This window comes from Tasmannia lanceolata, unplaced genomic scaffold (assembly GCF_043159265.1).
Source record: "Tasmannia lanceolata isolate RefF3 unplaced genomic scaffold, GAP_Taslan_0.1 ptg000015l, whole genome shotgun sequence".
Lineage (NCBI taxonomy): Eukaryota > Viridiplantae > Streptophyta > Magnoliopsida > Canellales > Winteraceae > Tasmannia > Tasmannia lanceolata.
In genome coordinates, this window is record NW_027518692.1 from 31185793 (window position 1) to 31240298 (window position 54506).

The following is a 54506-nucleotide window of genomic DNA, read 5'->3' on the forward strand; positions in this document are numbered from 1 at the left end:
AGGGATTTTGCAAGTCATTGGGGGGCCGTGGCCACCCCCACGCTATATGTGGCTCCGCCCCTGGGTTTCATGAGAGAGAGAGAGAGAGAGAGAGAGAGAGAGAGAGAGAGAGAGAAGAATTCCACCTTTTTTGTGGTTTTGGGCATGGATTTCTTAGGGAGGGGACAAGGGTGACACATCAGCCGACATGTAATGGTTAGTTGTCCATGGATTTCAATGCTATATTGGCAACTAAACAAGGGATTTTGCCGGTGTGGCACCCAAATGCTAGGCAAAATCCCTAATCCATCACAACTTTTGTTCATCCAAACACCGAAGCAGAGGATGTTCCAAAGTTTGTTATCCTGGAAATTGTAGCAATGGGACTATGAAAGAGGCCCCGGCGAAACAGATAATGAAGCAGCTGCGAGTGGTCTTAGCATTTGCACTTTTTGTTCGTCATAGAAAGACTATTTTCCCACTTGGGTTAAAATGGCCCTTAGCATAAATGGGCCGGACTGAATCACAAGTTTGAAAGATAATGAATAGTTCGAGTATAGAGCAGACCCTACCACCAAGAAAGCAATATAATAGTCACCCTGCCCACTTACCATATATCAAGAACGGGTCTTCATGACTTGGAAGATATAAAGATCCTGATAATTACTCTTACCTACAGTTTTTAGGGGAATGATGGCATGAGAAACAGATAATTAGAAAGTCTAACCGTTTGATTCTGTTCACAATTAAGTACAATGCATGTAAGGGTGTCAATAGACCCGGAAGGTCCATTGGATCGCATGATCCATTCGGATTAAATGGATCTTGGACACTACTTTTTATATAATGCATCCTTAATGTCCCATGAACTAATTAGGATTCAGCAAATCCTGTACTACTAAAAGGAAAAATCCCTGAAAAGTCGTCTGCGTCTTTCCTGCCTTAATTTCCATAAAACTCCCAAGTATGTCCTTTTTCACTACTTCTTTTTCGTCATTTCCGCTTCTCTTATGCCCTTCCACAAGAGTTAAAAAAAAAGACCCCAGCTGTCTCCTTTTTTGCCTTTTTAGAAAAACTTCCTACTGTATCCTATTAGCTGGCGGCATTTAAGTCATTTTGATGCTAGAAGTTTCTCGTAATGGGAAATGATTTGAGGGTACAATCGTCAATTGCATACGAAAAGTACCGACATATGGTACCTGTCTATGACAATTACAAAAAAAAACTACCAAAAAGAGGTATAGACATATGACAATGACGAAAAAACTACGTTATATGACGCATTCGGGACAAGTTACAAAATATTAACGGATGCCGAGCACCTGAAGAGGAACAACAATTATGAAAACCTCTATCGATTGGAGGGCTACGATCAGCCTATGGAAATGATTTTACGGGCACAACCGATTGATGTTGTGTTCCATCACATGGACGGTTTGGGTCAACCTATAACCATCTATAGATCAGAGGGTTAGGATCAACCTATGAAAATTATTTTTAGGGCACAACCTATTTAGGCAGTGGCCCATCTAATGGACGGTTTGGATCATCCTATGGTACGGGCCATAACGTACATTTTAACAAAGTGAGGAGTGCGATCATCAAAATACGGTGAGTAGTGCCATTATAAAATATGGCCGTGAGGACATTAGCACTATATATAATTTGAAACCATCGATGTTCTTGGATATTCCCACGCGGGTCGGGTTCAACCCGAATTTGGGTTGGGTCGGGTTAAGATTTTTCGCAAATCGGGTTGGGTTGGGTTGGGAAAAATCAACCCGAATTGGTAATCAGGTTGGGTCGGGTTCGGTTGTCGGGCAACCTGACCCGACCCGACCCGAAACCCGAATTTGGGTTCCATCTGAAGAAGTTATGTATATGTGTTTTTCTTTTTCAACATTGAAATAGTTTCCACAGTTCACAATGGACGGTTTGGATAATCCTATGGTGCAGGCCATACCGTACTTTAATCAAGTGAGGACTGTGATCATCAAAATATAGTACTGCGGATAACATTTCCCTTTGTTAATTGTTAGTCCCTGTTTGTTTTGGATTTTGAGAACCGATTGTGAGTTAAAAACTGATTATTGGTGACTCACTATTGGTTCCCAAAATCCAAAACAACCAGGCTTCAGTTGAGGTGGTCAACAATTGGTACCATATCAAATTGGGTCAACCCAACCCAACCCAGCCCGAATTGGAAATCGGGTTGGGTCGAGTTGAACCCAGCCGGGTTGGACACCGGGTTGGGTCGGGTTGGGTTGGAAAAATGGGTTCCTTGGGTTGGCCTCAACCCGACCCGAGTTACACCCCTAATGATGACGAAAAAACTACTTTTCCTTATTTACTATGTGAGGGTCAAATTACGGAAAGTTTGATATTACGAATGCAGGACACCTGTAAAAATATTGACGAATTCCGGGCACCTTAAGAGAAACAACAATTATGGAAACCTCTATAGATTGGAGGGCTAGGATCAGCCTATGGATATGATTTTACGGGCACAACCTATTTATGTTGTGTTCCATCACATGGACGGTTTGGATCAACCTATGACTTGGTCTGTACAATTCTTTGTCGATGCACGGGGCCCTTGCATCGCACGGGGCCCTTGCATCGCACGGGGCCCTTGCCTTCAATGCTGCAATGTCCCTGCCGTTTCACTAAGTCGGATTTGTCTAGGGTACTTTCGCCATTTCACTGCTGCAATGTCCCTGCCATTTGCCATGTTATTTGTGGGAATTCTTATTTCTGTATATTTTTTTATTTCTTAGTCGGAAATCCTGATCAGGTGCTTATGGTTTTCAAAAGAAAATATGTATAGACTGTATAATATCTATTCTAAATTGATTTACATTTTATTTTAATCAATCTTAGTAGGTAAAATTGTTACTAAGAGCCCAGTCTCTCCGATGGATCAAAAGCTTCGGGAAGAGTTGTGCGTGTTCTGCTGATGTTTTGAAATAGGGTTTGGAGATTATTATCATGCCTTTTGTTCTTTGGTTCTTAGAAACCGCTAGATAGCGAGATCTTGCTTGGTGGTGGAAGCTGGCAATTGGAGAATTGCATGTTGATAGGTTGCTGAAATGATAGAATTAGGTTCTGTTGGAACTATCATTATGATTTGATTTTTTATAGATTCGAAACTTGATGCAGATTTGCTTAGGTTTGTGATATGTATATGATACGTTTACAGTCTTATTTCTCTGCCTCTCAAACACACTCTCCTCCTTGCAAAAAAGTATCCTCTTTCTTTCAAGAAGAATGCTGAATTGAAGGGAGCCTCTGGAAAAACTTAGTTTCAGGCAAACATTCGATCCATGCCACCCCACAACATTTATTTCTTCCTCCAATAAATCAGAGAAGTTTATTTGTTCTTTCAAAGAAAATTTTTCCCTGTTTCTTCTACTAATTGATCATGTTGCCATTTTTTTGATTATTCTAATATAAAATTTATTCTGAAATTAACAATAATTACGTAGTAATATTGAACAATATTTTTAAAAAGTTATACTAATTCATTAATAAATATTGAAATAAACAAATTGTAAAATACCTTAGTGGCACGTGCATATTTTACTAGTTACAAAAAAGTGTAAATGACATACAAAGTGCGTTTTAATTCTGAAATGACATGTTGCATGTACCTTTTCACTTCTAACATTCAGATGGCGTCCTACTGATTTGTTAGGGGTGCAACTTGGGTCTGGTCAGGTTGAGCTTTTGCTAAAAAATGAACGACAATCAACCCGATCCCGGTCCGATTTTAAGGTAAAAGCTCAACTCGAATTCCCAAAAATGGACCCGAATTGCACCCTTATTATTTGTACTCATGTTATGCGAATAAGAAAGGGAGTCTTTGAGAATGATGCTTGTAAGAACCCTCCCAAAACATGTGACATCTTCGATATCTAAAAAATTGTTGAAAATTTTCCTCTCATGGACAAAAGAGTTGTTGAAAATAGTGTTAAAAAACCCATATAATTAAAGGCTGAGTTCCTCTGATTTTTTTGTCAACGTAGATAACGAAAGGGCAAAAAATATCTTAAAATCTCATAGCTGAATTCCTATGATTTTTTATTTATTTTTGGTCAACATAGATAACGAAAGGACAAAAAATATCTTCACATCTCGTCCTTACAGGATACTTCTATTTTCTTTCGGAAAACAACAAATTTTACAGGCGGCAGATGGGGGGACCACCAACTTTAGTAGGCTCGACAAGTACAAAAAATGGCTATGCCAGAACAGTATTGTGGGCCCACCCATTAGTCAAGGTGGCAAACGGGTCGTGCCGGCACGGAAAAATCAGGCCCGGAAGGGCCCACTGCCGGGCACGGCACGGAAGGGTTCACGGGCCGTGCGGTGCCGGGCCGATTTTCTCCAAGACGAGCACGGCCCGCAGCACACCGTGCAGGCCGGGCCGGCCCGTTCAATCACATTTTTCAACCAAAGGACTTAAATATCCAAAAAAAATAAAAAATTCTTGGATCCTAGCCCTACAATCTATAGTGGAACTGCATACTATGGAAACCTCCATAGATCTAAGGGTTCGGGTCATCAATTGAAAATAATTTTTGGGGTAAATATGCGGCCCATCAAATGGATGGCTCGGATCATCCTATGGGGTAAGCCTTATACTTTTTGAAAAATACTTTACTATACGGGCTTACACCATATTACATGTATATCGTGTAAACTTATGAGTTTTAGTTGGGAAAGTGATATATATATATATATATCCCTTTTTTAGTAATTATCTAATGGGAAAGTGTTTATCTAATAATTATTTTAATCTAAAGTGACAGGTTTACACTAACCCATCCATATCTTAACTAAGGTAGGTGTAGACACCAATGAACCAATATTATAATCACGATGGGTTCACATGGTAATTTCACATTACCATTCTCTTCAGTTCAATCTATTCATAGGCCCACAATTTCAAGGTGGCAAACGTGCCGTGGGGCAACCAACTCAGAATGAATACCTTAATTTTGAATAAATTTTTCTTTGAGACCTCCCATCTTTATATAAAAAATTCAATAGGGTTGCTATAGGAAAATACTAATCACTTTTGGATAAAACTATGCAATAAACTTGTGCCATGTGTCAAAGGGATGAGAAACATAAGTACTAAAATATCCTTGTAATAAAATTGTTGGAGGGGGTATTTTCAAGATTTTATGAAAGATATAAGTTTTGGACGAGAATACCCCCCAAACTAGCTGTTTGAAACACCTTTTGGGGGGTATTCTAGGGTTTTTTTTTATTTAAAAAAAAACATTTTTAAAGGGGGCATCCGGGCTCGCGGGCCATGCTGTGCCGGGCGTGTCGTAACTTGGCAAACGGGCCATGCCGTGCCGCCAAACAAAGCCCGGCACGGCCGCGTCATTGTAGCTATCCGTGCCGTGCCTCGCCGGGCCGCTGGCCGGCACGGCCCGTTTGCCACCTTGACCCATTAGGTCGATCTAAACCATTCATTTATTAGTCCGTGTTGCTGCAGATAGGCCACTCACTAAAAATATTCTCCCGCCAATATATTTGACAAAATAAAGAGATGTCTATTATTCTTGGATAATTTACAGTATGTTTAAGGAGTGTTTTTATAAAACACTCAAATGATATACATAGAAATATAATCATTGATTGAGGAAACATGCTAATCTAACCTAATTACCCAATTTAGCCTGTTGTTTAATCTTGCACCTTAATCAAATCCCATCAAATCTAATCTCCTTTTTTTTTTTTAAAATAATACCTTTTTGTTGTATACCTTTTTCATCGGGGTGCAAATCTAATCTCCTAAATCTAACAAATTCTAACATCCCCCCTCTAACGTATCAACATACATTTGATTACAATAAAATTCCCAAATGAAACTTTCCATTAGAATTCCCCATAAGAAAATATTATCCTACCGATCAAAAAAAAAAAAAAAGGAAAAAAAATATTATCCTTTGATTTGAAGCGCGTTGCCAAAATTTGATGATGAATATTCCTCGGTGTTGTTGTCGAGTCTCAGTTGATGATTGTGGATACTGATTGCCGAAAAAACGCCTCTTGTTGTGCCGCGAAGAGATTGATCATAATAGATCATAGCCTCAATGGGCAACATAAGACTAAGCCTTGATGGGTGAATAGGAAATGGTCACTATAGACCAATGTCGGAATGTGCAAGAAATGGGTAATGGGTCGACTATCGATCCTCATGGAATTTAAAACTACTCTCTTAAGCATGGGAACTGATGCACCTTAACTAAGCAGAGGAATTATTTCAGGCACACACTTAAGTAAGGTACCTCAACTGAAATAGGAAATGATTAAAAAAGAAAGGAACAAAAGAAAATTAAAGAAATGAGTGTTAGATTTAGTTTTCCTAATTTAGGTTGTCTTCTTTATTTAAGTTATTTCCATATTAGAGTATGATTTCCTTATTTCCTATTTTCTATTCTGCTGATTTCTGTTTCCATATTTAATTTCCCTAATTTTTTTACAATGTAGATGCCGTATGGCTTTTGAGGGAGGAATAATCACAATTAATGCAATTAGCATATTGGAGGCTGAGTTTCCTTGAATTAACTCATTGGGGGTCTGAGTTTCCTCGAACTAGCTCATTCTTTCCCTTTTCTCTATCATCTTCTTACCAATTTTCTTTCCTGATAGAACGGTGTTCTATCAAGTTGGTATCAGAGCAGTTTACTGGTGGATGCCTCTTACTCGCCGTCAAAAGAACGAGATTGGTATCAAGGATTTAAAGGCTTATTCCATGGCTACAGGAAACAAGAAAGGGTTGTCCCCAGAAGAACTTGCCTTTGAAACAAAGTTGGATGATGGGATGTCCGAATCGAAGCACAGATCGAAGCACGAATCCAAGCCGTTGAGGCAAAGATCGAATCGAGAATCCAATCCCTTGAAGAGAATATAATGAAGATGTTTAGAGAATGATCTCGCAGAATCCCAATCCTCCACCAACGATGGCCACCCGAGAGAGACCTGATCTTGTGTCAGAATCTACCATTGTGCACAAGGATCAGTCTGAACAAGGCACTACAAACTTCTGTGATCGTCGAATCAATGAACATGATAATCGAGGTGGCGAAATGTATATTGATAGGGATAAAAAGTTTCTTCCCATTAAAAAGTTTCTTCCATGGTGGGATGGTAGCGATCCGATTGGCTGGATGTCCCGAGTGGAGCATTATTTTCGATTCCATCAGACAACAGAGGTTCTTAGGGTCGCAATCGCTTCTATCAATCTCAAGGGAGATGCTACTCAATGATATGACTGGTTTTAAGCAACTTGTCATGGAATTCCTACTTGGAAGGAATTCGTAGAGGGTCTATTAGTTTATTTTGGACCATCTGGGTACGAAGATGTCCATGACGAGCTAGCAAAAATACGGCAAACAACAACTGTCTTGGAGTATCAAGGTCGCTTTGAAGGACTCTCAAAACCGAGCCAGAGACTCATTGGAGCCACAATTGGATATGATGTTTGTCGCAGGACTCCTTACGGATATTAGGTGGGAAGTCAAGATGTATCGTCTCCACACGATGACGATGGCTATCTTTTATGCGCGATTGCAGAAGGAAAGACTAAATGGAGATAGTCGACGTTCGTATGAAGGCTTTAATGGCCGACCTCCCGATCTTCTTCAAGAAGGTCCCATTGAATCCACGAGTCGTAACATGCATGTGAAGCGATTGTCGGAAGAGGAACTCAAGGACCGAACGGCTAAGGGTCTATGTTGGCACTGTGATGCGAAGTGTCATAAGGGTCATCGTTGCAGACAAAAACAGTTTTTGATGATCGAGCCAGCTAGCCATTCGGACGACGATGATGAGGATAATCAGCCTTGAGGACAAGGTTAAAATTATGGGCGGGGGAATGCTAGAATTACTTTTCCAACTTTAAGTTGTCTTCTTTATTTATGTTATTTCCATATTAGAGTAGGATTTCCTTATTTCCTTTTTTCTATTCTGTTAATTTCTGATTCCATATTTTGCTTTCCCTAATTTCTATATAATGTAGATGTTGTATGGCTTTTGAGGGAGAATAATCACAATTAGTACAATTAGCACATTGGAGGCCGAGTTTCACCAGTAAGTAGAGATGGGTTTTATGGCAAGAGGATTTTGCGGGAAGAAACTTTTATTTCTTTCAATGTAGTCATTGCTTTTTTGCAAGCGAGAGATACTCGTGGGGAAGGACATGATTCCCTTGGAATTTGAAAACATTGAGAGGTACGGGTTGAAAAAACTAGTTCCTATCCCATCTCAAACTAGATATTTTTACCACACCTTCAAAACCATTTCGTCCCTTTGCCAGAAAACATGGACAGGTTAGCGTCGGCAGCAAGTTGCCTCTTAAAGAAATTGGTGAAGATAAGATCGGGCAGGTAGTGAAGATGACAAGATCAGGCTTCCCGTGGATGATGTGGGCCACAAGATCAAGATAGAACAGTCAGATGATAAATATAGAAAGAAAAAACATTGATTGAGGAAAGATATAAATATGAAGGGATTTGCTAATCTCCATCGCAAATGGGGTCTGTTGCACATCAGACCAGCCACCTCGTGAATGGAAACGTGCTAATCTTACCTAATTACCCCATTTAGCTTGCTTAATCTTTAAACTTAATCAAATCCCATCAAATCTGTTTGGTCTAAAATTGGTAACAGGTTATGGTAGGGCCGGAAAGGCTGATCTGGGCCTGGAGGGCTGATCTGGGCTGGGCCTGAAGGGCTGATTTGGACCTGAAGGGCTGATCTGAGCTGGGCCTGAAGGGCTTATCTGGGCCTGAAGGGCTGATGGAGTCCTGCGCTGCACAAGAGCACAGGCAAGAAGACAAAGGGTCAGACGACCAACCCGGAGTGGTGCTCCGGACGGGCGCTTCGACACTCAAGTCAGTATGAGCAGGAGTGCAGAGCAATGTCAGAGCAAAAGCTTAGGGTTTTGATTTTCAGATTTCAGAACCCTCACCTTAGCACAAGTGAAGGCTATTTATAGTGATTCTGAGCCACCTGTCCAGGACAGGTGGTAGCACCTGACTGGATCAGGTTTCATGCCTAGTAAGGGCAGGTGGAAGTCCCTGATTGGTCTAGGCAGCATACCTAGCAGGGGACAGGTGTGGGCTTTGCAGTGGTCCCTGTGAGGGCCACGTGTCAACAGCCGATTGGTTGCATATTTTGGACCCCATCAAAATCTAATCTCCTAAATCTAACAACATGGATGCTTTAGACAAATAGATAGGCCCTACTGCGCTTCTATCTAAACTTACACATACGCGACCACCACTATAGTTTCTCAATGTTTTTACTCAAAATATTGAAATCGGAAGAAGCAGACAAAAGCAGCCTCTTTAGTCTACCGACGAGGTGTTGAAAATGGAGTGGGTGGTGGAGAGTGATTCCAATTTTAATAGCGCAGTAATAAATTCACCCCATTCTAGGATGAATTCATCTTCAAAATGGACCGTACAGCCCACACCATAAGATCCTATGATCCAAACCGCCCATTTGATGGGCCACAACGTAAAACGGACTCGGTCACGTATTCTCTCACTCACGTCTACATATCTCTCACCTTATAAAAACTCTTCCATCACCAATTCACCACCCTACATTTCTCTCACGTTTTCGCTTCCTTAAACCTAACAATCAAAACCCCAACTCTACAAAACCCTTTCTCTATCTTTTTTTCTATCAGAAATTCTAGAGAGATGGCTGGAATTTCGTCTTTCAGTGCCTTCAAGACACTCTCTATGACTCCCCATCAATCCCTCAAGAACCCGTCCCTTTCTCCGGCTAACACGATTCGGGCTTTCTCGACGAAGAAAGGAAATGAACGGTTGAGATTTTCGATCGTGGGAAGACGGAATGGCATAGGGAAAATCTGGGCCATCGAGGACGAGCGGGGCCCAGGGCCCAAAGTGGAGACCGTCGGATATACAGCCGTGGTGGAGGCAGAAGTGGGTGTGGAGCCCAGTGAGATTGATAGGCTAAAGCGGGCCCTGATTGATTCATCGTACGGTACGGATCGTGGTTTGAAGGCGAGCAGTGAAACAACGGCTGAGATCGTGGAGCTCATTACTAAGCTCGAGGCCAAGAATCCTACGCCTGCTCCCACTGAGGCCTTGATTCTTCTCAACGGCAAATGGATTCTAGTGTAATTAAGGACTTGATTTGGGTTTTCCCTCCATTTCCTTGGAAGAACAAAAAACAAATTTTACATAGAAATGCTAAAATAGCAATAAGACTTGATATTAGTAGAAATGCCCAGAAAATATCATATTCATAAGAGAAAAGTGTTTTTGCGCACGTGCGGGAGCTCCCTGCGCACAAGTGGCTTAAAAAGCCACCGATTGGTCGCTTTTTTGTGGACCAGCCATACGAACCAATCGGTGGCTTTTTAAGCCACTTATGCACAGGGAGCACCTAGCGCACGTGCGTAGAAACACTTTCCTCTATTCATAAAGCAGAAACATAGATGCACTCTTATGAATGTGGAATATATCAAATTTTGATGAATGAAAATTTGAAAAATTTTGGTGTCTTCTGATTTGGGGGGTGCCGTTGTTGATTTAGGTACACATCGTTATCGGCCCTCTTCCCGTTGTTGGGGACAAATGTGCCGCTTGTGAATGTGGAGGAAATCTCGCAAAGTATCGACTTGGAGAATTTGACCATGCAGAATTCGGTTCGGTTTTCCGGACCTTTGGCCACTACTTCGTTGAGTACCAACGCCAAATTTGAAGTCCGCAGTCCTCAGCGGGTTCAGGTCTGTGTCTTCTTCCTTTGTTTAATTTTAAGCCAATAATCGGTTGGGGCCCTCACCATCAGTTGCCACAATCTGAAACGAAAAGGGCCTTTGTTCGTCTAAGATTATGCCAACCGATTGTGGGGCCCAAACTGATTATTGGACTCAACATTAAATATAATTCTGTGTCAATTAATTGGTTTGGGGCTTACAATCGGTTGTCATAATCTTAAACGAACAGGGCCTAAGCTTATTGAGTAATTGGTTCTTCCACATGGTATCAGTGCTATCGCCTCATAACCCCAAGAAAGAGGAGCCAAAACACAAAGGGGGTGTTAAAGTATAAATGATTAAATAACACAAGCGCTAACTATTAGGAAATTCCTAAAGTCATGAATCCTAATCTTAGGATTATTTCCATTTAGGTTGTGTATACTTGCTCATCTGTATCTTATATAATAGGAAAAGAAGATTCTAGATTCTAGCTAAATAGGAAAACACATAAGATTCAAGGCTGTAATTAACTTGCCTTTTGTCATGATCCTAAAGATAGAATCCAAGGATGTATTCTTTATATATGTACATGTCCTGTATAAGATCAAGTAAGAAAGAAGTTTTAACTAGTACACTTCTTATAAGCTTATGGAGTCTTTAGTTTTTTCACATTTTATCAGAGTTATTGCCTCGTAGCTTGGTTATTTCATATGGTATCATCATGTCATGGGTTGAAAAACCCAAAAAAGTGGGGCCATATGCGAAGAGTGTTAAAGTATAAATGAACAACAGCTCTAACACCTTAAGATTATGGAGTAATTAGTTATTGTGAAACAACAAATTACTCCAAAAGCTTAAGCTGTTGGAGATATGGCTTTATTATTCTTTTATACTTTATCACTCTCCCCCACGTGTGGCCCCTCTTTTTAGGGTTGGCCTACGCATGTCACATGCGGTCCCACTTTTGAGTTGGCCGTTAGATGTGGATTTTTAATATCAAGGAGTTTTGAACATATGACCTTTGGCTCTGATACCATGTGAAGCAAACAATTACTCAAAAAAAGGGGGCTACTCACGAGGGAGTGTTAAAGTATAAATGATTAAATAACACTGCTCTAACAACTTAAGCTTTCGGAGTAATTGGTTGTTTCACATATTCATGTTGTGAATATGAAATAATATGCAATTTTTTTTTTCCAAATTTCCCACCAACTCCAATACTTCCCATGTATAACAAAAACATATTGTGTGAGTTTTTAGATCAAGTTCGAAGAAGGGATTATAGGCACACCCCAGTTGACGGGCCTACCGGAGAAAGTTGAGCTCCTAGGGCAAAATTTAGACCTCTCTCCTCTCGAAGGCATAGTCTCTTCCATTCAAGACACGGCTTCATCCGTGGCCAAGACCATCTCCAGCCAGCCACCGTTGAAGATCCCCATCACCAACATCACCGCTGAGTCGTGGTTGGTCACTACGTATCTAGATGAAGACCTGCGAATTTCCAGAGGAGATGGGGGCAGCATTTTTGCTCTTGTCAAGGAAGGTAGCTCGCTCTTGACACCATAAACACATACCAATAATCTTACTAATCTGGGATGACTGTATAAGATCTTTGAAATAAGACTTGAAGCATTCAAACACCATAATAATGTATTATTCTGCTTCTATATGCCTCAAAATTAAAATTTGTAGTATGCTTGATTTGTTTGAATTAAGATCCTTCAGCTTGATCCTTAATTATTTTGTCCCTCTCAATATTTGCCTCATCATAGCATTATATGTAGAACTATATCAATGAGGATCAGAATCTTGAGTTTATTTTTTTAGCCTGGAATTTATCTACGAACCCAAGATGGCACCTGAATTTTTATTGATAGAAATGAAAGAAATACAAGAAAATCCTATGCATTTCGCATGAATTTTCAGATATGATCATAAACTTTCATATCTAGATCAGGTTTGGAAATTTCTTTTGTCGCTTACGTCATACTTTCGCTCGCATAGTTTTTCTATGTTCTCAGGACAAGGAAGTAAAATGTTTGTAAAACAAATCTTATGCCAATGAGAATGGGAGCCTTTTAGAATTGTGCCTGTATCCATGTGGCAAGAACCCTCCAAAATTAATTGGATGTTCAAGATGTCGAAATTTGAGATTTTATATGGTGTAAGCCCTTATAGTCCCGTATTTTGAAAATTAAGGTACGGACCACATCATAGGATGATCCAAACTGTCCATGTGATGGGCAACAACGTAAGTAGGTTGTGCCAAAAAAATCATTTCCAAAATGTAAATTTTCCTCTCATTTCAGAAAAATTGGGAGTCTTAAAAATGCCTAATAATAAATGTAGAGACTAGGGGTGCAACTTGGGGGGTTCAACCCAATATTTGGGCGGATTGGGTTTAATTTTTTCAGGTTGGGTTGCGGGTTGGGAATTTATAACCCGACTAAAAATCCGGTTAGGTCGGGTTGGGGTACCGGGCAACCCGATCCGGAACCCGACCATTTTCTGCTAAGTTTTTTTTATTTGTCAAAATTTAGTAATAATTACAGTTTTAGACTTTTAATAGTTAATACTTTTAACCATTTCAAAAAAAAAAAAAAAATAGTTAATACTTTTATGGTTTTAGACTTTCAGGCTTTTACCCTTTATTTCCGACTTGTTTTTTGGATCCATTAGTGTTTTAGGTGAATTATATGACATCCATGCATATTTTTCTGAGGAAAAATATTGGCAGCAGAAGTACAAGTGGGCCAACATATTTAGATGGTCTAAACACGATTCAATATGGAAATCGGGTCGGGCCGGGTTGGGTTGAGTTGGGTCGGGTTGCGTTGATGAAATTGTTCCTCGAGTTGGGTCGGGTTGCGTTGGAAAAATAGGTTTCTTGGGTTGGGTAGGGGCCGAGAAAGTAGTTGAATGTTTATGATTTTTTAGTACTACCAACTAGTAGGCTCGAGAAGTACAAAAACTGGCCATGCCAAAAAAGTAAAGTGGGCCCCACCTATTATGCTGATCTAAACCATTCATTTATTAGTCTGTGACGCTGTAGATAGGTCCCTCCTCAAAAATCTTCTCCCTCCAATATGTTTGGTGTGAAACGGGCCCTACTATCCTAGTGTGTCCGCATATACACGAGCGACCATGGAATAATTTCTAAAACTTAGGAAAATCGGAAGAAACAGACAAAAGCAGGCCCTGTCTTTGGACAACGTGTCGAAAATAGAGTGGCTGGATATTGATTCCAATTTTAATACTAGAAAACATTTAAAATAGGTGAGAAATTTTTTTTCGCCCCCTGTGGGATATTGCGCCCCACTTTTAACATGATTGGACGTCAAAATACATTTATAAGGCCCCGTTTGGATACTCACAAGATTTAGATTTGGATTTCTCACATTAGCAGATTTAAAACTTAATCAGGTCCTTCGATTTCCAAGTCAGATAAAACACTGAAAAAAAAAATCTTATTTTCAAATCTTTCTGCGAAACATTATTTGAAAATCTATATTTGTAACAATTACCTTTACCCTCGTTGCTCCTCGGCCTTGCTGCAGCAGCAAGACGTCCTTCCGTACCTCTTTCAACATGAGCATAAGGATGATTGATGAGGTATCCAAATCCAAATCCAAATCCAAATACAAAAGCATGAGGTATCCAAACGTGGCATATAAAGTCTGCCAACAATTCAGGTTAAAAGGGGGGGCGCATTATCCTATTGAGGGCGAAAAAAAATCATCTGCTTATGACACTAAAGTCAATTTACTCCATAAAATGGAGTCGGTGTTGAAGCATACGTATTCCATATCCAACCCGTATTTCTCTCACGTTTTCTTTTCCCCAAACCTCACACCCAAAACCTCAACCATACAAAAGAAATCCTTTTCATATCACAAATCTCACAGAGATATGGCCGGAATTTCGTCTCTCAATCCCTTCAAGACGCTCTCCGTAACTTCACATCAATCTCTCAAGAACCCATCTCTTTCTCCTGCCATCACAATTGGGGTTTTCTCAAAGAAGAATGAAACTGAACGGTTGAGATTTTCAATCGTGGGAAGACGTAATTCGATACCGACGATCCGAGCCGTTGAGGACGAGTGGGGCCCAGAACCCAACCAAGAATCGGGTGGATATACGGCCGTGGCTGAGGCAGAAGAGGTTGTGGAACCCACCGAGATTGATAAGCTCAAAAGAGCCCTAATCGATTCATTGTACGGTACAGATCGGGGTTTGAAAGCGAGTAGCGAAACAAGGGCTGAGATCGTTGAGCTTATTACTCAGCTCGAGGCTAAGAACCCTACCCCTGCTCCTACAGAGGCCTTGACTCTTCTCAATGGAAAATGGATTCTAGCGTAAGGAGTTGATTTGGGTTTTTTTTAATTGATTGGAATGATTCATGAATGATATTTTTGCGGGTGTTTTGTTGATTTGGGTGTGCTTTTATTGATTTAGGTACACTTCGTTCTCGGGCCTGTTTCCACTGTTGGGGAGGAATGTGCCACTGGTGAAGGTGGAGGAAATCTCGCAGAGTATTGATTCGGAGAATTTTACAGTGCAGAATTCCGTTAAGTTCGCGGGGCCTTTGGCTACTACTTCGTTGAGCACCAATGCCAAGTTTGAAGTCCGCAGTCCTAAGCGAGTTCAGGTCTGTATCTTATTTATTTTTATATGATACTGTTGAAATATAAATGATTGAATAACACGCTTAAGCTTTTTCACATGTAAAGAGCTATTGGTTTTTTCGGGGTCGGGCCTGTAGCTTAATGGTTGTAGCTCAATGGTTGAGGCTTTGTATCTCAACCTTGAGGTCACAAGTTGAATCTCAGCTTACCAAACAAAAAAAAACTTGGGAATTGAGCCTCTAATTAAATGGTCAAGGCTCTGTTGTTCAACCTAGAGGTCGGAGGTTCAATCACAGTCACATTTTAGCTACCAAAAAAAGAAAGAGCTATTGCCTTGTAGCACCTCCTGGGTTCAAAACCCAACAAAATCCAGGTGTACCACCGACCCCAATAATTGGTTTTGCACTCAAAATCGTTTGTGGCCTTGAGCTTTTGGACTGTTTGGTTGTTTGACAGATACATGTTCTGAACAGAAAAACATATGAAATTTTTTTTTTTCCGAATTTTCCTACCAACTCCAAAACATACCATGATTAACGAAAATTATACTGGGTGAGTTTACAGATCAAGTTTGAAGAAGGGATTATAGGCACGCCCCAATTGACGGACTCCATCGTCCTGCCTGAGAATGTTGAGTTCCTTGGCCAAAAAATCGACCTCTCTCCCCTCAAAGGCATAGTCTCTTCCATTCAAGACACAGCTTCGTCCGTGGCCAAGACCATCTCCAGCCAGCCGCCCTTGAAGATTCCCATCACCGGCACAAATGCTCAGTCGTGGCTGCTCACTACTTATCTCGACGAAGAGCTGCGAATTTCCAGAGGAGATGGGGGCAGCATTTTCGTGCTTGTCAAGGAAGGTAGCTCGCTCTTGACTCCCTAAACACACACCCATAATGTTACTTATCTGGGATAAATGTATAAGATCTTTGAAATAAGACTTGAAGCATTCAAACATCATAATAATGTATTATTCTGCTTCCATATGCCTCCAAATTAAATTTTGTACTCTGCTTGATTTGTTTGAATTAAGTAACTTCAGCTTGATTATAAACTATTCTGTAGCTCTCAATATTTCATACCATTAGATGTAGAACCTGGTCAAGCTATATCAATGAAAATCAGATCTTGAGAGTTTTTTTTTCCGCCAGAATTCATCTACAAACCCATGGTGGCACCTGATTTTTTTTATTGATAGAAATGAAAGAAGTAGAGGGCGAGCCTTGGTGCAACGGTAAATTGCTCCATTGTGATCTGGTGGTCACGGGTTCAAGTCACGGAAACAGCCTATCTGCAAAGCAGGGTTAAGGTTGCGTGCATCTAGCCCTCTGCAGCCTTAGTCCTCCCCAGACCCGCAATGGCGGGAGCCTCGTGCACTGGGCCGCCCTTCTTTTTAGAAATGAAAGAAGTGCAAGAGGACATGCCACCTTGCCTCTAAAACCAAGCCAAAATACTAAGGAAATCCACAATAGAAACACATCCTAATATAAAATGAGAATTATACAATGAAGGGCCATTTAAACACGTACCCATCATCCCATCCTTGATATTTGATCGAACAACAGCTCACTTTTTGAGGAGGTACCCTTGGATCAAATATCAAGGGTGGTACCTCTTCCGCACCACCTTTATGTTTATATACGACCTTTCATCGTATAATTTCTCTCAACTCAACTCAAATCAACAAATCCTTTGTCCCAAACTAGTTAGGGTCGGCTAAATGAATCCTTTAGAAAAATTTCATGAAGGTGAAATGAATCTATCCGGCTCTAATCCTAGCTCTAGTTGGGTTCTTCTACGTGGATCATTTTCTTCCATTCTATCTTATCCAAAGTCATGTTATTTGTTATGTTCCTAGCTATCAAGTCTTTTCTTGCTGTTTCTACCCAAGTTGTTTTCGGTCTACCCCTACCTCTTTTTGCTCCATCAATTTGGAACGAGTCGCCTCTTTTCACTGGAGCATCCAAAGGCCTACGTTGGATATGTCCAAACCATCTTAAGCGGTTGCTCTCTCATCTTCCCCTCAATTGGTGCCACTCTCACCTTTTTACGAATGTCTTCATTTTTAATTCTATCTAGCCATGTGTGGCCGCACATTCATCTAAGCATTCGCATCTCCGCTACACTCATCTTTTGCACATGTTGCTTTTGGGTGGCCCAACATTCTGAGCCGTACAGCATGGATGGCCTCACATCTGTCTTATAAAACTTTCCCTTCATCGTATAATTTCTCATATAAAATAATTATCTAACCCGAATATTTGGAATACCATGTTGACATCGTGTCTCCTGGGAGATGTAATCAGTTCCAAAAAGTTTCACCAAGCCTGGTAGAACTAGCATGATTGGCTAATGAATCTGCAGCACAATTTCCTTTTCTATACCCTTTTTGATAGGTAAGCTGGGATTGAACCTCTGACCTCTTGGTTAAGGAACACATCCTCTTACCAATTGAGCTAGAGGCTCAACCCCATTCTTTTCTATGCTTGCGAGATTTGAAGAGGTTCATACTAGAAATGAGGGACACTGTATCTTTGAGAAAATAATAGATATTCCATGGATGCTTACTGTTGCCCCTTGCGATTTTTTGTTTTGTTTTGTTACAATCTTCTTTTATAATAGAGCATCAAGTTTTAGCCGGCAATCCACATTAGTTGTACACGAAAATGGATGAGGAACAACGGCTATTTATTTTTAATGTTTCGCTTGCAATGCAAAACACAACCTCTATCTATCCTTCAGTAATACACATATTAACAATGAACGACATGCTATAAAAATAGGCCTCAACTGTGGCCAAAAATATGCAAATCAGTGTTGGAACTGCAAGAATGATGTAGAACAATAACCCCACGGCTACCTACAAACGAAGCAAATCCTCTATTTGTTTCAGTTATAGGAGGGAAATCAACCCAAACTCTAATAGGAATCCGGAATGCTTTCTGTAATATGAGTTAATGGTCCTATAATCAGCAATTTTGTGAATCCAGTCAAAAATTTCAGTTAGAACTCATCAAGGTTTGGATTATCAATTTCAAGATAATCCAAACACTACTTGCGGCCAAATGATTACTCCTACTAACCCTACACAAAGTTCTTAGTTATATAATCTACCCCAATTACGAATTTCTGAATCTATTGCCTCCACATATTCTTGCTGCAGGGTTTGATGATTTATGGTTTTCCACACATTTATGAATCTTGGCATAGAACAAGAGTTATCACATTTCCAAATATCCATTCTGCAGTATAATGATGAGGGTTGTAAAGATGACCTTTAACAAAATTGCAGTTGCGCAAGGATCATACAGTACCTCGAGGCTATAATCAGCTAGATAATTACGCTAGAGAAAGGCATTAGTTGAGGCACAACATGCAAGAGACATCTGTAACTTGAGAAAAAATGATCTAATTATAAGAACAACTCAGACATTTATTAATGAAAATTTCAAGCAAGAGCAGAAGCTAGATGAACTTTCAAAGCTTGAACATTAGTTTCAGAAACCAAATTTTATCAAGACAATCAGTTCGCATCATCTACCATCAACTTGAGATGAGGGGAAAAATTCTTACATTGCGTTCTAAATAGAGGAGGATGAAAACATCAACAATGTCAAACTCTACCTGAGTTACCAACATGTCCAACCCTTCTAAAGAGCCGTCCCATCTTCTAAACTGATGGACTTTTTTAAAAAGATCCCAAATGATGTTTTGTGGGATTAAAAAAAAATTAGTGCTAAAAGGCAACCAAACATGGGATGGGACGAAAATTTTACTAAAAACTTCATAGGACAAAAATTTTACTGGCAAATGATTTAAATAGAAGTAATGAGCATATGTCCTACTAAAATGATCAAATCCTTAGTTGAATAAACATCTAGCATTTGTCTAATCAAGCACAAACCCTGCTCCGTTTGGTTGCCAGTAAATTTTTTTTATCCTAGGAGCTTTTTAATCCCAACAGTGAAGTCAACGGGATTTGCTAGGTTTTTTTTTCCCTACAACTCATAAAATCCCCGCCAAAATTTAGGGGTGTCATTACCAGATATGGGAAGGGAGGAGAGAGAGAGGAAAGAGAGATGACATCATTCCCTAAGAAAGAAAATCATTACAAGAGTGGGATTAGAAAAATTCTAGTGCTAAAAGGCAACCAAACATGGGATGGGACAAAAATTTTACTAAAAACTTCCTAGGTTTTAAATTTTACCAAACAGACCTTAACCGTTTGGTTGCCAGTAAAATTTTTGTCCTAGAAAGTTTTTAGTAAAATTTTCATCCCATCCCATGTTTGGTTGCTTTTTAGCACTTGAATTTTTTTAGTCCCACTCTTATAATGATTGCTTTTGTGGTGACATGAACTCCTTGTCCCCTCTTTTTCTTTCCTAGGGAATGATATCCTCTATCTTTCTCTCTTCCCTTCTCATATTTGGTAATGACACTCCTAAATTTTGGCGGGGATTTTAGGAATTGTAGGAAAAAAACCTAGCAAATCCCGTTGACTTCACTGTTTGGATTAAAAACTCCCTAGGATAAAATTTTTACTGGCAGCCAAACGGAGACACCATAAAGTTTCTAAGTTGGCCTGTTCCTTCTTTCAAATAGAGCTGCATGTGGAACTTGAAATTGCAGAAGCCGGTAAATAAGCAGGATCATACCGAAACCACTCCCTGTGCTTCATTCTACAGGGATAATTGCCCGAGCAGTGAAGCAATACACCCAGAGTATGTTGTCCAATTGGTCGACCCAGAGCCCTTTGGAATCGTGCAACCCCCACTTTATTCCCTGTAACAATGTTCGGTTCGTGACCTCGGCCTGCCCATTTGCCTACGGATGTCCTACCGAGGTGAACCGGTAATCAAAGCTCAGCCAGTCACAGAACTTCTTGGACTGCGCTATGTTGAATTGTTTGCCATTGTCAGCAATGCGGACTCCTGGAATCCTGAATAGGCACACTACTAATTTCCAAAACAAAATGTTTGTGAAATTTTCTCGATAATTGTAGCAAGAGGCTCAGCTTCGACCCACTTCGTAACATAATCAATGATGACTATGTCATAAGCTTCCGAGCGTCTTTCTTTTATCTGGGAACTTTGCCGGAGGGGAGATACTCTACGATTTCATCCATCTAGCTCGGTTCGGAGTTCACTTGCATCACTATGTCAGGAACAGTGGAATGTTGCGTCCAATTTACTATTTTCATTCCTTCATTTTTTTTCAAAAACAGAGTCTCCAACTATTTTTATTCCTTTATTTTTGTATGGTTCTATTGTGATGGAGTCCTTGGGTGGCTGTGTCCTAGATTGTTTTCACATATACTGTAGGAGTTGAATAGAAGTTGATTATTTGTGTTGAATGAGTAATTTGGAGTCCAGGGGAATTTTCTATGAGTTGGTCTAGTCTTTAGAAGGTTTGTTGGATTGGGCCTCTCTTGGTTGTGTAGTCAGCCACTTCTCAAATAAAAATAGGATTTCAAATCCAAAGTTAATTTTGCAAGGAGAACCAACCCTTCCCTCAAACTTAAATGATATATTCTTCTTCAGGCTACCCCTCTGGTGTATTTATGACTACTCTTTTTACACAAGAAGGGGTTGGCCGGGGAAGAAAAGAAGACAAATATATCATTTCTTTCTATATAGACTTTATTGGGATCTTGTATGCTAATAGAAAAGCTGCAAAACATTAAATCTAAATTGGGAAAAGAAAAAAAAAATGAGAGAGAAAAAGCATCAGCCATTAAACTTGTGTTTTCTCCACATGGATGTTGGGTTATACCCACCATCAAATCAGTTCAAAGTGAAGATTATTAACATCACATGCTATCTCTCTCTCATTGGAAAAATGTTAGTAAATAATCTCAAACATATGAAAGAAGTAACAAGAAGGGAAAAGTTAAAAAGGAATGGAAAAATATAGAGAAAAAGATGTGGTCGAGCAACAATCGAATCGCCAATGGTACAAGTAGCGACTGAAACGATTTCTCGACTTGTTATTTTTCTCTGTTTCTTTCAATCAGAGAAGCCAAATAAAAATAGCCTCCCGATTCTCTCTAAATAACGAAACAGAGATCTTAAAACACTAACAAACACCCAAATAAAAACACAAACACATCCAGGGGAAAGTGTGAGAGGAAGAAACCCTAGCTCTCTTTCCCTTTTATAACCGGATGATCTAACTCCCTTCCACTTTCCCTCATGAAACTACCATCAAAGTTTATTGTAATTACCGAATAACCCCAATGAGATGGAGTGATAAGCATCATGTAAAGTCCTCTTTATCCATTGATTAGTCTAACATGGAAGGATGATGTCGTAATCAAGCTCACATTGATGAAATCATCTTGATCCAGACCATTCATCAGTTTGATCCTGTATTAATGTCCCATAGTTGGTGAAATTTTGATGGCAACTCCTCAATGCTTCACAAACTGAGGCCCTGTTCGTTTCATAATCTCAAACCAACAGGGAATTAGGGGTGCAACTCAGGGTCGATTATGGGTGCAGCCCTACGCCCAAGTTGCGCCCACCCCACAGCTTGAGGGGACTACTAACATGAAGCAGAGGAGAACCTAGCAAGCACATACTCAAGATTCCAAGGAATGTGGGCCATATTTTTCAAATCATATATAGATGGACCCATTTGCATAATTCACTCGAAATTAAGTGACTTCAATCGGTCTAGTGGATGAGACATGATTGTCCTAATTAGCTTAATCAAACACAGAAACTAATCAATCTGACCACACGCTGATACAAGATCACGGGAAATTCATCATTTTCGTAGATAACAACTGATAGGACCATACAAACGCACTCAACATGATGCATTTACCTCGAGAAGTCCAAATCCTAAACCCTGGGGTTGAGCCTCTAGCTCAATTGGTAAAGACTATGTTCTTCAATGGTGAGGTGGGAGGTTCAATCCCAGCTTACCTACCCAAAAAAACAAGGTCCAAATCCACCAGACTAGATATCTAAATAGCCCAAATCAAGCATTACAAGAGCAAACAGGTCAAATTGATCGAAAACAACGATCAAGATCAATCAAGAGTATAAATTTAGAAGTAAGGAAAAAAAAAAGGAATTAAAATCAGTCCTACTTCTGAAGGAAATGGTCAAGCTGAGATTCTGTTGCAAACTGATTTCATTGAGGCTCTATTTCTTTCTACATAAAATAGCCGTAAAACAAATTTCGTACCCATTTTTCCACTTTAAAATGGGAGTAAAATTTGTATTACGGCCCATTTTACATAAAAAGAAACGGAGCAAGGGGGAAAAAACCCTCCTAGACTGTCTTAATCTACCCAATTGGTGTTGATCAAGCTATAGTCACTGTAGTCTTTATTAAAAAGTTGAAAAAAATTTCCATAACACCATGTTTATGGCCTCAGTTTCAATCCAGAGATGGTGCAATGATGGCCAGCCAGGAGCCCATTTCTACAAAACGTATGCAAGCTATATCTCCTTTTTTTTTCTGAAATGTAAAAACTGAATCACCTTTCCACATTAGTTTCCAGAGAGAATGCTCTAATGTTGGCCTCACTTCTTGTCATCATCAAATTCTGAATAAGTCTCAAAATTTCATTTCTCATCTCAGCTACTGCACATGCATCAACCTGTGCCTCCAAAGAAGAAAACCAATGGTCCCCCGTTTTCCTCAATCCATCCATATGCCAATGGCAGATCACTTTGGCAATGGCCAAGACATATAAACCACAGTCATAACCATTCTTTTGCTGTGGCGTAGAGATTTCGACAAAGCGAGCAGAGCTTGCTAAATCATGATCACCCACAAATCCCACAACAGCTTTATAAAGTTTCCTCGCACACCGTCCATTTAATTCCTTAACACTGTCATGGTGTATAAATGTGTTTGTATCCCTATCATATGCAAGCAGGCTCCAATGTGTTCCCCCTTCGGCCTCGTTCACATCGTCATTATCATTGACAGTAAAGATCGCAAGTTTCTTATCGGACAGTTTTAGAGGCTCAATAACATCTTTGAGACTTTCAAAATCCAGGCAGTTTGTAATCCAAAATGAGATTGAAGGGGGAACAAGTATGATATCTTGGGAGGGATACGTGGAGGAGAGATAGCTGAAGTAGAATTCAATGATGCGATCATTGAGATAATAGGGACCGCCAAGGATGTCCAAATCTGATCTCCATAGTACCACATCCTCATAACTTAGAATCTTATCATTGCCTTTGGATGGAGCCATGTAGTAGAAACCGCAAGTACTCTAGAGGGGCCTGTTAAGTGGATCAATCAAAATTAAAAAGGTTAGATTGTTAGGAAGAGTTATGATCAATACTATTGATGAATGCAGAAAGGTAATTTGGATAACCTCCTACACATTACGAATTAAAACATACATCGTTTTCTTAAAAAGTTACAAAACTCGAGATTACCATTGTCACTTAAAACTAGTGTTTCAAAACTCACTCGGCCAAGGTAAAAGAGAGTCGACCTAGGCAAATCAATGAGTGACATGGTTACATGGGCAGTTATTAATTAACTCGGACGAGTCAAAGGAGTTTTGACCTAGTAGTCAGAGCGGTGAGAGTGTGAGAAGCATGTGAGAAGCGATGGATCTAGAAAGTAGAAAAGACGGGAAGCAAAAACCTAGTGAAATCGGGAAATGTATGGAAAGCATCATTGAAAGTCAATATGAAGCATGTAATAAATAAGCCTCATTGGAAGCAAACAATAAGTGCAAAGAAAAAGATAAGCTCGTAGCAGGTTAGGGAGGATGAGTTAATGTAGGTTAGGGTCATACCTAGTAGAGAGGACTTCTCCGCCGATTAGAATTACATGTTGTACGGATTTATAGTTCTACGTGTTCTATTCGTGTAGATTTAATGTTAAGTTATAGAAAAAGATTCACATGAGTTATATTTGAAACTTAAGATCAGCTTTTAGGTTTTTTAAATACACTCTTTCGCCATTATCAAAAGGAGAAAACATTTAAAAAAAAAAAAAACCAAATTGGAAGCATATTCTTAATTAAGATGAAGCATGAAGGAAGTGAGCTTCTCCTAAAATTAGGAAGTAAGAAGAATTTAGCTTCCGAAGCGAGCTTCCCACCTAACTAGAAGCTTTCGATAACTATGATTTTGACTAACTTAGTAAGGGAAAACTTAAACTCTGACAAGAACTCGGCCAAGGTAAAAGTGAGTTGAGTCAGACGAGTTGACGATTGAATGGGGATTATATTTTTTTTGTTTTTTAATAGTGCTTACAACACCAGAAATTTTTCTAAAAGATTCATTTAGCCGACCGCAACTAATTAGGGAAAAAGGCTTTGTTGAGTTGAGTTGAGTGCTTACAACACCACTTGAATTTGACTATTCTAAAAAAAAAAAAACACACACACACACACACACAGAGCTTAAATTTGGATTTCATCCATACAAATACTTGTTCTACCTTCCATGTGTAGGGAATGCATAGACTCCAATAATCATGTGATCACACTAGCGTAACTCACAATTGAAAAATCATATATTCAAGAATTTGGTGTATACAATAATCTAGATATCCGAATGAGTATGTATATTGGCCGGAATGTATAGGTTCCAATAATCATGTAATCACACAAGCATAACTTACAGTAGAAAAATCAAATATTCAAGAATTTGGTGTATGCAATAATCTAGATATCCGAATCAGTATGCATATTGGCCCATGGCTAGCACGAAACACATCAGGCATTCCGTTCAATTGATAGGCCTGTGAACCTTACATGCAGGGAATGCATAAGTTCCAATAATCATGTAATCACACTAGCATAACTTATTTTTTTTAATGGCATCACACTAGCATAACTGACAGTTGAAAAATCATATATTCAAGAATTTGGTGTATACAATATCTTGCGATTACAAAAAAACAATAATCTAGATATCTGAATCAGTATGTATATTGGCATGTGGCTAGAACGAAACACATTAGGCATTCAACTGATAGGCTTGTGAATGTTGTTCTCCTAACATAATTCCAAAAATATGAGTGATTGATGGGGGACCATCCATGGGTCCTAATTCTTTTAGTCCCGTTATCAACTTTGGACCATATTTTCTTAAGAGTGTCATTAATCATTATAAATCCCAGGTGTCAATATCACTTTGGGGCATTAATTATTGTGCAAGTGCCATTACATTTTAGTGGCTAGATCCTATCAAATACATGGCATAAGGTAATGTCAGTTAAGTCGAGGATGGCCCACAGGCAATTCACATGTTTTCAAGGAGCCCTAGTTGTAGGAGGATTAATTAGAAGAGTTGTAGTAGGATTACTAGAAAGTCTATGTAAAGGTTGGACTAGGGTTTAAAATTAGTAAGTTGAGAGAGTCTTTGGAAACTTTTCAATTTCTTATTGGTAGAATATAGAATCCTGAGCTAAGGAGGAGTTTTATTATCGAAAAGGTGTTCTAATTATTCAACACGGATATGGATTAGTAGGTTTCCATATTCAAGATTTTTGTAGTGGTTGCATAGCCTATAAAATATGTAAGGCCTTTGGGCCTTGAAAACCATTGAATTAAATGAAATTAAATTCTCTCAAGCTTGGAGTGTTGACCTTTCCTCTACAGATCCTAAACTTTGTTTTTTATGTAAGCGCTCTGAAGTCTGAACTATCTCTTCTCTTCTCCTTTTCTTCTTTTATCTTCTCTTATGCCTATTGCAAACATTCAAGCCCTAGTACCATAAAAAAACCCATCAATGTCCCATATCCATGGCATCCATTGCTCCTACCTCCCATCATCACCTTAGTCCTTAGCCTTCCATCCTCAAACCTTTATATCAGTTTCCATCTTTTAAACTTTTAAACTCTAGCTTCAGAATCTCCTCCAAGCCCTCGAGCCTTACATAATCCTTTCAAACCCCTGACTACTGATTTTCACCTTTCCAATAAACCCTCAACACATTGACATATAACCCATATCCAAACTTCGTTCCGTATCACCCTTCCTAACCCATATATAACCGGCCAACCTTGTGATGCAGATAGTAGGCCAATAAGTTCTCTTCCAGGTCCTACATCACCTTGGGTTACCTAAAACCCTACGACTGCCCAAAAATTATAAATCTATACTTTTAACCCACTCTCTTAAAGCGTTTGACCACCTTTCCTTGGTCTACCTTTACAATACTGCACTAAACCCCATTCGAATCCATAGTTTTCCCTTTAAACCCTGCTACCCAATACCTTTCACACCAGATAATTTCCCTACCTGTACAAAAATTCTATAGTTTTTTATCAGTTAGATTGTTACAGATTCTTGATCTGCACAGACAATACTTTAACAGTCCTAATTCACCCACAAATTAAACCTTATATAAACTTAAACCCAACCTTAATCGCAACCTTACCAAGCCAATAGATATGCCCAGCAGTAAGTTTGAAGCTGTGTGCAATTTCTGTCACAGACTTGTTCTGTTACATAAATTTATTCTGGAAGAGTCATTAAGAACAGTACTGTTCAATCCATATTTACCAGGTTGGGATACGAATTCAGGAAGCAAAACATGAAATGGAAACGAGAAACGTAAAAAATAGAGGGCAAATGAGAAACGTAAAAAAAAAAGAGGAAAAACGAGAAACTTTAAAAACAAGAGGGAAAACGAGAAACGGGAAGCAATAGAAAACCATATGAGAAAAGCATTGAGAAGCATCTCAATAAACGCATTGGAAATATTTCAAAAACAATGGAGAAATGTCAAGGAAAACACATACGAAACATAAGAGAAATACGAAATATATGTTTCATAATTTTTATTTAAATTATAGGCATACATAGATAATTTATGTATTTCATTACATATTTTATTTTTTAGTATAATTTTTTTTACTTATATTTATTTTTTATTATCATATATCCTATTGTCTTCTTTCTTCATATGCATTCCACGATTTTTTAGTGTGATTCTACAAAACATTTTCCGTATGTCACACATGTTTCCCATACGTTTTCTACGTGTTTCTCACATGTTTCACATATGTTTCTCCCCTTTCTCGGAAACATTTCCCTCTTTTTTTTCATGTTTCGGAAATGTTTCGGAATCGCATTTCCAGGAAAACAAGTTTCCCACCCACCCAAGGCGTTTCGAGACACTATGGTTCAAACAATATTTTTCCAGACCCATAACCTTTCCTGAAACTGAGGTATGACAGATCAAAGTCCTACCTCAGAAACCTATCTTAAGAATCCTAGAACCTTATTTTCACCCCTGAAATTTCAGAACTGGTTTTCTCTCAATCTAAAATACTTTTCTGAAATTTCTGTAACGCTAAAGTCCACATAAGCGAACCTTTCATGGCGCAAATCTTTACATTCAGTCCTCCTTTACCCCCCAAATTTTGGGTCATAAGAGGATATGAAACATGCATAGAAAAGATTATTCCCAGAATTGGGTTAAAGGTGATAGCTGAGTTCAAAACAGGATATAGAAATGATGATAACTTAGACCTGTTTGGATTGAAGAAATTATTTGGAAAAGCTAAGAAATGAGCAAAATGCAAGTTAAAAACGTAAACTCTATCTGGCAACTGGGAATCAGAAACTAGGAGCAAAATGCATGTTCGCTAGTTTTCATAAACAAACTACAGAATTGTTTAATTACCCATAAAATTGGATTGCAGAATTTTCTGGAAAATTTTGGAACAGAAATTTTTTTCCAAATTTTGTTGCTTTTCCATTGTTTAATTTACACATGAAAATAGTATCTTAAACCACCTAAATTTAATTTATATACTTCTTTTCAAGATTTCTTGCTTTTCCATTGTTAAAAAGATAACAACTATTAAAAATAATTTTCCCTTCCAGAGTTTCCCAGAAAATTCCTGCAATCCAAACAGAAACGTTCTTTCAGTTTTCTTTGTAATTAGGCCCACTTTGGATTGCAGGAATTTTCTGCAAAAAATTTGTAACTCAAACTATGTCCCAAATTTCTTGTTTTTTCAATGTAAAACAGGTGAAAACTATTAAAAATATTTTTCCATTCTAGAGTTTTCCGGAAAATTCCTGCAATCCAAACTAGTAGAATGTGTTCTGTTCGGATTACAAGAAAAGAATTTATCATGAAAAATAGGGTTGGTTTAAAGAATTTCTCTCAATTTAGTGGGATATCATCGGAAATTTAAGGTTTCTTTAAATAAAAATTGAATAGGGTTGGTTCAAGTCATGTCTAAAAACAAGAAGGAAAATTTTCAAATATTTTTCCTTTCCAAACTTTTCCATAATTTCCCTGCAATCCAAACAAGGACTAAGAGAAGAGAAAAAAAAATTAAAACCATGTTTGGTTTGGATTTTGAGAACCGTTTGTGGGTACCAATCCAATAAGGTTTTCAAAATCCAAAACAAAGAGGGTCTAACCCTTGTCAAGAACAAACCCTAATAAGAGAAAGATCGAGACCTACCTGAAACGTGGGTTTCTTTTTCTTGGGATTGTGAGAACAAGAAGGAATTGAAACATGAGAGAGAGAGAGAGAGAGAGAGAGAGATTTCTTCAGTTTCCTATTTCGTGTATATAAGTTGCCGAAAACTATATCATAAAGGAGTTGATAAATTCGCCCCTTTCTGAGATTAATTCAACGCCCTTGGCCTGCACAACCGGTTCTGCAATCTCTCTCGCACACAGTACGCCCTCAAAACTCCTTGTGGGGGCTAACAAACATTTTGCTTCTTTGGGTAGGCCCCACTGTATTTTAAGAAAAAAAACGTATACCTACATTTGGAGACATTACAACACGCATTTTTCCAAAAAAGAATTACTTGGGCCCACCTTATTCCAAGATCTAAACAGTTCATTTGTTGGCCCCGATGTAAATAGGCATTGCCCATATAATCGCGTCCATAGGATGATCGTAACCCTAAGGACTACGTAGGGCGCAATGCATTTTCTTAAAAATGCGCATTATATAGTGCCCCTCACGTAGGTGCACGTAATTTTTTCTTTTTTTAAATATAGCCGAGCACACCTTGTTAAAAGATTAAAACTATTAAGTTGTTAGGCCCAACGTAAATAGGTCATACCCAAAAATCGAGCCTAACCTTCTATAAGCACCTCATTTTGTTAGGACCTATGATCGAGTCTTTAAGTTTCCGAAATAGTATAATGTAAAAAGAAGTGCTTCGAATCATTGCTATTTGACTCGGATCTGTTCTGAAAAAGTTCAAGTTTTTCAAATTTTTTGTTGACATGGACAAAGTAAGGGAAAACCTCTGAAATGATTGCAATATTGGACCTTGGACATATAATAGTTCCGAATTGAATCTCTTTAGAAAGAAGATCTTTTGTTTCATGGTAGCCTGCTCCAGTCCCCTTATGAAACTTTCGTGATTGGGTTAGCTGTACACTTCACATGTTTCTAGCATTTCACATGGCAATGGCATTATCAAATGATACAAGTCTTGGATAAGAATATACGACGCTGATGAGTCCCGTAACTTCTCTGGTTTCTCTCTCAATATTTTTCTAAGGTTTGAAACAAAAAGTTACTGAAAAACAATGATTCCTACAACTAAGCCCGCACAAAAAACCACCTGAATTTACTGAGCCCTGAATTGGTCAAATCGAGATCCTGGAGATCGAACCCAAAAGCCCATACGGCACCCCGCCTGTTATGGCAAACTAAGATCACGAAGATCCGAATCCCCAAACTCAAAAAAATTCCACCGAAAGTCACTTTCTGAGAACCGGAAATCATTCTTGGCCGCTAGGAACCACTCATTAGGAATTGGGAACCACTTTTGAATAACAAAATAAACCTTTGGGAACCGAAAACCACTTCCGAACAACTAGGAATCAAGCACCACTTTTCGGTCACCATGAACCATAAAGTAACTGCCAAAAGTTAGTTTATCACAACTAGAAGCCATTTTTCGGCAACCAGAAACCACTTGTTGCCAAGTGTCCCAAGTAATCAAAATGGCCGGATATCTCACTTCCCTTTATTTAGAAGAGCGCCAACATTAATAAAAATTATGCTTTTTTTTAATGGTAAAAAATTATGCTTTCTTTTGCAGCACTATGGATGTGATATCATTTCATCTCGGTGTGATGCCTGGACAACTTTATACTGTGATGCCCAAGGATGACCAATGTGATACCCTTGGTGATCTATCCCTCGACTTCTATTATGGTATTTGGATCTAACTCTTGCCCTGATCTTTCCTCTAGTTCTGTCTTTTTCTCTTTCCTATATCTACTTCTTTATTTTATACTTTTTCTTGAAAGATTCTTTATTTCATAGTGTTTTTTTGTATTATTTCTATAATGTATCTCTTACTTTTACTCGTTGTTTTCTGCCCATCATTGGTTTTTCCTATAGTTTCATTCTCCTGAATATCTCATATATTTATGGTTTAAGGTTTCATCTATAAACCCAAGGTCAAGTTGATATATGCTGTGAAGCAGAGGGTGTTTGGTACCAATCCCCTTGGGAATTGAACATGAGGCCTTAGACAAGTTTCATGCTCCCTTACCACAAACAAAACGGTGTGGGAATGGTTATAAGTTGTTTGTCCTTCTTATTTCATTTGAATCTCACAAGCAGCCCTAGTTTCTCCTAGTTTGAATGTTAGACACCGATAATTGTTATTTTGAACCGCAGTTCTTCATGTTAGATTTCTTCCACCAACATTACATTAAACCCTAGATCTCCTAGCTAGTTTTTCTTCTCTTTTGGTCTTACATCAAGTAGTAAAGATGTTAAACATCCACAATAGTCTAACATAGAGTTATGACACTGTTAACCAACTCATCTTTTTTTTCATTTGATAGTCTCTTGAATCCATTGGATGACACTACCGTCCCCAAAACTCAATTGGTGAATCTATGCTTATTTTGCCCATGGGCATGACATCGGGGTGTTGAAATTTCTAAGCCATAGATTGGATATCCATCATAAGTAATTACTTACAAATTAGCTTGTAGATGATTTTGCCAGACTGCGAGTAAAAAATGTGGGAAAAAAAAGGTGATGATGGTTGGGTGAGATGTGCAGTGGCTCATGGTGGATCCTTGGAGTAAGAACCCACGATTCCCTTCACCGGATCGGTTGTCGTTGGTTCAAATATCAAGGGTGTCACCCCTGATTAGGTGCAAACGTAGAGATTTGAGGAATAAATATTATATTTCTTACATTGTAGCACATAAAAGACGCATGCCTTATTTGTTAGTACTATTTTACACTAAATAAGGGTCACCTCTGATTAGGCGCAACATTAGGGGTGCAACTCGGGTCGGGTTGAGTTCGGGTAAGGTTCAGGTTGAGTTTTCCCAACCCAGGTTGAGGGCTTGGGCAACCCTACCTGAGTAAAGCCCGACTTTTTATTTATTTATTTATTTATTTTGTTAAGCTTAAAAACTCAGGTTGGATCAAGCTGAACTCGGGTCGGGTCGGGTTCTGGTTGGAAAAAAGGGTTCCTCGGGTCGGGTCGGGTTGAACCTCATCGGGAAGGAAATCGGGTTGAGTTGAGTAAATGGTTCCTCGAGTCGGGTTGGGGTTGGCCTCAACCCGACCGAGTTGCACGCCTACACAACGTATAAAAATTCATTACTACATAGAGATTTAAGGAATAAAGATTATATTTTTTTACATTGCAGCACATAAAAGATGCATGCGTTATTTGTTAGTACTATTTTACACCAAATAAGTATGTCAGGACTTCAAGGTTCTATATATGCTCTAGTGATTGTTTGATTTGTTTTACTTTTCATGCATTCCCGAGTTGTTGGCGAGTCAACTCGTAACTTGGAATGAGTTTTTAGTACTATGGTTTTAACAAAATAAGCTGTCTTACTTATTTTCATGGCATCACTGATGCAGACCTAACAGGTGGACAAGTGGATTGCCTTCCAAACATAATCGAGATATATCAAGGCCAAATGGGGATAACGGGGAATGGTATCCCTGAGTTCGGGGTTTCGATTGTCAATGCAGCAGAAGATTCCATTCATGATGTTAACATAAACTGCGGTGAATTTGCTTCAACAACTGCGATTAAACCAAAGATTTTCAGGCGACTCCGACCGGGTGATTGTTTGCTAAAAAAATGGGGATGCATTAGTGCCAAAGGAGGTTATTCATTTTGTTTATACAAGTACTTTCCCTTACCAACTTGTTCCTTCCAATGTTGGTTGTATGTATGGGAAGCTCACTTGATATCCCTTTCATGTGAGTATTTCTTTACCCTTGAAATAATTGCAGATAGGTACTTTGTTCTCGTTCTGATAGAAGTTTATCCACGCTATTATATAAGAATTTTATGGGATGATAATTGATCCTGGATGTGTTATTAATGTCTGATGAGAGAATCTATCCTGCAATAAAAGAAGGTGACTGATAACAGCACAACCAAGTCTTGATAGTGGGACGAACTCACCTTGTTTTACAATCCCCCAAAAGATCTGGGCAGCAAATAGATAGTGTAAAGCAAAGTGAGTGTTAGTGCCGTGCGTAATTGACTCCGGTCGAATGTGATCCTCTAGAGCTTCAATCTAGGCTTGTCCTGCGCTTAGGCGTATGGAGTTTGGACTCCGGGAGACCACTCCAACACTCAAATAAAAAATCAGCAACAAGCAGACATCCAAGCAGTAGAGAAGTAGAGTAACAATGTTTAGATGAGAGATCATACCTGGCATTGAGCTGTTGGAAGGGTTTTCACCCCGAGCGAAATCGCTACGCGCAGTGGAACTAGAAATCGTATAGAACAAAAAATTTCTCGCCGATTTTGCCCACTAACCTAGGATCTTAGGGTCTAGATGATCTGATGGTGATTCAAATAAAAATATAAGACATAAAAATACATTTGTGACTGACTGTAATATCAGCATCTGCTTGATCTACTCCTCGAACGGCTACGAACAATCCGATCGCTGCGGACCCGCAAGTTGAACCGATGGATTCATTCAAATTTCATGAAGAGATTAGAATAACTTTTATTTTAATGTGTGTACTGATCACATCAGTACCTTGGGATGTGAAATCGAATTTCGTTTCATGGAGCTTTTGGTGTTTGTTCTAAAACTACAACTAGAATTGTATAAACTAGAAAAAGAGAAAGAGGAGAAAAGTTGGATGTTTTTCGAAGCCTGGTAGGGCATGAATTGCAGCAACATTAGTGCTGTTGGAGACATCCAAAATAGCTTTTATAAGCAGTGGTTTCCTATTTAAATAGTTTCTTAATAATTTCTCCCAAAATCCTTTCAAAATAAAAAGACTGACTCACTTTACTTTTACAAATAGGAAACAAATAAGGTGAAGAATATTTTTAAAACTTTTTGGACATTTTTTATAGCCTAACATATGAGTTTTCCAATTTCAAAAGCATGGGTTGGTTTATTGGTTCAAAACAAATCCCTAAAAAAATCTCCTACTTTTCTACTTTCCCGCTACAAAAGTGCTGGCCAATTTTCGACTCCATTTTTGGACTATTAAATGGCCGAATTTGAAAAAATTATAAACTATAAAGTTGTAGATATTTCAAAGTTATTCGAAACTAACACTTATACACTCATTTTAGCAAAAAGGTTAGAAAGTTATGACTGTTTTAGTAAAACGAGTCTATAAGCTAAAGACACACTTATTATTTAATTTTTTAATTAAATAAACTTATTTCCTCTCATCCAATAAAATAAAAGCTTCATCTATATTTTTCTACAATTCTCAAAGTATCCCTAAGTTAATAATTAACTCTTTGGGTATTCTAAATGTGTCCTACGACGTGTATACACCAAAGGAACTACATAAATCTTTTCCCTCACATCAAATGCGACGAATCTAGTCCGTCCGTGCAATCTAGTAAATGCGGGACCATTATCCAAAGGATATAAATGTGTCATTCGAGTTATGAGTCGGATAATTGCAGGGATCCAACGGTCGATCCTTCGGAACCCAAAGATGGGCCTCACCGCAATCTTGCTCCGTAGTCAATAACTACAACCGCATTGGATCAGTGGCCTCCATCAAGACGTAATCCTGAAGATTAACTTCAAATTATCAAACCCCTAATCACATCTAATATGTGCAAGTCTTTTTTCCATTCCACATCTATTGAGTTGAGTCCTACGGGAGGTGGACATTCACTACTCCCTGGGCCTACTCATGATATGCCTTCCAGTCAAGCAGTTAGGGCCTACAAATGCAATTGCAAAATCATTTCAAAAACATGTTTTAATAAAACATTTGATAAACCATTTATCAAAATAAACCATTTATCAAATCCGCTTGGCCAAGCTACTTTATAGGCCCAGTGCTCTGACCAAAACAGTAGATGACATCCCATAATAGGGCAGAGAATTACATGTCGGGTATCCCTACTAGCCTCGTGGGTTTGTCCAAGACTCCAGTACTACCCTTTGGTAACCCATAGAAGAACCACGGTTAGGTAGACCAAGAATCAAGGACGGACCCACAGACCAATATGACCACTCAGGTCTAAAGACATATAAAGGGTCATGTCCGATAGAATAGCCTTATTAACTCATGTCCACTTTTATTAATATTAATGTGACAAGATATGCTCTAACCAAAACAGTAGATGACATCCCCATAATAGGGGCAGAAAATTACATGTCGGGTATCCATACTAGCCTCTTGGGTTTGTCCAAGACTCCAGTACTTACCCTCTGGTGACCCATAGAAGGACCACGGTTAGGTATAACAAGATATACGAACCTTTTTCGTATCGGTCGACTTACCTATGGAATTTGTTTCCATGTTTATCTAGATAACAGCCAAGTTTTCTCGTGGGAATAAGTTTCTATTTAAACCTCTGAACTTCTAGGAGAGTTGCTCTGGGGCAGGTATGGCGAATGTATATCGTAAACAAGACCCACACGACCACTACTTGTAGACTGGGCGTGGACTGGCGTGGGGGCAAGGTAGTGGGCTGATCTGGGGACAGCTTAGGTCCTTGGGTAGCCATCTCATTTTGCACTTATAACATTCATATCATTCATATTCTTCACCATATTATGTCTTGATATTCTGTTGATATATCCTGATAGCGTAGTTCGGATTATTATTGGATTCTATTGTCTATCTGATCCATTCCTTTATTTCTATGTTCTTCACTTGACTTAATTCTATTACTGATTAATTGTACTAGTTGAGGGCTGAATAACCCTACATAGGGTGTGTTTGGCGTACCGTTTGAAATAGCGTTTAAAACGCCGTTTTGCAAAACGGTGTTTTGGTTCAAAATGGTGTTTTGCCAAACGGCGTTTTCATGTTTGGTTGGCTAGATCAAAATGGCATATTAAACGGCAAACGGAGGTATTGTGTGTTTGGTTGCAAATGCCTCAAAACAGAGTTTTAGTGGTAAAATGACCAAAAAGGGCATTGTTTGGTTGGCCTCAATGTAACTCAACTACTCTCTCATTAGGCCCAATATTAAAAGGTCATTAGGATCTCATTCAAACACTACTAAAATTAAACATCATTGCCAAAAAAAAAAATTGCTATACCTTTGGGGTTCTTCTCCTTCTTCTTAACGGCTGGATTTGCCGGATTTGACGGACGAGTAGAGGCGCTGAGGTAATGAGGCGTGAGAGGGTTTGCAACTTTGCAAAGTAGATGAAGAAAGTAAGAAACTAGGGTTTCTTTTAATTCTTTTGTCTTTAAAAAATCAAAATTAAGTGATCATATAATGATATCAGCAGCCCCTTGTTTTGAATTAAATATTAACAATTTAGTAAATTTGTGTCCTCAAGAATGACATTAACACCCCCACTTTTTTGGTATTTGACGTAACGCATAAAATCGCGAGCATATACGTAAAAATGGGTTTTGGTGAGGGCAAACACGTAAAAACCCACAACCCAAAAACTCCGTTCAAAACGGCGTTTTGCAAACGGACCTCCCCCTCCGTTTGCAAAACGCCGTTTTGAGGGTTCAAAATGGTGTTTCAAACGGTGTTTCAAACGGTGGCTGCGCACCCAAACACTCCCAAACGGCCATCTGGCCCTAAAACGGTGTTTCAAACGCCAAACAGTGTTTTAAACGGTACGCCAAACACGCAGATAGTCTTTCGAAACTAACACCAAAATACACCCGGCCCCACAGGTTTTGCGTCTTTGGACGATGACGAGACAAATGCCAGCAGGGAATCCTAGGTCAGAGAGCAGGGTATTTGATTTGGCCATGTGGCCTTACCAGACGTACCATCTTATTCTAGTTTCATTTATGTGACTGTGGTCAGTTGAAACTTTGGTCATCTCTAGTAACTTGATGTTAGTTGAGATACTATATATATATATATATATATAAGACTAACTGTCTTTGTTTTAAACGTCTCCCTCTCCCCCTAAGTTAACTCTATTTATCATATTATTTATTTATTATTAAATATATTATTAAGTGCAGGAGAAGAGACGTTTTAGATAACCGTAGGTTTAAAAAGTACTGTTTCTTTTGCGACAGTCACCCAAATCAATCTTGTGTAAAATCTAACACACACGCAAACACATAGGTAGCTTTGTAACGGAGAAGAGAGGGGTGTGTGTGTGTGTGTGTGTGTGGGGGTGGGGGGGGTGGGTGGTAAGTATTGGAGTAACCTGAAGGTGGAGTGGATAAGTATAAATGCAGGGGTGTATCAAAATCAATTAGGAAATAGTCGTTTCTAATTTTAGAAGGAATAGCTAATATTCCTATATATTACGACTGTTATTAACACAAGATCGTGTGTTAGATATTTTGTTATTAACACGAGATTTTGTGTTAAATATTTTGACTTATGAAGAGCTAGGGACGAATGTCAAACGTTGTCCTCATGTTGTTGGTGAAGGAAGAAAGCACTATATATGGGTGTTTTTCGAAGAGTCTCCTCCCTCAATTTCTAGTTCACCCATTCCATCAAACTATGTCTTCGACCTCGCTTTTCCTCCTTTTCACTGCCATTCTCATGGTTTTCCATGCTGCTGGTATCTCTCTCTCTCTCTCTCTCTCTCTCTCTCTCTCTCTCTCCCCGATGATAACATACTATAGACAGCCTTCATTTTTTGTTGGCAAGGGATAATGAGATAAAAGGTTGTTAGGTCTAAAATTGGTAACAGGTTATGGTAGGGCCGGAAGGGCTGATCTGGGCCTGAAGGGCTGATGGAGTCCTGCGCTGTTAGGGCCGGAAGGGCTGATCTGGGCCTGAAGGGCTGATGGAGTCCTGCGCTGTTAAGGCCTGAAGGGCTGATCTGGGCCTGAAGGGCTGATGGAGTCCTGCGCTGCACAAGGGCACAGACAAGAAGACAAAGGGTCAGAAGACCAACCCGGAGTGGTGCTCTAGACGGGCGCTTCGACACTCAAGTCAGTATGAGCAGGAGTGCAGAGCAATGTCAGAGCAAAAGTTTAGGGTTTTTATTTCAGATCCCTCACCTTAGCACAAGTGAAGGCTATTTATAGTGATTCTGAGCCACCTGTCCAGGACAGGTGGTAGTTCTGAGCCACCTGTCCAGGACAGGTGGTGGCCTCTGTATGGACCAGGTCTCATACCTAGGAGGGGCAGGTGGAAGTCCCTGATTGGTCCAGGTGTCACACCTAGCAGGGACAGGTGTTGGCTTTGCAGCGGTCCCTGTGAGGGCCACGCGTCAACAGCCAATTGGTTGCTGAGTTCGGACCCATCAGTCCTGAGTTCGGACCCATCAGTGCTGAGTTCGGACCCCTCAGTGCTGAGTTCGGACCCCATCAGTTGCCCCCTGGTTCTCCGAGTCGTGATAGCGGCTAGGGGAAGCAAAAAGAGGGTTAAAACAGCATTTGGCCGGCCTTAAGTCCTCTGGGCAGCTGAGGCCGGCCTCAGGCAGGGGCCAGAAAAAACCGCGGCGGCCAGGGGCCTCTGGGCGGCCTGGTCTGAAGGAGCACGGCCGGGCAGGGGCCCCTGTGCAATCCAGTCCGACCGAAATTTGAACCAGAAGTCTGGCCGGCCAAACTTCCTGGGCGTCGTGTCCGGGCAGATCTCCTGGACGGGGCGGCTAGGCAGGACAGGTCCTCTGTGGCCTAGTGAGTGCGCTGTATCCTGTCCGGCTTCGGCTAAGCCTTCTGGGCGGCTAAGCCGGGCAGAATTTGCACTGGAGGTCTGTCCGTCTAAGCCTTCTGGGCGGCTCGGCCGGGCAGAATTTGCACTGGAGGTCTGTCCGTCCGAGCCTTCTGGGCGGCTCAGCCGGGCAGAAGTTGCACTGGAGGTCTGTCCGGCCGAGCCCTTCTGGGCGGCTCGGCCGGGCAGAATTTTGTCTTCTAGCGAACGCGTCATATCCTGTCCGGCTAAGCCTTCTGGGCGGCTAGGCCGGGCAGGTCTTTTGTCGCGTAGCGGTCGCGCCATATCCTGTTCGGCTTCGGCTAAGGCGTTGGACGGCCAGGCCGGACAGATCTTTTGTCTTCTAGCGAACGCGTCATATCCTGTCCGGCTAAGCCTTCTGGGCGGCTCGGCCGGGCAGAACTTTGTCTTCTAGCGAACGCGTCATATCCTGTCCGGCTAAGCCTTCTGAGCGGGTCGGCCGGGCAGGTCTTTTGTCGCGTCGCGGTCGCGCCATATCTTGTCCGGCTTCGGCTAAGGCGTTGGACGGCCAGGCCGGACAGATCTTTTGTCTTCTAGCGAACGCGTCATATCCTGTCCGGCTAGGCCGGGCAGGTCTTTTGTCGCGTAGCGATTGCGCCATATCCTGTCCGGCTTCGGTTAAGGCGCTGGACGGCCAGGCCGGACAGATCTTTTGTCTTCTTCTGATGACCAGATTTTCTGGTCGGCCTGAGATGACCTCATTTTCTGGTCGGCCTGAGATGACCTCATTTCCTGGTCGGCCTGAGATGACCTCATTTTCTGGTCGGCCTGAGATGACCTCATTTCCTGGTCAGCCTGAGATGACCTCATTTTCTGGTCGGCCTGTGATGACCTCATTTTCTGGTCGGCCCGAGATGACCAGGAAAAATATCATGTCCGGCCATAGTATTGGTCCGGAGTGAACCAAGCGGCTCCTTAACCCCAGTTTAAGAACTTGGATTTCATTGTGGGTGGTTTTTGGCCCCCGTACTCTCCTGGCCGGGAGTTGGCTCACAGCCATTTAGAGGTGAACCACCAATGCAGGATCCCATTTTTCTGAACTCGGATTTCAGGTGGTTTTCCACGGGTGGTCCCTGGCCGGAATTGGGTTCCAAGCCATTTCGGGACGGACTGGAGTGAACCACTGCTTGGATCCAAGTCTTCAGAACTTGGGCTTTATAAGGTGGTTTTTCACTGGGTGTCCTTGGCCGGAACTGGTCTCCAAGCCATTGCGGACGTGCCGGAGTGCACCACTGCGCCATATCCTGTCCGGCTTCGGCTGTGGACGGCCAGGTCAGGCAGGTCTTTTGGCGTCTAGCGATTGCGCCATATCCTGTCCGGCTAAGGTGCTGGACGACCAGGCCGGGCAGGTCTTTGAGGTGGTTTTCCACTAGGGCGGGTCCATGGTGGGAACTGATCTCCACACCATTGCGGACGTGCCGGAGTGTACCACCGCTGAGCTGCAGAGGTCTAAGTCTGCAAACACTGCAAACACTTAGAGCTGAGCTGAGGAGGTCTAAGTCTGCAAACACTTAGACTGAGAGCTAAGTCTGCAAACACTTAGAATCTTCAAGGTGGTTTTCCACTGGGGCGGGTCCTTGGTTGGAACTGATCTCCAAGCCATTGCGGACGTGCCGGAGTGCACCACTGCGCCATATCCTGTCCGGCTTCGGCTGTGGACGGCCAGGTCAGGCAGGTCTTTTGGCGTCTAGCGATTGCGCCATATCCTGTCCGGCTAAGGTGCTGGACGACCAGGCCGGGCAGGTCTTTGAGGTGGTTTTCCACTAGGGCGGGTCCATGGTGGGAACTGATCTCCACACCATTGCGGACGTGCCGGAGTGTACCACCGCTGAGCTGCAGAGGTCTAAGTCTGCAAACACTGCAAACACTTAGAGCTGAGCTGAGGAGGTCTAAGTCTGCAAACACTTAGACTGAGAGCTAAGTCTGCAAACACTTAGAATCTTCAAGGTGGTTTTCCACTGGGGCGGGTCCTTGGTTGGAACTGATCTCCAAGCCATTGCGGACGTGCCGGAGTGCACCACTGCGCCATATCCTGTCCGGCTTCGGCTGTGGACGGCCAGGCCGGGCAGGTCTTTTGGCGTCTAGCGATTGCGCCATATCCTGTCCGGCTAAGGCGCTGGACGGCCAGGCCGGGCAGGTCTTTGAGGTGGTTTTCTACTAGGGCGGGTCCATGGTGGGAACTGATCTCCACACCATTGCGGACGTGCCGGAGTGTACCACCGCTGAGCTGCAGAGGTCTAAGTCTGCAAACACTGCAAACACTTAGAGCTGAGCTGAGGAGGTCTAAGTCTGCAAACACTTAGACTCTTCAAGGTGGTTTTCCACTGGGGCGGGTCCTTGGTTGGAACTGATCTCCAAGCCATTGCGGACGTGCCGGAGTGCACCACTGTGCCATATCCTGTCCGGCTTCGGCTGTGGACGGCCAGGCCGGGCAGGTCTTTTAGCGTCTAGCGATTGCGCCATATCCTGTCCGGCTAAGGCTCTGGGCGGCCAGGCCGGGCAGGTCTTTGAGGTGGTTTCCACTAGGGCGGGTCCATGTGGTCGGAACTGATCTTCACACCAAACTGGACGCGCCGGAGTGCACCACTGCCGTTCTCTAAGTCTGCAAACACTTAGAGTTTGATTGGAGGAGCTGGCATATATTAGTGACTCAAAAGTGAGGGACACAGTTTAGTGACAACTCCACTTTATTTCTCTTTGAAATTTAATTACAGAGATTCTTTACAGGCCTTCAAGCATTGGCTTTGAGGAACTGAGCAAGATCCTGCTGCGCGGCCTCTGACAGGGCAGAGCCGATCTGGACAACCCTCAGGTAGTCATCGCTGTACAAAGGGACGCATTCTTCCCTTTCAGTGCCGCTACATAGCACCGCCTCGACTGGGGCTGATCCCCTCTGAGAACCCCTACACCTCCTGGTGTAGTGAACTTCATCTTCTGATGATAGGCGGAGGGAACAGCTCGGAGGAGATTATGGCCGGGGCGTCCCAGGATAGCATTGTAGGCCGACTTGGCCCTTACCACCAAGAAGTTCACCATGGCGAAGGACTGGCAGGGCGGCTCCCTGATAAGAACTGGAAGCTCGATCTGCCCTTCAACTTTGACAACTTCTCCGGAGAACCCGAACAGGTCAGAGTTGACCGGCCTCAGACGGTCAGTTCCGATCAGCATCTGCTCGAAGGCGTGATAATAGAGGATGTCTGCGGAGCTCCCGTTGTCGACCAAGATCTTCTTCATTTCCCAGTTCACCACCAGCATGGTGATGACCAGGGCATCATCATGCGGGAGGATCAGGCCGTCGAGATCTGCATCTGAAAAGGATATCTCGTTCTCTAGCCTGGCCTCCTTGCTGCAGGTATAAACGGCGTTGACCTGCCAGGCATAAGTCTTGCGGGCCGATGAAGAGGTTCCTCCTGCGGTCGGCCCTCCTGAAATGGTACCAATAACACCATGAGGTTGAGGTTGAGGTTGAGGTACCTGAGGAGGGGGGCTGGCTGGGGCAGGAGCTTGGATGCGGTCGTCTAGAGGTTGAGCGCCCCGGGGGCTTCTACCTCTGTTCCTCGACTTGTCCTTGCGCTCTCTTCTGTTGTCATTATTTTTCAAGTACCTTCCGAGGTACCCTCTGCTGATTAGCTGCTCGATCTCCTCCTTCAAATGAATGCACGCATTGGTGTCATGGCCGTGGTCCTTGTGGAACTTGCAGTACTGGGACATGTTTCTTTTCCCCAACGAGGTCTGCCTCTCCGGCCACCGGATGAAATCCTCTTCCCGAATGGCTGCCAGGATACGTGCTCTGGACGCGGTCAGCCGCGTGTAATGCTCTCTCGGGTGGGGGCTTCTCTCCTTCTTCTGAGACTTATCATCCCTACGCTGCTTGGTAGGGTTCTTCTCCTCAGGCCTTCTTCTGCTAGCAGAGTCCAGGGCGGCGAGAGTTTTCTCTACCAAGATGTACTCCTCCGCCCCAGCCATCAGGTCTGTGAGAGACTGCGGATTGCGCCGGGCCACTGCTTGTCTGAAGTCAGTTGATCGGGCACCGGCCAGAAGGGCATTCGTGGCCGCGGAGGGATCCAGGTTGGGAACCTGGAGGGCTTCCCTATTAAAGCGACCAACGAACACTTTTAAGGCCTCATCATCTCCCTGCCTGAGGGCCATCAGCGAAGCCGTCGTCTTCCTGAGTCTTCTGCTGCTCATGAAATGACGGGCCAGGTCGTCCCCAAAATCATCAAAATTGTCCACGGACCTGGGTTTGAGCCGCGAGTACCAGTCCCTCGCTGCTCCAGTCAACGTGGTGGGGAATGCCCGACAAAGGAATCCATCCGACGCCCCGTGGAGGAGCATTGTGGTCCTGAAAGTCTCCAAGTGGTCCACGGGGTCGGTGGTCCCGTTATACTGCGAAATTTGCGGCATCTTCCAGCCCGCGGGGGCCTCCGCGCTGAGCACAATGTCCGAAAATGGTTGGGCGCTTGTGAAGATCCGGGAGGCAGGCCAGCCCTGCTCTCTGGCGAGCTCTTCGATCCGGTGGTCGATCTGCTGGATCCTTCGCAACACCGGGTCCTCTCTTTCCTCAGCCCGGTGGATGGGCCTCTCTCTCCTTGCTGGCGGGCTCATAGCCGATCCGGACTGACTGGCCGGACTCCTTCGCCGGTGCCGCGATCCCTCTCCGTGCGTGGCGTCTCTCTTGCTACCATGCTTTTGTACGGAAGGAGATCGTGACCGGTGATGTAGGCGAGGCTCGGGGCGCACATGCTTGTCCCGGGAGAGGTGATCTCGTCTCGTAGAGTGACGAGTCTGCTCCCGGGGCAGAGGCGTGTGCTCTCTGCGGGAGCTTCCCCTCCTCTGGGCGGGCTGAGAGGCCTCGGCTGGGTGCTGCTGGAGTGCGGTGGCCGGATTCCTGAACTGCGCAATCACAGCAGTCATTTCTTGGAAAAGGGCCCGCATCTCCCTCGGGGTCGGGGTAGGGTCTGAGCGGTCCGAGTGAGTCGGGCTTCGCTCCCCTACCGCCCCGACCTCTATCTGCGAGGCCAGTCGCTCGCTTCTTCCTTCGCGGGGGGCTGTAGCCCGGGTCGTCCGGGAGGTTGGCACATGCTTTCCGTTTTTCCCTACCATTGCTTGAGTGAGGTTCCGAACAGCTTTTTGTTGCGGGGTCCCACAGATGGCGCCAAATCTGTTAGGTCTAAAATTGGTAACAGGTTATGGTAGGGCAGGAAGGGCTGATCTGGGCCTGAAGGGCTGATGGAGTCCTGCGCTGTTAGGGCCGGAAGGGCTGATCTGTGCCTGAAGGGCTGATCTGGGCCTGAAGGGCTGATGGAGTCCTGCGCTGTTAGGGCCTGAAGGGCTGATCTGTGCCTGAAGGGCTGATCTGGGCCTGAAGGGCTGATGGAGTCCTGCGCTGCACAAGGGCACAGACAAGAAGACAAAGGGTCAGAAGACCAACCCGGAGTGGTGCTCCGGACGGGCGCTTCGACACTCAAGTCAGTATGAGCAGGAGTGTAGAGCAATGTCAGAGCAAAAGCTTAGGGTTTTTATTTCAGATCCCTCACCTTAACACAAGTGAAGGCTATTTATAGTGATTTTGAGCCACCTGTTCAGGACAGGTGGTAGTTCTGAGCCACCTGTCCAGGACAGGTGGTGGCCTCTGTATGGACCAGGTCTCATACCTAGGAGGGGCAGGTGGAAGTCCCTGATTGGTCCAGGTGTCACACCTAGCAGGGACAGGTGTTGGCTTTGCAGCGGTCCCTGTGAGGGCCACACGTCAACAGCCAATTGGTTGCTGAGTTCGGACCCATCAGTCCTGAGTTCGGACCCATCAGTGCTGAGTTCGGACCTCTCAGTGCTGAGTTCGGACCCCATCAAAGGTCCTTTATGTTAATTTATTTATTTGTTTCATGGGAGGGCAAATAAAAAGAAGAAGCAAACTGTTTTTTTTCTTTGAGAGAGAAAGTAGGTTGAGTGAAAGATTTGATATTCATTTTTCCTGTCCAAGGAAGAGATAGACACAAGAGATATGATTTTCGTTTCATTACTTTCCAAATATGGGTTGTCATTTTATTTTATTTTTTATAACAATAACCACTTGTGGACCCCGATCCGAGACGGGGCGGGGGACATGCCCCCCCACGCGAGTCTCAGGATCATCCACGTGAATGGAGAGCTCTACCAAGGAACTCTCGAAAGAATGTGCCTCTCACAGCATGAGTGGCGATATAAAAGGTGAGATACCTCTCGATTCGGGGACTAGCCCAGATTCGAGGCGTACCTTAAACAAAGAAGAGTCGCCATCCAAGGAAAAAGGCAAATGGGCCCTGGATCCCATACTATGCTCTGTTGCAACGGATAACCAGAGATTATAAAAAGAGGGTTCGTGCCTGGTTACGAATTCGGAAGGTCTGAAGAGCACCTCATCCGCCCAAGTGCAAGCACCTGGTCTCTTATGCCATTTACTTAATAATTTTGAAGAGTTTTGGACGAGAATCATATGAAATGGGAACGCAAATCTCCGAGAAGACGTCTATCTAATCATGCATGTCTCGGAGGAATAATAAACACACATAAAAGAAATAAAAGTGTCACCTGAGAATAACTAGGTTATGAATGTCAAACCTAAATTGGTGTCTAAGTTCTGATGAACAAACACATGCATGACATACCAAAAAAGTATAAGGTCTGCGCAATAAAGTAAGAAAACACTGTAAAACATAGAAAATGACTCGATACCATACAACCCTAAGACTCTAATCTATACCTAGGCCCAAGTCTTTAGATGATCTGATGTTCATCCAAAGAAGCCTACGTATCCCCGCCTCCACGAGAATCAAGGCAACGTAGTTCTTCGCACCTATTCTAAGCTATAATGCCTAAGACGTCTAGACCTCTATCCTAGACTCGATCTAAAAGACCGGACTAGCTCTTAAAGTTTCTTGTGTGATTATTTAAATTCCAATGGATTATAGATTTTAGGACACCCTATATGCCCTAACTAAATGCAGGTTAGCCCTAAGCTAATGCAAGTGGTTCCTATAATCTATGTGTAGCTAGGCTGTATATCCTAAGAAAAATAGTAGGATCTATCGCATCTTAGACCTAGTCATCAATTGGCGATGTGGATCGCCAACTGACCGGACGGAGGCGTAAAACTCCTAGCTAGGACTCATTCCTAACTCTAACACAAACAAATAAAACACACAACAAACAAACAACGAACAAGGGAGCAACTCCTGACTCAAAAACTCTCTAACTAGGACAACCTCCTAACTCTAGAGGAAGATCCTTTCGAACAAACAATATTTTGAAAGATTTTTGTAATTTTGAAAGATTTAAAATGCTTATTTTTAAAGGTTTGGCTGGACTTGGGATGTGGATCCCAGGCTGCACTACGTACCCTGTTGAAAGGGATCAAGCCAACGTAGTTCGGAAACATGATTTTCTTAGCTACTCCTAATGACTCTAGATTTTTGAGATTTTTTGGATTTTGAAATGTTTTTGAGATGTTTTTGGTGTTTTTTGGAATTTTTGACACAAAAGGAACAAAATCCTATCATCATAAGGGTGAAATAAACTCTTGATATCCCGCAAAGGTCGGACAACATCCTATGCTTTGCAGGGGAAAAAATGACGGAAACACGACTCTGCAAGGGTTGGACAGCATCCTATACCTTGCAAGAGCGGATAGAAGAACATGATCAGATGAAAGGTTGGATGGAATCCTAACCCCTATGATGATAGAATTTGATTCCTGAACAAGAAGACTGACTCTCTAGACTAATGGATGGATTCCTATGCTAGTGGACTATCAAACTAAGATAAAGCTCACAAGTAATAAGGAAAAAGAGACCTTGTGCATATTTGGCAAAGGTAAAACACCCAGCCGGGCCGGACAGCTACCTAGCCCTAGGGTGCAACAAATGTGCAACCCAATACCCATAGGGTAAGGGGTATGATGCCAAGCCGAGTAGGATGTTCTCCCAAAATCAAATGATGCACAAAGAGGAGGATGCTAATGAGACTGGGCAAGTCTCTTAGACATATAGGTAGGATAGAGAAAAATGTGAACAAGGAAAAAGAGACCTTGTGCATATTTGGCAAAGGTAAAACACCCAGCCGGGCCGGACAGCTACCTAGCCCTAGGGTGCAACAAATGTGCAACCCAATACCCATAAGAGTAAGGGGTATGTTGCCAAGCCGAGCAAGGTGTTCTCCCAAAACCAAAAATCGCACAAAGATGAGGTTTAGGAAGAAAAATGAGATTGGGTGAGACTCCTAAACAAAAAGATGAACTCCAAGAGAGGTGCTGACGAGACATGGCATGTCTCCTAAGGATGGACTCACTAATGAGACAAAGCTTGTCTCTAAAGGATACAACTTTCTCTATTTGAGACATAGCCTGTCTCCCTGAGAGGGCTCTAGAGAACTCTTTCATTGCCCTTGCAATGAATGGATTTCTAATTTCTAGGGGATACACACCATAAAGACTTGGACAAGTCTTTAAATAAATGAGAGGAATGCTACTTGGACTAAGCGAGTCTCCTAAGGATGGGCTTAGGCTAGCACCTTCATCGCCCTTACAACGAGAGGGAATTCTAATATCTAAAGAATTTTAACAAAATCTAAAAGACTGTGTTAGTCTATCAAAAAGAGAAGAAAATGCTACCAGATAATCGCAAATTTTATTCTAAAAATAAATCAAGTGTTAAGCAAAAAAGAATATACAATTTAATAACAATCATAAAATGATAAATAACATTAATTAGTCCAGACCAGCCGCTGGATAGCCTAATAAAGTAAAAATAATATCAAACACTTCAAAACCAACCACAAACCCCAATACGGGGACTCCAATGAAATCAGATGATGCCAAAGTAATCATCTGATATCAAATACACATGATAATATTTCTAATCCCGCCTTGAGATCAGACAGTACTCATGTCGATAATATCGAACAGAGTAGTCATCTGATCTCCTTCTTCCTATTAACAATTTATTTAAATAATAGGGCAGCAAGCAGTAAACTAATCAGCGGACAACAATTATGTGCTAGTGAAAAGAACCAATGGGCAGCTTGTTTATACAAAATAATGGGCAGCAATTTATACAAGATAATGGGCAGCAAGCGGTGAATAAAAATGGACAACAGCTTTGTGCTTATGAACCAAATCTATGGGCAGCAGTTATACACAAAAATGGACAGCAAGCAGTGAATAAAAATGGACAACAGCTATGTTCATAAAAATTCGTACACAAGTCCAACATGTTATTATGAGAAGCCAAGGTTAATACAATTTATCAAGCATGTTACGACCTAAAACATTTCTTAGCTAGCATATTCCATATACAATACTTTGCCTCACAATATGAGAACAACACAGTTCTTTTTTTTTTCTTTTCTTTTCTTTTTTTTTTATCCTCAGATCCATTAAAAACTAACAGAGTGAGCAATGTTATCATCTCATAATATGACCGGACCAAACAAAAGAATAAGCTAAACACTACCATGTTTTAACTTATACATCAAAAGAGGCACACACACACACACATCTGTAACAAATGACCACTTGATGGGGCATGTATGATAAAAGTTAATCAACAGATTACTCATCTAAATAGGAATTTCCATAAAACATCACATTAGAATTGAGACAATAACACTTTAAACCACTGTGAGCTTACCTATAATCAAAGATTCATTATTTCATTATCCTTCAGTTTTAATTTATACAGACACAAGATAAAATAAAATAAAAAATGAAATCTTTTAAGTAAATGATCACAAACAGATGAAGTTAACCTTACACTTTCAAATAAATTATTCTGAAAATCAAAATAACTGATTAAAAGCTGATATGAGTACAATTACTTTTACTATATGCATAAATAAATTGAACCCCAAATAAACATGGATAGATGGGAAATCTGAGTAGAAAGCAAAAGAATACAATGAAACTTTAAAAATTAAGCTTTAGGAGGTACTAGGAATTTGTCCTTCTCAAAATACAGACTTACATGATGAACAGACCAGTATAAAGAATTCGAAACTTAAGAGAAACATGGTTAAAAGGGGGAATTATCAAGTATAAGCTGAACTTAGATACCATTGAAACTAATTCTGAAAGTTCATTCCAGACCATTAGTAGACAAGTTACTCGTTCTTGGATTCGAAAGACAACTCCAATTTTCCTTCCAGAAGTTCTTCTTTAAGACTTAAAAGCCAAGAGGATAATGTCTTTACTTTCGACAAAGAAGAAGAGAAAACAATAACCACATCATTGGCATGTCAATGGTCGTAACTCTATATGTAAGAAGAAAACAAGGAGTATTACAATTAGGTCCCAGAAGATTTCCTTTTCCTTTACCAAAGAATACAGACCATAAGACACTCTTATGAAAAAATGTTAGATTTCGAAATCCTCTCCACATGGATCATTTTCTATTATAAAAATAAAAAATGAAAAATGTAGACAATATCAAATAGGAGAAAAACATGATTGCGATAGCATAGATAAGAATAAACTCATTGAGGAAGGTTTTAGAACGACAGTAAAATGGTCCTCATTAACTGCTAGCACTGATAAATTTTAATAAAATCAGAGTAAATAATTGTTCAGATTTTGTACTTTGAATGATAAACATTTGATGAAAATTACAATTATCTCAACAAAATTGCATTCCAAACAAAATTATGTGTAAGCACATCACAAAACATACCTGATCTCCTGAGCTTTTCAAATTGAAATCTTTACCACGAGTTCAGCTTTGAGATTCTTCCCTTTTCTCTGAGATTTATGAGGCGAAATCTTTGCCGCAAAAGTCAATTTGAAAGGAAGAAAAAAAAAATATTTTTCTTCTGAAGTGCCTCTATTCAGCTATAAAAGAGAGTTGTTAAGATCTTGATCTGATCTGCTGCTTCTCTTCCCTTTTCGAATAAAATGATGATAATTGTGATAAATCTTGTTCGGACATAGTAGAGATTATCGCATCCAACCAGAAAAGATTCAGCTTGCTTAGATCTGATGCTTCTCAAGGGAAAATGGGAGTTAGGGCTTCAGAATTTTAGATCTGAGATTTATGGTTCAAAATTTGGGAAAAACCTCCAATATCTGCTGAAAGGAGGTGATTTCAATGGCGAAAAAGAAGGAATTAACTAAAGATATTATCGACTGGAAATCTGGCAAGTTGTCGGAGAAGCTATCGGAGAAGATGACCGGAGTTTTGCCGGAGAAGAAAAAAAAAATTGAGATTTGGGGAAAAGTAAAATCTCTCTCTGATTAAGGTTCAACACAAAGGTATAAAGAAAAGCCTAGGGTTCTACAGAAGAATAAGAAAGATGAAAAGCACAAGGATGCTGACCGGAGCTTGGTCGAGATGGTCGAAGCTCAGATTTACTGACCGGAGATGAAATAGTGTGGTGGCTAGCAGATGGTGAAGTGAAGAAGGAATGGAGAATATGATCGGAGATTGTAGATCTAACCAGAACACCGGTGGATCTAGCCGGAGAAGATCGATCGGAGAAGAAGAACGGCGAGATTTACTTTCTCTCACTAGTTTTCTCCCTCTCTCTCTCTCTAAAACGAATTTCTCTCCTCTCGAAAATGAGAGCTTAAGCTCATATTTAAAGGAATTTGGGCAGTTGATATCGGCACTCCCATTTGATAAGCGCACACATGCGCGACCTTAGCTGGCTAATGCACCCTCCTACTGCTTGATAACTGCACTAACTCTGCTTGTCTTTTTCGAATTTTCTTGGTGAATTTTTCTGAAATTTTGCCGAGACATTTCTGAGATCCTAAGGCTTCTGAAAATGTATTCATGGGTATTTGGGGTCTTTGGATAACTTGAATTTTTTTTAAAATACAAGGTTTTTAGGGTAAAATGAAAAACCTAGTGGGCCACCCCCTATTTACACTACACACACCCTCTCAGCCCGATTGCTGGGCAAACGAACTCCGATCTCTATGAAATTTTGCAAGGGGGAGAAGAGACCCTAATCCAGCCTAGGGCGAAGTTTGAGACCCTAATGCTGAGATAAGGATGGATTTGGCACGAGCCGGGAAGGTTTAGGGCTTAGTCAAAATGGGGTGTCTACAGATGCCCCTCTTTGGCAGAGCGTGCTTGTCGCGCGAATGTCAAAGCTGAACAGACAACACATTTTGACTGGCCCAAAATTGATTGGAGAGAAAGAAGAATGAAGGAGATGATTTTGCGAATATTGGACTTTTGGAAGGATCAGATACCTCAGGGGTTGTGATATGGAATGGATTTTTCAGGGGTTTTAGATGGAAGAGATGCCTCAGGGGTCTTCAATGGAATGGGTTTTCGGTTGCTTGCTTGATGTTTTCAAAGAGACTTTGGCTTTTTCTACGCTCGGGGCGAACACTATCAAGGAGAAGTTAGATTTTACGTTCAGGACGAACACTCTCAAGAGAAACTGGGTTCTACGCTTGGAGCGAACTGCTTTTCAAAGAAACAAATTGATTTTGATTTTACGCTTGGAGCGAATGCTTTCAGGAAAAATTTGGGTTCTACGCTTGGAGCGAACTGCTTTTCAAAGAGATGGATTGATTTTACGCTTGGAGCGAAAACTTTTCAAAGAAACAAATTGATTTTGATTTTACGCTTGGAGCGAATGCTTTCAGGAAAAAATTTGGGTTCTACGCTTGGAGCGAACTACTTTTCAAAGAGATGAATTGAAATCGGTTTCTTCACTCGGGGTGGATACTCTCAGGGAGAAAATTTGTTTCTTCACTCAGGGTGGATGTTCTCAAGGAGAAAATGGTTCTTCACTCAGGGTGGATACTCTCAGGGAGAAAACTTCAATTGCGAGTAGAAACTCTGCCGGGGATAATGAGGTAAATTCTCAATGAAATGATGAGAAAGATTCTCAGCGGAATGATGAGACAAACCCTTAAAGGAATTGTCGAGACAGACTCTCAAAGGAATTTGATTGAGGAGCTGTATTCAAAGACTGTGTTCAAACTCCTCTTATCTTTATTTATTGAGAATAGCCATCTCGATCATTGCTCACTTGATATCTTTTATGACCTGATTACTCATGGCATAAAAGATGCCCCTAGTATTATTATACTTCCATGACAAATTCATAAGAGAGCAAAACACAGGGAAAAGGTTAAAATGATTTCAATTCTTGAATATTTGAGGTTACAAAACTTTCAGGTTTACAACAGATTGCATCTGCCTAACAACCGCCTTGCATTTCTGATGATCTCTGCCATTCATATGGGCTTGAAAGCCTGCCAGATGGACTTGAGAATCTACCATCTTCTGAACTTCAATCTGCTGCGCATCATTCTTGAGGGGATACAAATTCATCATTTTTTTTATCACCCCAGCCTTGGGAGGAATATTAACCACACAGGACTCTGGAATTTGACCTTGACTCGACATAGAAAAATACTTGGACAACCAGCAAATGAGAACTTCGACGGGCACAATGACTTAAACTCTAAGAAAGACTGAATCTGCTTCTTAGTCTGATAAGTATTTTTAAAATGGTACAGTCTACCACTCTTAAAATCTTTTGAAAACCGTATTTTAAAGGTGTTTCATTCCTTTTTCCGGTATTTCCATCATGGTTATTATTCCCTTGGATTGCTTAGTCTTAACCCCCTTAGCCTTGAGAGTGTCAGAAGAATTTCTACCGGTGCTTACTCAGACTTTGGAGTAGTGCCGCCGAAGAAATGAAAGTCTTGCTGGCTTATAGAGATTTTGTCCTTTATGAAGTCACTGCCATGACCAAATCGCCTTAATTTTTGCCTGGACTGTCTGCCTTTGCAGATTTTCTATCCAGCAGGCTCTGCACCTTGATTTTTGCCTAAGCCGCCCTTTCGGGTTTTCAACTTAGCAGGTGAATGACCTTAATTTTTTGCCTAGACCGCCCTTTCGGGTTTTCAGTCTAGCGGGTCTAATACTCCATCATTTTTTTTTCTTTCTATTTCTCTACAAACCTGGACTTAAAATACACCAGAAGGACTTTTAGGTAGGCTTGGGTTCAAACAGGTTAAACTTTTATGTATTTGACCGAATCTGGCCCTCCAGACTGCCTACGTATCCCCAAAGAAAATGGGAATCAGGTCCGCGTAGTTCGCCCTTTTAGGGTTGTAAGGGTTGTTTAGTTGCTTCTTTCTTTTTGAAGATTTGAAGGATTTGACCGAACCTGAATTGATCAGGCTACCTACGTATCCTGTAAAAAGGAATCAGGTCATGACGTAGTTCAAGTTCAATATCTTTTATGACGCAAGTCATAAAAGATGCCCCTGGTTTGAGTTTATCAAAGAATGAAGGTTTTTTTTTTTTTTTTTAGACTCAAGGTGTTTGCAAATGGTTTTTGACTTTGAGGTAATTGGTTTTTGAGCTCTGATCGACCAAGGATGGCCTCCTGGTGCATCTAAGCATAGTATTTCTTTAGTTGGTCCAGGTTTGTAGGTTCTGTTAATTTCTCTCCATTTTCATTGAGGAGTCTTACGGCTTTTCCAGGCAGGACTTCATCAATAATGTAAGGACCAGACCAATTTGGTCTGAACTTTCCTCTGGGATCAAACACCGGTGCTCGGTAAGACTTTAAGACGAGATCTCCTGGTTTCAGGTCTCGGACCTTGACTTTCTTGTTAAAGGCTCTTTCAATTCTTCTCTGATACCCTTGGATGTGATACAAGGCTCTCAGCCTCTTTTCATCAATCATCTGCAATTCCTGATGTCTGGCTCTTGCCCACTCAGACTCTGACAGATTTGCTTCCATCATAACTCTTAGAGACGGGATTCTCACTTCAACAGGGAGGACTGCTTCCATTCCATACACTAGAGAGTATGGAGTTACACCTGTAGAGGATCTGATCGATGTCCTATAAGCCCACAAAGCAAAAGGAAGTTTGTTCGACCAATCTTTGTAAGTCTCGGTCATCTTACTGATTATGACCTTGATGTTTTTATTTGCTGCCTCTACAGCCCCGTTTGTCTGAGGTCTGTAAGGAGATGACTTGTGATGCTTGATTTTGAATTCTTCACACAGGTGCACTACCTCTTTCTTGAAGTGAGATCCATTGTCAGAAATCAACTCATGAGGTACTCCATATCTGCAAATGATGTTTGCACGGATGAACTTCGCAACTGTATTGGAAGTTATGGAAGCATATGAAGCAGCTTCTATCCATTTAGTGAAATAATCAATGGCCACCAAGATGTACTCGTGTCCACTTGATGATTTAGGATAGACTTTGCCAATGATGTCAATCCCCCATACTGAGAATGGCCACGGCGAGGTCATAGAATGCAGCTCTGACGGAGGCACATGAATAAGATTCGCATAAACTTGGCATTTATGACATTTCTTCACGAATGCGAAACAATCTGTTTCCATTGAGGGCCAATAGAAACCAAGTCTAAGGATTTTTCTTGACAACATTTTACCGTTCATGTGAGGACCACAAACACCTTCATGTGTTTGTTCTATGAGCTCTGCAGCCTGATCTTCATCAACACACAGAAGCTGAATACCGTCAAATGACCTTCTGTACAACTCTTCACCACAAATGATGAAGTTGGCAGCGAACTTCTGAAGAGTTTTCCTCTCTTTGCTGGAAGCTTCAGGCGGATGCCCCTTGCCTGAAATAAAATTTCTGATATCTGTATACCATGGTTTACCATCTGGACACCTGGCGGATATTTCAATGGCATTCACATGTGCTGGAGCCCATTGCAATCTTACAGCTAAAGGTTGAACCTCCATTGTAGCAGAAATGTCCAACATTGATGCCAGAGTAGCCAGAGCATCAGCAAAGTGATTTCTTGTTCTCGACAGATGAGTAAAAGTGACATTCCTGAACTTACTGACCAGAGATGCCAGATAAGTATGATACGAGATCAACCTCGCCTCTTTTGTTTTCCAATTCCCATTTATTTGGCAAATGATCAGGATTGAATCTCCGAACACATCTATGTCTTGAATTCGCAAAGCCAAAGCCGCCTCAAGTCCTGCGATACATGCTTCATATTCTGTCATGTTATTGGTGCACTCAAATTGCAACTTGATGGATATCGGAATGTACTCTTTCTTTGGTGATACGAGCACTGCTCCTACTCCTTGTCCTCGGT

General features: G+C 41.3%; 3 protein-coding genes and 1 non-coding gene across 4 annotated transcripts; 2 read left to right on the forward strand and 2 right to left on the reverse strand.

The window, feature by feature from the left end:
* The first annotated feature begins 9563 nt into the window (after positions 1 to 9563).
* On the forward strand, positions 9564 to 12493 carry LOC143846981 (plastid-lipid-associated protein, chloroplastic-like). The gene is made up of 3 exons (XM_077355621.1): positions 9564 to 10153; positions 10573 to 10765; positions 11999 to 12493. The coding sequence occupies exons 1-3, from the start codon at positions 9708 to 9710 to the stop codon at positions 12302 to 12304; spliced, it is 945 nt and encodes a 314-aa protein (XP_077211736.1). The 5' UTR covers positions 9564 to 9707; the 3' UTR covers positions 12305 to 12493.
* A 2036-nt stretch (positions 12494 to 14529) lies between these two features.
* LOC143846439 (light-induced protein, chloroplastic-like) lies at positions 14530 to 16413 on the forward strand. Its single transcript, XM_077354880.1, has 3 exons — positions 14530 to 15093; positions 15194 to 15386; positions 15928 to 16413. Exons 1-3 carry the CDS (start codon positions 14648 to 14650, stop codon positions 16240 to 16242), a joined length of 954 nt encoding a protein of 317 aa, XP_077210995.1. The 5' UTR covers positions 14530 to 14647; the 3' UTR covers positions 16243 to 16413.
* A 4867-nt stretch (positions 16414 to 21280) lies between these two features.
* LOC143847647 (small nucleolar RNA snoR111) lies at positions 21281 to 21406 on the reverse strand. The gene has a single exon (XR_013235172.1). It is a non-coding gene; the product is annotated as a small nucleolar RNA snoR111 (small nucleolar RNA).
* Positions 21407 to 22681: 1275 nt separating this feature from the next.
* Positions 22682 to 28992, reverse strand: LOC143845586 (Cysteine proteinases superfamily protein). Its single transcript, XM_077353964.1, has 2 exons — positions 28779 to 28992; positions 22682 to 23608 (listed from the first exon to the last, which is right to left on the reverse strand). Exon 2 carries the CDS (start codon positions 23575 to 23577, stop codon positions 22849 to 22851), a length of 729 nt encoding a protein of 242 aa, XP_077210079.1. The 5' UTR covers positions 23578 to 23608; positions 28779 to 28992; the 3' UTR covers positions 22682 to 22848.
* Positions 28993 to 54506: the final 25514 nt, after the last annotated feature.

Coding starts and splice junctions, on each gene's coding strand:
- LOC143846981 (XM_077355621.1), top strand. CDS start 9,708: ATGGCTGGAATTTCGTCTTTCAGTGCCTTCAAGACACTCTCTATGACT. Junction 10,154..10,572: donor AACGGCAAATGGATTCTAGT/GTAATTAAGGAC, acceptor TTGTTGATTTAG/GTACACATCGTTATCGGCCC. Junction 10,766..11,998: donor GCAGTCCTCAGCGGGTTCAG/GTCTGTGTCTTC, acceptor GTGAGTTTTTAG/ATCAAGTTCGAAGAAGGGAT.
- LOC143845586 (XM_077353964.1), bottom strand. CDS start 23,577: ATGGCTCCATCCAAAGGCAATGATAAGATTCTAAGTTATGAGGATGTG.
- LOC143846439 (XM_077354880.1), top strand. CDS start 14,648: ATGGCCGGAATTTCGTCTCTCAATCCCTTCAAGACGCTCTCCGTAACT. Junction 15,094..15,193: donor AATGGAAAATGGATTCTAGC/GTAAGGAGTTGA, acceptor TTATTGATTTAG/GTACACTTCGTTCTCGGGCC. Junction 15,387..15,927: donor GCAGTCCTAAGCGAGTTCAG/GTCTGTATCTTA, acceptor GTGAGTTTACAG/ATCAAGTTTGAAGAAGGGAT.